General features: G+C 36.7%; 1 protein-coding gene across 1 annotated transcript; it reads left to right on the top strand.

The window, feature by feature from the left end:
* Positions 1-27,259: 27,259 nt before the first annotated feature.
* On the top strand, positions 27,260-70,538 carry EIF3E (eukaryotic translation initiation factor 3 subunit E). Its single transcript, XM_008689257.2, has 13 exons — positions 27,260-27,413; positions 33,150-33,264; positions 34,718-34,835; positions 36,802-36,844; positions 38,223-38,327; positions 43,074-43,199; positions 43,924-44,048; positions 52,257-52,383; positions 53,207-53,308; positions 54,598-54,707; positions 68,721-68,823; positions 69,108-69,242; positions 70,350-70,538. The coding sequence occupies exons 1-13, from the start codon at positions 27,324-27,326 to the stop codon at positions 70,386-70,388; spliced, it is 1,338 nt and encodes a 445-aa protein (XP_008687479.1). The 5' UTR covers positions 27,260-27,323; the 3' UTR covers positions 70,389-70,538.
* Positions 70,539-72,089: the final 1,551 nt, after the last annotated feature.

The raw sequence follows: 72,089 nt of genomic DNA, 5'->3' as shown, positions 1-72,089 counted from the left end.
AAGGCCACTTGGTGCCCATGATAACCAATCTGTACTCAAGTGTTAGCACAGACAAATACAGGGACAGTGCCCAAACCACAAAAGTGGCCAAATACTCCTTGTCCTGAATGGTATGATTGATTGCTGCTTCTTTATGAATTACACTTAAAGTATTGCTTAGTTTCTTCCATCTTCTAGGTAAGAGTTATTAAGATACCTGAACATAGAATAACTCCTGCTTCTTGACAGCAATTAATGTAGATCAAAGCCTTGTTTCCTTGGACCCCCAGCCCCCAAATTACTAGCAAAAGCCCAAATATTATAGTCTTTTTCTTTTTAAGATTTATTTATTTATTTTAGAGAGAGAGAGAGCAAGCAGGGGTAGGGGCAGAGGCAAAGGGAGAGAAATCCTCAAGCAGATTCCCCGCTGAGCACAGAGTCAGACCCAGGGACTCAGGGCTGGATCTCAGAACCCTGAAATCATGACCTGAGCCAAAATCAAGAGTCAGCCACTTAACTGACTGAGCCACCCAAGCGCCCCTATAGAAAGAAGTCTTTTCTAACACCCTCTTACTAAGATACCACATGGTTCGCCCTCTTTGCAATGATCAATAAACCCAACCTCCTTCAACTGCAGGGGTGTTCTTGGTGGACTTTGGCTGGAGGGTATTGACAGATCATGTGAATTCTTATTTTATTGCATTCCTCAAGTGAATCCAAAGTGGAGACCAAGAGCCACTAACACAACCAAACTGTTCTCCATTTTTTTCCTATAAACAAGTCATATGATTTATTACTTATCTAAAACCTTTCTATCCTTCAAAGCTAACTTACAGCCTCCTTCATCACCAAGGGCCCCTTGACCCTGCCATCCATCATCTGCTCCTTCACTGAACTCCTACCAGTGACACCCATTCAGAACCAAATACAACATATTGCATTGCTCCTTGTCCTTTAACATTGCATGACCTTCCTTTCCTTAACAGCTACGGCTCTTCAACATCAGACTTTCCAAAGAAAAGTCGGTTCTAAACACTAACAACAGAAAAATCTTCTTGAACCCTGCTTTGCAATGTTGCTTCTTTGTTCATACTCCTTTAGTGGCTGCAGTTTCTAGCAGAATTCAGTTCAAATATTTCAGCCTGTTATGAATGAGCATGCTGGGACAGTTCAATATCAGGCCCTTCAAGGCAAAAAATGGAGAGTAAGNTCCAGGAATGCCAGGTCTCTCTGCTAGGGCTGAATCTAGAAAGCATCCCCCAGAAAGGCTTCAAAGACCAAACGGGAGAGGAAAAGACATTGCTCAGCATGCAGTAGGAAGGTAAGTAGGTAGGTAAATAAATGAAGAAATGAATGAGAAGTAATTAATGGATCTTGTGCTTCTAGCAGAATTATTTATCATCAGACATGTTTGAACAGTCTTACATAGTGATTTTATTTCTTTTTGATGTTTTCTTTATCTTTTCAGAGAAAGCATGCATATGATAACAGGTCTTTTTTTCTTTTTAAAGACCCTCTTTTACTTCCATGTATTTTTTCCTTTATTCATCACATTTTCCATGTCTGAGGCACTGTGCTAGGGACTAGTGATACAAAATTAATCAAGAAAGACAGGTCTCTGCTCTGATTAAAAGCCCATGATTTATTGGATGGAAATGGACAATTAAATATTAAATTACTCTAAATCATGGTAGAGTACAAGGGCTATTGAACTACATGGGGTGGACTCTGGGAAGAAACAACTTTAAATGGACACCTAACGGATTAGGAGTTAGTCAATTTATAGAATTGCAATGAATCATTTAATATATATGTGAAGGTCTTTTTAAAATACACTTTACGCTACTTGCTTACATGAAAATTTTTAGATATCAAGGTTTAAGAAGTTATTTTATAGGGTCTTACCACCCTCCAATATGCTCTGACAACCCCTAGCTGCCTGCTTTTAAGATACTTCATTTTTGTGTCTCCAACATCGTGCTGTTTATCTATGTCCTTTCATATGGGTACAACTTTCTTCTTCTTCTCCTTCTTCTCCTCCTTCTTCTCCTCCTCCTCCTCCTCCTTCTTCTTCTTCTTCTTCTTCTTCTTCTTCTTCTTCTTCTTCTTCTTCTTCTTCTTCTTCTTCTTCTCCTTCTCCTTCTCCTTCTTCCTCTTCTCCTTCTCCTTCTCCTTCTTCTTCTCCTTCTTCTTCTTCCTCTTCTTCTTCCTTTAAGAGAGAAATAGAGGGAGAGGGAGAGAGAGAATCTTAAGCAGGCTCCGTGCCCAGTGCAAAGCCTGACCTGGGGCTCCCTCTCACGACCCTGAGATCATGACCTGAGCCGAAATCAAGAGTCAGTTGCTTAACCGACTGAGCCACCCAGGCACCTTATGAGTACATCTTTCTATTCTAAAGAGTATTATGTGTTGGAAGATATTATGAAGCTCTCTTTGGTATGAAATATCACTTATGGCATAGTGTCAGATCAAAAAATGGATTTTCCACTGGGAAATAGCATGACACATCATGGGTACTATCTTTAAACATTCCTGGGACCTGCCACTGCTTATGTGTATTGTTGTTTAGTTACTTCTTCCCTAATATTGTACAGACTTCATGGGTAGCAAATGACAGAAAGGCAGGATCCATGTCTATCTTATCCATGGCAGCATGTCCTCCCAACACCTAGCACCATTTCTCGCACAACATCATAAGGCCCATAATATAAAGAATGGATAATGCACCTTTGCAAAAATTGGAGAGAATATAACCAATAGTATGGAGAGGCAGAAGAAGGTAGAAAAAAATATTTGAATCTCACTAGAGACAAGATGGTGGCATTTGAAGTGATTCATGTGTGATGATCCAAAATTCTTGTGGCTTCAGAGAAGGTACACAGAAATATGTCCACATATACTCACATTTCAAATAAGAACTTGTGGTTAGAGGAGGATTATTGAATGAGACATGATCCTTTCCTTAAGCAACCTACAGTCCAGCTGAGGAGACAAGGCTCAAGAACGAGAAACAACCTGGTAGCAATTAAGTGCTAGGCATGAGGTGCAGAAAGTCTGAGCTTGACAGAGGCAGAGAGAATGGTGAGGAGAAAGAATATTCTTTTGGAATTTGGAGTTATACCCTTTTATATACCTGCCCATGTTAATCTGTCCCTTTAGAAATATAAGTTCCTAGAGGGTAGCAGCCATTCCTATTTAATTGCCTGAAGTCTGATAACTAGAACGACTTTCACATCAAATGTCACACAGTCTCCCAACCTATGAGGTAATTCTAGCTTCTCTGTAGCTGCCCTCAATAAAGTCATTCACCTACATCCGCTACTAACCTTTGGGGTCAAGCTCTTATGTACTAACTTTTCCAAAGTGTGCTAATTTTGTGGGCCCTCCAGTCCTTCAGCCTTGACGTGCTGACCCTCAAGACCTGCAGCCTGTATTTTCTTCTTTTAACTGACCTACTTAAACCTGATATACTCCTGTCGAGCTTCTTGCTGAAGTGAATTCCTGGCTCTATCCTTTCCAGGATAGAGTGTCTATTATCATTCCTGCTTCCTTGCACTAGTTATCTGTTGCTGCACAATAAATTACATTAAGATTTAGTGGCTCAAAACAATGTACATTTATTATCCGCACAGTTTCTCAGGATCAGGAATCTGGGAGCAGCTTAGCTGAGTAGTTGTGGTTCCATCACTCGTGAGGCTGCATTCAAACTGTCAGCTGGGAATCTCGTCATCTAAAGGCTTGAATGGGGCTGGAGCTCACTCACGTGGCTGTTGGCAAGAGACCTCAGCTCCTTGCCAAATGTGCCTCACCATAGTGCTGCTCATGGTAGTACAGCTGGCTTCCCCCAGAAAGAACAATCTTAGAGAGAGAGAGGCTACACTGCCTTTTACGACATACATTGTTAGTTCCAACTTACTCTGCTCATTGAAAGCAGGTCACTAAGTCTAGCCCATACTTCATGGAAAGAGATTACACAAGGATGGAAATACCAAGAGGTAGGGACCATTGGGGGTTGTTCTAGAGGCTGCATGTGATACCCTTTTATAAGGTGACTTCTCAGTTCTTCATTTGAAGTAGTTACCTTAGTTTTCTCATGTATTTATTAACTTCCTCATGGAGTTAAAATGAATTTTAATGTATTGGTCTGCAAAGCTGTATGAAGTTAAAATTTTATACGTTATCTTCAAAATAAGAGTTCCCCTTTTCCTACTGACAGATTTCACCCTTTTGAGAATGAAAACATACTTGTCTTTTCCTCCAAATTGTCTTCCACTAACTGTTGTAGGTTACCATTTCTTGCTTATTTTGATTTGTAAGTCTGTCAGGATAAGAGCAAAAAGCATTCCTTAAACTCACAATGTCAAGAAGCAAATAGAGAATTCTTTCTCCTCCTTACTGCCAACTGAAAACATTCATATCCAAACCCTTCACCACTCAGTCAACAAGCCAAACCAATTCACTATAAAAGCGAGCATTTGCCAAACATTTTCTTCATCTACTTATACCAAATAAATAAAGAACTGTATTAATGTGAGCACTGGTTTATTTCATAAATAATTGAAATAATTCAGGGCTTGAGTCTTCAGAGTTTAGAGGAAGCAAGAATCCAGCAACTAAAACATAAGCCACCATGACTCGATTCTGGGCAAGTTTCTTTTAAGTCAGATATAAATCGGAAATTGGCAGTCGAGGTCATGGCCTCTGTCATGCAGGAGTTTACAGTTGGTGAACATGTTAGAGCTTGGATCCTGAAAACATACCCATTGTTACTAAGAAAGCAAAAACTGGTCTGATAACCCCCTTCTTGACTTTAAGGAAGGAACAGAATACTCTTCTCATAAATGGATGCCTAGTTAGGCAGCACTGAAAGATTGTCTGAAGAAGGAATGATGCTGTGATACCCATGATGGGATGCTTGGGCAGAACTTTCTTGCATTCACAGATACATAGATCCTTGGTCATGTGTATGAACAGAATGAAGACAGGACTATATATATATTCCAGTCTCAGTTCCACCACAGCTGTGTTAATTTCAACAGCACCTCTGAGCTTAGTTTCCTTAAAAATGAAATAGAAATAATGATTACCTAGACTCACAGATTTGTTTTAATGACTAAATTGTGTTAAAATACTAATAAAGGGGCTGGCACATAGGCATACAGAAAATGTTGATTCTTCTTCCTTTTGTGTCCTATCAAAATGTGCTGAAAATAACTCTGCCAGGGAGCGTTTTCATACAGCTATTGCCTCATTTTCTGGTTCTGCTGGTGGATCTGGCTGTGAAGGGAAGCTTTTCTACCTTCTGCATGCAAGACATTATATTGTTAACTATATTCTGAACACTTAAGTGAGAATTGAGCTGAATATTTAAGTACTCCCTGAAGTCAATGCATGATTTAGGAAATTATGTATATTAGAATGTTATGTTGCAACATGATACATTAAGTCCCAATGAAGCTGTGGTTCCCAATTCAGACTGTATTAAGTTTCTCTGCTTAAATTTTATTATAGTGTAGATCATCGATATGAAGTGAATCATGCCAACTATGAAAGCATCACTAACACGAGAAAAACATTTTAATGTATCAAGAAACCACTCTGAAATTTTTCACAAAATACAGCACTTATTTCAGAGACATTTGCTGGAAAGTTGCTAACGTTGAATTTTGTATTAATTTATGTTTACCAAATGCTTTGCAATCACCTTTATTTTCCATCTCCCAAGACTTTTGATAAAGGATCAAGCCAAATCATCAACTTGGAGCATCGATTTGCCGAAGGCTCTGTTACACCACACTCCAATTGAAAACTTAGGATAATTGGGTCTACAATGTTTTGTAGAGGTCCTTTACTAGCCAAAGCTATAAAACAGCCAAGCTATAGTCTTGAACATTTTCTCACTCTATCTCCCATTAATTGAAAACTAGAGTATCTCCCAGACCCCCTTCACTTTGCCCACAGAGCCAGGAAGAAGAGTCAGCACACTCTGCAACTTCTACTCTTCCAGGACACTTTACTGTTCCAACTTTTACTCAACTGCTTTTCCCAGTAGAACTTTATATAATTCTCTTCTTGTCATATCATCTTGGTTTCCTTGTCACACCCATGCTTGACATATATTTTTAAAAGATTGTATTTATTTACCCGAGAAAGAGAGAGCATGAGTGTGTGGGGGGGGGATGCAGAAGGAGAGGGAGAAGCAGACTGCCTGCTGAGCAGGAAGCCCAATTTGGAACTGGATCCCAGGACCCCAGGATCATGACCTGAGCCGAAGGCAGACGCTTAACTGACTAAACCACTTACGTGCCCCCATACTTGATATATTTTTAAACAATATCCCAACCATGCTTAGTATTCTTCATCTCACACTACCCGAATTCACAAAGGATTGATATATAAATCATGGTTCAAATTTTAAATTTATGATGATAAGTGTAATTAGGAAGGGAACACAATTACTCATGTTGAAAATGAGTCCATTTTATCACTGTAGACCAACTTATAAGAAAGCCTCAGAAGAATCAGAGGTCATTTGGTGAACATAGAAGCAGAGTGAACAAAGTTAATTAGATGAGATTCCTAGTAATGTCTTTAAGCTATGATTGCTTGAGGCCCCTTTTCACTAAAGACCATGTTGGTAAATAGACTGGGTATTTGACTAGTTTATAGGAGACAATGCTTTGTAACTATATTGAAGGCACACAAAGCTTCTATAGTGCCTTTCGTCTTCCTCTTGAAAACATGGGATATATTCTATAGCTACAGCCTATCTTTTCTTTACTAAAATACAACATGATTGATTAGACTTAGACATTCTTACAGTCATCTTGATAAATCTTGGGTATTCTTGTATCACTTTAAATATCAGTTTGCAAATAACCACATCTATTGATGGTTATATCATGTTATTTTTCCAGAATTAATCATGAAAGGGTGTTTTGTGTCTTGTGTCCCACCTCATGTTCTCTCAACGTACTTCTAGCCCAGGTGTTATTATGACAATCAGGCGTACACAAGTATAACAAGACAGCACCTTGCCTCTACTGTAATTTCTTGTTTTCTACATCAGGGACTTCTTTCTGTAGTACCTGGGGGAAACTGTTGAGCTAGATTTTGACTCACACACCAACTTGGAAGTATGAGAGTATTAATATAATGCAGGACAAGAATCAGTAGAGAAATACTCCCCTCTTCCATCTTCTTGAGTGGACCATTCTGAGGTATGCTCCACACAGCTCCTCAGACTTTCCCCATAAGATAAAATCACATTGGTTGATTTGGCATATATCTTAAATGGAATGTTTTTTTTTCTGAATTGAAAAGTGTAGGACTTGGGGCACCTGGGTGGCACAGTCGTTAAGAGTCTGCCTTCAGCTCAGGGCGTGATCCCGGCGTTCTGGGATCGAGCCCCACATCAGGCTCCTCAGCTATGAGCCTGCTTCTCCCTCTCCCACTCCCCCTGCTTGTGTTCCCTCTCTCGCTGGCTGTCTCTATCTCTGTCAAATGAATAAATAAAATCTTTTTTTAAAAAAAAGAAAAGTGTAGGACTAGGGATATTTTAGTTATGTCCATTTTTACATTGGAAAATAGACATGCCATCATGACTTTCAGAAGTATTTTATCAGCTCCTGAATTAATTTTCCAGAATATTTAAACCAATGAAAAAATATTTGGACAATGAAAAAAAACACTGCATGAGAAAAATAAGTAAATCAAATGTTATACTGTCTGTATGATTCTCTTCTTTTCAATGTTTTAGAGTAAAGAAGTGAGAAACTGGAGATTTGCCCTTAGAAATTAAATATTTTTCTCTTTTTAATGGATGGAAACATATTATGGAAACTAGTCACAAAATATAATTGCTGTGTTATAAATATAAAAAGTATAAAAGCCCTAGTACATAGCTGGTCTTTGAATTTGCCTCAAGATGATTTCCCATTTAATATCTTCCCTTAAATACTGATACAAAATCAGAGGTCAGCCAAACATCTTGGCAAAATTAGAAATTATACATTAAATGAAGTATGCAAACACTTATTTTCATTTTCTAATCTTAATTCAGAGAATATGGATAATACAAGTATTCAGTCCCCAAAGAAATATTAATTCTTCAAATTGGGCTGCTTTGGAATAAAAAGTCTTACATGTGTGCCCTGTGAACTTAGTTAATATAACTACAAGTACTGTAATTTCTGCATTTCCTGATTTGTACTAAAATTGCAAGTATATTAGTTTAATATTTTATAGGGGTTTTGGAAGACTGTTGTTGAACTTTTCAAGGTATAGGGTTGTTATTTCTCTGGAAGGAAAAATCCAGCATCTGACAATAATTCTGTGTAATCTTTTACTTGGACAAAGACTCTGATTGGTTATAGTCATGGCTTTTCCTCACACACAAATTGAACAATTTCACAAATAAAGAAGTTTATTCTTTTCTCTTTTGTTCAAAATAACAAAACTATACATAATATCCTCTTTTTGTCTCTGTCTTAGATCCACTAAAGTACTAGGTCTAATCCCAGACACCCTGATCAGTTTCCCAGTCGCCATCATTACTGTTAAAGAGGGACAGTTTTTATCTAACACTCTTCCTTACTTCTTACAGAAATTTTCATTTCTTTGTATTCACTAAACAAAAAGTACAGGGGTTTAAATGTACCATTTACTTGAAACATCAACTTTCTAAAGAAATAAAAACTTTTATTTTTTATTTTTTTTTTAAGATTTTATTTTTATTTATTAGACAGAGATAGAGACAGCCAGCGAGAGAGGGAACACAAGCAGGGGGAGTGGGAGAGGAAGAAGCAGGCTCATAGCGGAGGAGCCTGATGTGGGGCTCGATCCCATAACGCCGGGATCACGCCCTGAGCCGAAGGCAGACGCTTAACCGCTGTGCCACCCAGGCGCCCCGAAATAAAAACTTTTAACAATCTATAATGATGAATGTTATTTATATGAAAGAAAACAAAATAATGGCTTGTTTTTCAAATAAATTTGGCTATACACTAGAATTATTTTTCCAGACTATTTTAACCAAAACTACGTGAAAAATTGTTTTCTAAAATGACCAGCACCTAAATTTGCTAACAAAATGGAAAACAATCTGCTTCAGAGCAACAGAAATATATAAATTAGGACTGCTAGTATGAATTGAAATTTGCTAACTTTATTTTGCTAAGGCAATTATGTAACTCCTAGTATTTTTTTGTTTCTTTTTACCTTTTACTGAAGTGTAAGTTCCATGAAGTATAAAAGTTAAGTGTACACCCTGATGAATTTTTACGTGTTACCATCATGATCCACCAAACAGATCAAGATAGAGAACCCTTAAAAGACAATGTCTCATAAGTCAAGCAGAGAAAGACAATTATCATATGGTTTCTCTCGTCTATGCGCAACATAAGAACTAGGAAGATCAGTAGAAGAAAGGGATAAAGAAAGGGGGGGTAATCGGAAGGGGGAATGAAGCATGAGACACTATGGACTCTAAGAAACAAACTGAGGGCTTCAGAGGGGTGGGGGTGGGGGAATGGGATAGGCTGGTGATGGGTAGTAAGGAGGGCATGTATTGCATGGTGCACTGGGTGTTATACACAACTAATGAATCACCGAACTTTACATCAGAAACCAGGGATGTACTGTATGGTGACTAACATAATATAGTAAAAAAATATTATTATAATAAAAAAAAAAGACAATGTCTCTTTCAATGTTACGTGTATAAATCTCCCCTGTGGACGCTGTTAAAAATGTAGATTCCGAGGCCACGCTCCCAGAGATTCATTGTCACTAGGGATATTGGAAGAGTGCCCTTGAGGCTGAATACTGAATAAGCACCTCCACTTGGACAAACGCTGCCTTTGAAAAGAGCCGAACTTGACTCCTGACTCTAGCAGTTTCATCACTCTCAACTTGGAAGATAATTTTATTAGGAAATCTAGGTGGTTTTCTACTGAGTTAAGAACATATAGGACTTTTGATATCCCTGTGCAGTCTTAAGTTCTGTTTTTTTTTTTCTTTCTTTCTTTGAGTCACTCTCCCAAATGAAGTCTCCACCTGTCCATGGGCAAATGAAAATTTCAAAGTCCCCAGTGAGTTTTTTATAAAGTTAAATGTGTTTAAAGGGTTGTCTTTTATTTTGTGATTACGTTCTTCTTACATTCGGGACTTTGAAATGTCATTTCTTTTACGAAAGAATTCTAACAGTAAAATAGTAGAGTTTAATTTTAATTTAGAAAAATAAAGAGTTAGAAACTCTGTCTACCAATTTCAAAAATTTGGGCTACCAAGCCTTCAGGTCTGCTCCTGAAATTTGAACTGATTGCCACCAGGGGAAGCAGAGTGCCAGAGCCTGTACAACTTTCAAAGTAGGGGAATTTGGTGGACAAACCCATCAAACTATTGTTAATATATTGATTTGTTTTTTCCAATGTGTTTCAATGTACAATTTTTAAACAAGAATATATGTATAAATATATAATGATCTTGCCCTTACCACCACCTGGTATTTTTCTTCAGCATTTTTCCAAGTCATTAAAAATCCTTTCAATGTAGTTTTGCCTGTAAAGTGTTCTACTCTAAGAAAGCATCATTGTTTAACTAATTTAATATTTTATTTTATTTTATTTTTTAAGATATTTATTTATTTATTTCATAGAGAGAGCGCCAGCGAGAGAGAGAGGGAACACAAGCAGGGGAGCAGGGAGCCAGATGCAGGGCTCTATGGGGGGCTGGATCCCAGAACACTGGGATCATGACCTGAGCTGAAGGCAGACGCTTAGCGACTGAGCCACCCAGGCACCCCACTAATTTAAAATTTTAAACATAGAGGTTGTTTCCACTTTTCAAAAAAATGCGAATATCACTATGATTAACGTTTTGGTACATATTTTAAACCTTTATTTTAAAGCATTTTTTAAAGATAGATTGTTAAAAGAAAGAAATTGATATGGAGGGTATAAGCATTTTTTAATTCTTTTGATATCTACTGCCATTCAACTATCTATTGTTGTATAACAAAATATCCATAACCGAGTGGTTTAAAATAATGACTATTTATTATTTCTGTACATAATATTGGCTGGGTTCACTCATGCAGTTGCATTCAGCTGAAAGTTCAGTTGAGGTGGGAATATCTGAGATGACTTCACTCATGCGTCTGACACCTTAGCTGGGGTCGTTAGAATAGCTGGGGGCTGGCTTGGCCTCTCTTTTTCTATATAGTCTCTCATCATTCATTAGTCTAGCCTGAACTTATATGGAAACTGGATTCCATGAGAATGAAAGTGGAAATTACCTGGCTTCATAAGACCTAGATCTAGAAGTTAAAACAAGTCAAGGTACCAGCTCAGATTTAGGGGGAAGAGAAATACACTCCATTTTTTTAATGGAGAAACTACAAAATCACATTGCAGAAGGGCATGTGGGATTGATTGGAGGCATTGCTGTGGCCAGCTTCGGAAACAAGTGACCACATATTGCCCTATTACTTTATAAAGTATCAATTTATTATAAAAAGTGTAAGCAAAACACTCCTCCATCTGATTGACATGAATTAAAAAGTGTCAGCAAGGATGTATAGCACTAGTAACGCTCATATATTCCTGGTATGGGTATAATCCTGAATGTCCACTCTAGAAAACAATCTGGCATTAATTGTCAAAGGTCATAAGTATATACTGTGAAGAAATGGGTGCACTGGTAGATCAGGATACATGAGTAAGAAGGATCATAGCAGCATTATTCATAATTCATTACAACCCCAGACTGAAAACAACCCTAAAGTTCATTGATTTTAGAATGGATTTTAAGAAAATGTAGAATATTACAGAGCAACAAAAATGAACAAATTATACATTCAGCAACATGGATGGATCCTTCAAACATAATGTTGAATATAAAATACAAGTCATAAAAAGATTTATAGAATTTGATTTCACTTACGTAAAGTTCTAAAACAAGCAAATGCAAACTATTTTTAGGGATACATTTATAAGTGAATGTAACTACAAAGAGCAGAAAAGTATTACCATATCAAAGCCGAAGGATGAGTTTGGCCTGGTAAGGGGGGAAAGGAGGCTGGGGAGGAAGATCCAGGCAGTGGAAATTGCTAGGTGATAGGAAGGAGTTGGCTGAATTTGAGAAATTGAAAGGAAATCAGTACGCAAAAGGAACAGGAATTTAGAGGCCATTTTAAGGATTTTCAGACTTCACGCTAAAAACAATGAAAAGCCACCGAGTGGTTTTAAGCAGAGGACAAACTGGTCAGATTTTTTTAAAGACTTTTTTTGTCTGTCATATGTAAAATAGATGAGAGGAAGTTAAGAGTAGATACAGGAATATAGTTAGGAATCTATTTTAAATGGCTTCAGGTGAGAGATTATATGGCTTCAAGTGGTGCCGTGACAGTGGATTAGAAAAGAATTGGAGCTGAAATAGCTGAAAGAATTGGAAGGTGGAATCAATAGGATTTGATGACTAGAAAGTTGAGAAAACAGAGTGATTTTGTGTGACTCCTATTTCCTAGCATGATTGAAAAAGCGCCATCGATGAAGAAAGAGAACAGTAGTGGAGAGCTGGATCTTAATTTTGGATTCCTGGGAGACATACAAGTGCAGATGCTACCCAAGCAGTGAAGAAATAAATGATCTGAAGCTCAGAAGAAGTACCTGAGCCAGAGAGAAATTAGATTTTTTTTCTTTTAGCATACCATTGCAATAAATGAAATAGGGCATAGCTACTACCAAGTAGCAGGTAAAATGACTCAGAAAGGACGGGTAGAAGCAAGAAGAAGTGAAGCTATTAAAATTATCTATGTGCAAGGCATCGTATGTGACGCAAGACACACATAGGTAAGATATGGTCCCTAGTTTACTGCCAAGTGGACGGGACAGACACTTTAGCAGACCATATACACCTTACCTGGTAACTGATAAGAAGTACAAGTAATGCTGCAAGAACCAAGAGGAGGGCAGTGAAGTCTGGAAAGTTGAATAAGAATTAGCCAGGAGAAGAAAGGTGAGAAAGGCCTTCCAAGCAGAAGCAATAAGATGCACAAAAGCACTGAGGCATGAAACAATGTCAAATGTGTGTGATCGTAAGCAGGCCAGTGGTATAAACAGTTTGACGGTTGTGCAGCAGTTCAGACAAGAGACAAAGACCCCAATTGTGGAGAGTCTTGCATGCCTTGCCAAGGAGTTGGGGATTTAATCGGTAGGAATCGGGGAGTGACATGGTCCTCCGTGCATGTTAGGGAATATACTTAAAGCAAGCATGGAGGTTGAGGACAGCAGAATTGGTTAGGGAAGAAATAAGCTGCTATATGTATAGGGAGTGATAATACGGAAAAGGGAAAGGATACATTTGATAAACATTGAGCACCGCTCTTTAATTCAAAGAGCCCATGTCATATCTACTTAGTCCCAGGTTTTTCTCAGCTTAACCGGGATTCAGGGGAGATGGTGGAACCCCAAGTTTTAAATCTTTAAATTCCTACAAAACAAAAAAAGCAAAAGCAAACAAACAACTCAAAAACACAACAACTAGGTGACAAAGCCCAAACGTCAGGGCAAAATTTACGATAAAGCTAGGGCACCCCGAATAAAAGCGGATGGAGCCAAATCCCCATGAGCTTCTCAGGGTCAGGGCGGGGAGAAGAAGGAAGCCAGCAGGCGGCAGCTCCCAAGAGGCCGAAGCTCTGCGATAGGTGCACGCGGGTGAGCTCAGGTGGAGTCAGGTGCCGGCAGGTGCCCTCGGTCACCGCCACCGCGAGGGCGCGCAGGTCCTGGCTCGCAGCGCTCAGCTCGGCTGGGAACCAGCGTTTTGTCTGTTCCCGCCGGGGCGGCGCTCCAGCTCGCAGAACTGCAGGGGCCGGAGCAGGAGAGCTCCCTGGGAGTCCAAAACCTGTGACTTCTCCCAGTGCTCTGACCTGGCGCGTGGCTCCACACGGAGGAGAAGCTGCCGCGTGTAGAGTAAATCTCCGCAACAGCTGGACAACTGGAACAAAGGACAGAAAAGGTCCAGGGGGGAGGAAACGGGGTCAGAGGATTCCAGACAGCAAGCCACCAAGGTTTTGACCGCTACACAAAAACAACAGAAGAGGGAGCATGCTGAAGTCAGAAAAGTTTTTCTCCACCAGGGTCACTGTAAAGGTTCAGAAAAAAACTAATTTCCCATAGAAATGAGCACGAGGAGAGTATTAGGGAAAATCCCATATAAAAATATTATAAGACAAAGGAGTAAGGCGCACACTAACGTTTCTACAGACAAGGAAAGCAGGCCAGGAAGCTGTGCCCACAAAACAGCTCAAAACTGTAACCCACCATTTCAAAACAAGCCTAAAAGACGTTAAGAAAGTGACTCAAGATGTGAGAGAACATCATCACTCACAGTTAGAAAAGCTCAGCATTGAGATGACAGAACTTAGAAAAGAATTAGATGATTAATCTAATAATTAGATGATTAATCTGTAAATTTAAAAGAATTATGTTAATGCCTTAAAAAAGAAAGTGAAAAAGGAAATTTTCTAATTTTAAAAAACAAATTATTTTAAAAACCAAAAAGAAATGAAGAAAGATTAAAAAAAAAAATAACGAAAACTTCAAGCTAGTACACAGATCTTTTCCAGCAGCTACAGACTGGGAAATCTGGTTTTTACCTGTTGCTGCTTTATGATAAGGTTGTGAAATATAGGTGAGGTTCAGTGGGGTGGAGTCCGGAGCCGACGACCAAGAAAGAATTCTTGAGGTGTCTTTGGTGCAAAATGGTGGTTTATTAAAGCACGGGGACAGGACCCGTGGGCAGAAAGAGCTGCTGCCCCGGGGTTGTGAGGAATGGCCCATTATATACCCTCAAGTTGGGAGGGGGTTAGGAGGGGATTAGGGAGAGCAAAAGTCTCTAAGGAATTTTGGAAGCAAGGTTTCCAGGACCTTGAGGGGGCTAGCTATTGTTGGGGAAAGGTCATTTATTACCGTCTTATAAAACCTTAGTCATGAGACCCTTCAGTTGTATATCGGTGGGCCATATGCTTGGGGGATGATTGCCAACACGTATCTTGGGGGGGGCGGTTAAAGATAAAGGAAGTTTCCAAAGTAATTTTTATACGTTAAAGTAGACTTCCAGGATCTTGGTGGAGGGGAGGGGATCAGGCTAGGACTGCCTTTTGCCCTTAGCAAACTATCAAGGTCAAGGCCGCTGAGTTCCTAGAGGAATGTCACAGTGCATGTTTCAAGGACTTGTCAATGGGCTGTAGGTAGTAAGGAAATTTAACTGTGTCTACATACATTCCTTTCTGGAGGCTAGGTTACTGAGAGCTTTGTTGTTGTAAACGCTAAGACATTTGTAAACTGAAGGAGACTCAAGTCTTGCAAGATTGTGGTATCTATAGGTTAACTGTTTCTTTGTCCTTTAGGGCAGCCAGGAGTGCCTGAGGAATGTCACATACGTCCTATGGAGGGGGGAGGGTTGCAGGGTGTCAGCTTCTGCTTTACCCTCAGCTTGCCTTCCATTCAGTCATCATTTACAGCCTTCCTCTTAGCCATCTTTGTATCTTGTGGCCCCACTCAATTCTTGTCACAAAACAGGTACGGAATTCTTTTTTTAAATAAATGGAGCTTAATGCCTGTAACAACTCCCTCATTCCTGATTTCTAGGACTCAGAGAAACCTTCAAAGGTAAGAGTATCATGAACCCAGCTCCCTTCCTCCATGGTGTTGAGTTCATTTTCCATTGTCACGTAGGAGAATAAAAAGGGGAGATTTCTCTTTCAGAGATCAAATACCAGGAATCAAGGCATTTTCACATTCTTCCTTTTTTTCAATAGTTCTACCTCTCCTTGTGCCCATTGTATCCCAGTGTGTAAGCCTTTTGTATCACGTAAGAAATTTTCAGGACACAAACATATTCCACCTAAATAACACATATTAATTCATTCAAAGATTCATTCAGCAAATAGTTATTAAGCAACAAATAGTTATCAGGCAGTAATGAACAAGACCACAGATTAGGTTCCTGCCTTCATGAAATTACCTTGAGGTGAGAAAGATTTAAACCAGTAAACAAATAAACAAGGTCATTACAGATGGTGATAAGCACTTAGGGAAATAAGGTGTTGAAATGCCGGAGGAAGCTATTCTAAATGAGAAAGGCAGGGAAGACCTCACTAACCATATCCATAGTCTCTTATAATCTGGTTAGTTTGATAATATTAAAATAGTTAAATGCCTTCCAATGAATCCCTCTTGTTATTCTCTTTTGGGGCTACCTACAGGACTCCCCCCCCCCTTTTCTTTATTTCCTCCAAAAGGTACACGGGTACAGACATAAATATGCCTCCTTCTTGACCTTGTAGAACTCACAGTTCAGTGGAAGGGACAGACATGTAAACAGATCAAGTAAATACAATATGACAAAGGGTATACCACAAGTATGAACAGTGATACTGTTCTCCTACTTAACTCTTCTGCTTGGGGCATTGGAGTCCTTGGAAAACTGTGTTTTCTTGTTTGGGTTCCAGGCTGAAAATTCTGCCTGGCTCCCTATATCATCTCAATATTTACTTTTTCTTTTTTGGCTAGGTCAGCAGTAACTGGACTTGCATGCAAAACTAGCTTAATTCCTTCATAGCCAGTAGATCCTAAACATTGGCTTGAGATATATAACTTAAAGTAACATGGAAACTTTATTTAAAAATTACATTCTTAAAGAGTCCATATTTTTTACATCAAAATTTCCAAATAAATGCTAAATAGGGTTTTTAGCCAGATCAGTGGACCTGGTTGTTATCACATAAGAGAATGTGTTCAAATGACAATTGTCATTACCAGAAGCCTGTACTGCATTTCAGTACATGCTCTTATCGGTTAGTATGTTAACCAACCACATCGGTCGAGTAATCAGGCAGTAAGCATTTATTTGGACTGCAGGAATTTTTAAAGACAGATAATACCAACACAGAATATTCTATAAAAGACACACAGAATTAGAAGTATTTGAACAGATACACAGGTATTTTAATTATGTTTTGAAGTGGCTAGTGGTTTATATTAGCTTGTCAACTCTTTTAGATTCATCACAATTCTTTCAGATTCCTCTGAGATACTCCCAACTACTGGTAATTGCTACTTTCCCCTAAGAATGGGGTAGCCACATTCCAGGTCCTGGTGTTGGAGACAGATAAGAGCAGTGATGGTTCCCTTTGCCCAATATCCTTCACTGCGCTTATTACAAGGTCTCAGAGCAGACTAGAATTAGCTGTCAATCCTAGCTTTATATGAGGTGGTAAGTGAAGAAAGAAGGGGATTCAAGTCTTCCAAAGGCACCTTCTCTCTCTGTGATGCTTTAATGAGGATGACAGTAGGACGCAGGCTTCTGGAAATTCTCACATAGGCATTGGGTGGAATCAGTACATAAGGAGTTACAAGAAGGTTCCTCCAGTGCAAGAGAATAAGGTCAGGAAAAAGCCGTCTTCTGAAGATCCACACTCCAAGAAGCAATAATTATTTTGGGCGGGGGGGAAAGACTTAACACCTAGATGTAAGATATGTCTGTGCTTTCCATCTAATTACTCCGTTAATACCTCATGTACATTTCTATCATTGCACCTACCACACTAAAGTATAACTACTGGTTTGTGTACCTGTCCCTTCTACCTAACTATGAGTTCCTTTGGTTAGAAACAGCATTTTCGTCATTTTTTTTACCCACAGATTCTAGCACTGTGTCTGGCACAAAATAGGAACAAATGTGTTTTGAATAAAAGAACTGGAAATGTAACTAAAGAAGGCAGACAGTAAAATGCAATAGGTGGGGTGCCTGGGTGGCTCAGTCACTTAAGCATCTGCCTTGGGCTCAGGTCATGATCTTCAGGTCCTGGGATGGAGCCCCGCATCGGGCTTCCTGCTTAGCAGGGAATCTGCTTCTCTCTCTCTCTCCCCCTCTTTCCCTCCCTACCACTCATTCTCTCTCTCTCTCTCACATAAATAAAAATTTTAAAAGATGCAATAGGCATCTGCATCCAGTATATAAAAGGGGTAACTGGATTACAAATAATGTTATATAGTGTTATTTATAAATATCTAAAGAGCTATTAAATCAGGAGACATCATTTTAAAAAATGTGTCCCCTGTAGTAGTGATAGGTATTCATTAAGCTATTCCGAAATATGGCTGGATTTCTTTCAAGAACATGTAGGTATGGATATCTAGGCTCTATACACATTTATTCATTTCCGTAGCCTCTATTGAGTACTTGTTACATGCCAGGTACTAAGACAGGAACGGGGGCTCTAAAGACAGATATTCATAGTCCTTATACACACATAGTCTTAGTATAGTAGGAGGGAAAAAAACATATAAAAAAAGAAAAAGTGTTACAGTCTGAGATAAAAGTTTGTTGCCAGGAGAGAGGGCATAGAAAGAGAGACCGATTACTTCAGATACGCTCCACTAGTGGGAAACACAGAATGGGAAAGACGATGCTTCATTTGAGCCTTAAAAAGTGAAAAGGTGGTCAATGGGGTGGGAGGGGGCAGAAGGGCATTTTAGTTTGAATGACCTGCCGGAGAGCAAGTGAAGAAACAATAAAATGCCTGCTTCCACATACATTTTAGAAGGTTTTTTTTCTACTTCTGTAGAAAGTAGAAGATTCCATTGTTATCTTGATTGGGATTGCATTGAATCCATAGATGGCTTTGGGAGTATTGATATTTTAACAATATTCTTTTTTGAGGGTGGGGGAAGACCAGAGGAGAGAGAGAGAATCTTATGCAGGCTCTACACTCAGTGCGGGCCCAACACGGGACTTGATCTCATGACCCTGAAATCATGACTTGAATTGAAATCAAGAGTCAGGAGCTTAAGTGGCTGAGCCACCTAGATGCCCCAGTATTAATTCTTTTATTCTATTGACATGAGGCACATTTCCATTTATTTGTGTCTTCTTTGATTTTTTTCATCAACATCTTGTAGTTTTCAGAGTAGTGATTTTTCACCTTCTTGGTTAAATTTATTCCTGAGTGTTTTATTTTTGATACTATTGTAAATGGGATTGATTTTCTTTTCCAGAAAATTTGTTGTTAGTGTATAGAAACACTACTGATTTTTATGTTAATTTTGTATCCTGCAACTTTACTGAATTCATTGGTTAGACCTGACAGTTTTGGGTTGAGTCTTTGGGATTTTCTCTACATAAAATTATGTCATCTGCAAAAAAAAAGAAAAAAAAAAAAAGAAAAAAGAAAAAAAAATCATGTCATTTGCAAATAAAGACAATTTTACTTCCTCCTTTCCAATTCTGATACATTTTATCTCTTTTTCTTGCTTGATTGCTCAAGGTAGGACTTCCAGGACTATGTTGAATAGAAGTGGTGACAGTGGGCACATGTGTCTTGTTCCTGATCTTAGAGGAAAAGCTTTCAGCCTTTCACCACTGAGTATGATGTTAATTCTCAGCTTGTCATACATGACCTTGACTATGTTGAGATGTGTTCCTTTTATACCTAACTTATTAAGAGCTTTTATCATAAATGGTTGTTGAATTTTGCCAAAAAATTATTTTGGAAAAAAAAAAAGACTTAAAAAAACACCTCGATGTAGATATGTAATAGACACACTTTGTCTGTTGAGATGATCATATGATTCTTCTTTCATTCTATTAGTGTGCTGTATCACAATGATTGATTTGCATATGTTGGACCATCCTTGCATCCCAGGGATAAATCCCACTGATCATAGTGAATGACCCTTTTAATGTGCTGCTGAATTCAGTTTGCTAGTATTTTATTGAGAGTTTTTGCATCTATATTTACCTGGGATATTGGCCTATAGTTTTCTTTTCTGGTAGTATCCTTTTCTGGTTTTGTTATCAGGATAATGCTGGCCTCGTAAAATGAGTTTGGGAGTGTTCCTTCCTCTCTGATATCTTGGAAGAGTTGGTGTTAATTCTTTTTTAAATAGTAAAATCTACCAGTGAAACCATTTGGTCCTGGGCTTCTCTTCTTTGGGAGATTTTTTTATTAATCTCCTTACTAGTAATTGGTCTATTCAGATTTTCTGTTTTTTCCTGATTCAGTCTTGATAAGTTGTATGTTTCTAAGAGTTTTCCATTTTTTGTAGGTTGTCGAGTTTTTTGGTGTATAGTTGTTCTAGGAGTCTCTTATAATCCTTAGTATTTCTGTTGTATCAGTTGTAATGTCTTTTTCATTTATAATTTTGTTGATCTGCATCCTCTGTTTTTGTTCCTTGATTAGGCTAGCTAAAGATTTATCAATTTTGTTTCTTTCCAAAGAAACAACTCTTAGTTTGGTTAATCTTTTTTTACTCTTTGTTCTCGATTTCATTTATTTCTGCACTAGTTTTCATTATTTTCTTTTCCTCTAACTTTGGGCTTGTTCTTCTTTTTCTAGTTCCTTAAGGTGTAGGGTTAGGTTGTTTATTTGGGATCTTTCTTGCTTCTTAATGTAGAAAAAACAATAAACTTGGTGGCTTGTTTGAGCAGAGCTTAGCATGGAAAGGTATAAGGTTCTGGAGAAATAAGTTTCTAAAGAACCTGATATAGTGTGCTAAGAAGTTTTGACTTTTACTATATGAAATAGGAAGTACAAAGTATATTAGTGTGCTGGGGCTGCCATAACAAAGTACCACAGATTGGGTGGCTTAGTAACAGGCTAGAAGCCCAACATCAAGGTGTTGGCAGAGTTCTTTCCTCTAAAGCCTCTCTCCTCGCCTTGTAGATGGCCATCTTCTCCCTGTATCTTCACATGGTCTTTCTTCTGTACATGCGTGTGTCTCAATCTCCTCGTCTTATGTGGACACCAGTCATATTTGACTAGGGCTCAGCTAATGACCTCATTTTAACTTAATTATCCCCTTTATTTTTTTACTTTTTGTTTTTAAATTATTTTAAAAATTATTTATTTGAGAGAAAAAGAGAGCATGAGCAGGGGGGAGGGGCAGAGGGAGAAGCCGACTCCCCGTTGAGCGGGAAGCCAGATGCAGCACTCAATTCCAGAACCCTGGGATCATGACCTGAGCCAAAGGCAGACACTTAACCGACTGAGCCACCCAGGCACCCTAATTATCCCCTTTAAAGACCCTATCTCCAAATACAGTTACATTTTAAGCTATGATGGGTTAGGACTTCAACATACGAATTTTGGGAGTTGGGGGCCACAATTCAGTTCATAGCAAAGTCTGATGTATATTTAAGTCATCCAGACAGCAGAGGGGAGGACAGGTTAGATGAGTGCAGGCTTAGGGACAGTGAGAACCTTTGAAAGACTATTCCAGTAGTCTATATGAGAGATGATCAGAGCCTGAACTAGAAAGACAGAGGAAGAGAATGTGTTGAAGGGAGATGTTAAAAGAGTTATTGGGAAGACTGGCCTGCAAGTTAGAATTTAAACTTATCAGCAAAGTCCTCAGTGCCCTTGACATTTTAGCCATGATCCCTCAATGCAGACTTCTGTTCTGCTGCTCAACATCACATGTGGCACCCTACAGGCATAAAGACCTTCTCAGTGTCTTTGACCACACTATGCTTTTTCTCAAGGCCAAGCCTTTGTGCCTGCTCCTCCCTCTGTCTGAGACCTTCTTTCCCCTTTCCTTAGCTAGCTGGACATCTATTCAGGTAGAGGTAGTCAAATGTTACCTTCCACGTGAAGCTCCAACTTCCTCTGGCAGCAAAGCATTCCTTCCCTTGGACTCTCAGGAGCACTTTGTGCACGGACCCTCTCACACCGCGCTATGATTATTTTACATTTTACACGCCTGCTACTACCGATAAACTATAAGCTCCCTGTGGGCTGAGATTGGTTTCCTTTTTTTGTTTCCTTAAAGCTGACTTGGTGATAGCCAATGGAAAGTATTTAATCAATATCTAATAAATGAATGGGAATCAAATACCATAGAGTACCAGGTGAGGCCTTGCCTGTCCTTCTTCTGTAATATCTCTTTTTAACTAAAACACTAGGAAGAGACTAAAGCAAGAAAGTCAGATTTTCCATATTTGGGGCTAAATCTCTTATAAAAAGAAACAAGATATTTTCATAAACCAGCAAGGAAAATTCCAGGGGAAAAGCCAGGCAAATCAGCAGAGTTTCCAATCTGTCACCACTTTAATCCAACTTGTAAATCACTTCTAGTTTAATTTTAAAGGACAAAACACCACTGTCTTCATGTCTTTTTTTATTTAAGAACTTAATGAGTGGCTCCCATTGCCTATCTGATCAAATCCAAGTTTCCCAGTCTGGTTTTGAAGAACTTCCATAGTCTGGCTGCATTTCACCTATCTAATCCACTGTCCACATAACTGTCAGAATTATCTTCGTGAAACACAGATAGAATTATTCACTCTCATATTCAAAAATACTTTAAGGTTCCTCATGACCTCAGATGAATTTCAAATTCCTCACATAAGCTTTCTATTTGGCCCCCGTCTTTTCTTTTCTGGCATATTCTCCCCTAGTCTTCGATCTTCAGCTAACTTCCCAAGCTGTCTTTCTCAAATATTTCTTCTATTTTCCTGTTTTTGTAGCTCTACAATGTTCAAATTGTTCCTGAACCACCTGCAATGCTCTCTTCCATAGTTGTTGTAAAAAGTCATCGGTCCCAATACAAAAGACATCCAACCCACCAAGATTTCTCCATTTTCTCCCATTGAGAATCAATGGGTCCCAATACAAAAGACATCCAACCCACCAAGATTTCTCCATTTTCTCCCATTGAGAATCAATGGGTCCCAATACAAAAGACATCCAACCCACCAAGATTTCTCCATTGATTCTCGGTCCCAATACAAAAGACATCCAACCCACCAAGATTTCTCCATTGATTCTCCCATTGAGAATCAATCTCTGGGATCAGCCTGACTGGGACCCATGCTCTTCTCATATTTCTTACAGTTTCTGCTAATACTCTATTCTTCCATTACAGTTATATACAGAAGTATTGTATCATGTCAATCAGTATACACACATCTTTTAAAACACCCTCCCTGGACTGCACATCTCTAACTCGATTTCACTGCTTCCCTTTCTAGTAAAATTCCTCAAAAGATATGTTTATATATGTTGTTTCACTTCTCCCATCTTTTGAGCTCACACAAAATGGACTTTCATCCACTACTCACTGAAACCGCTTTTATCAAGGTCATCAATAGCCTGCATATTTTTGAAAGCCAAAGGGCAATGCTCAGTTGTCTTCTTGAACTAACGCACCAGTTGACATAGTTCATTGCTCTTTGCTGCTTGGACCACTCTCTTCCTTTGGCGCCTGGGACACTTTCTCTTGCTTCTCCTCTTCTCTCCACCACCTACTGGCCTGTCCTTCTCTAGCTTTTTTACTTGATCTAAGTTGTTCCAACCTCTACAAGTTGAAGTACCTAAGATTTAGCCTTCCTTGTATCTTTTTCAAACACACTCGTACTCTGATCTTATTCAGTCACATGTCTGCAAATTTCATCAATACGTTGACAAGGTCTAGTTTTCTCTCTCCAGCTTTTACCTATCTCCTGAGTTCCAGATTCATATACACCACTGCCTAATCAGTTATATTTAGATGTCTAACAGGCATCCAAAACATAGTATGTTCAAAACTAAACTCTTGACTTCTCTCCTCTAAAACATGCACCTATCACACCCTTCCTCATTTTAGTAAATGGCCTCTCAGTTCTTCTAGACCTTGGAGTCATCTTTGATCCTTCTTTTTCTCATCTAATCCATTAGCAAATTTTGATAGCTCTGCATTTAAAATATATACAGAATTTGTTATTGTGCACAACTTTTTCAATGCTATCACTTTTGTCTAAGCCACCATTATCTCTTGCTTGAATTATTTCAATAGTCTCTTAACTGGTCTCTCTAGGTATACGCTTGCTGCCTCAACCCTTCAACCTTTGAAGTGTTTTTTTTTTAATTTTTTAAAAATATTTTATTTATTTATTTGAGAGAGAGAGGAAACACATGAGTGGGGGTTGGGGGAGAAGGAAAGGGAGAAGACTCCCCCACTGAGCAGGGAGCCCGATTCGGGGCTAGATCCCAGGACTTGGAGATCATGGCTTGAGCCGAAGGCAGAAGCTTAACCGGCTGAGCCACCCAGGTGCCCGTGAAGTGGTCTTTTTAAAGTGTAACTATGATTATGTGACTTCTCTGTTCAAAACTCTCCAATAACTCCCCACCTTATTCGGAATACAACCCAAAATCTTGACTATGGCTTCCAAAACATTATATCATCTGTCCCACCACTTTCTCTCTGAACTCATCTTCTGTCATACTTCCTTTTGCTCAGTCAGCTCTTGAATTTCTGTCTCCTTGCTATTTCTCATTGATACCAAGTGCAGTTTTGCTTCAGTACCTTTATATTTAATGTTTCTTTACCTGGAATTTTCCTCCCTTAGAGAGCCACAGGTTCCCTACTTTCTTCAGCTCTCTTTTCACATTCTACTTTACCAGAGAGGCCTTTCCTGCTCACATTATGTAAACCAGAAGCCTTTCCCCACCATTCTCTAACTTCTACCTTACATATTGTTCTTCATAGCATTCTACATCACTGGACAAAGTATATATTTATCTCTTTTTATCCATCTCCTTCCCCTTGAATATAAACTTCTTTAGAGAAGGTAGTCTGTTTTTATATTCCCAGGACCTAGAACATTGTATTTGATTTATACAGAATGAATAAATAATTGCCATCTATTAGATTGAAAGCTCCTATATAGCCTTCCTATACAGCTTTACTGATTATATAGTCCCATTAACACCTAGCTTAGTACCTTCCATACGGTATAAAGGTCAAAATGTTAATCAAACTGAATTGCATCTTATTCTCTCTGCTTCTCAAAAATGCCCTCTGTTCCTTTTTTGGCAAGTTCCCATACTGCTACCTGCTTGCTTTCTTCCTCTGCCCCAGCTCACTTCTGCTGGAAGCCTTGGCTACTAGTTCTTTAACTTCCTCTTTTCCTGTCTATATTCTATTACAACTTTAGTCTCTGGGCTTCCAGGAAACTTTGTATCTAATTTATAATTTAAATTTTATCATAGGTATATATGTATGGGAAAAAGCATAGTATATACAGGGTTTGGTACTGTCCATGGTTTCAGGCATCCACTAGGGTTCTTGGAATGTATCTGCTATGGATTGGGGGGGGGTCTACTGTACAAGGTTACATGCATGGTAGTGGTAATAACTATATCAACTGATCCAGAATAGTATCTTAATTTGCATACTACACATCACCACTCGGATATCTAATAGGGATTTATTCTGTCTGAAACAGAATTCCTGATTTTAGCACCCAGACCTATTCCTTTACCATTCTCCCCCCATCTATTGGTCACCAGTGGGAACCCAGTTTCTCATGCCCAAAGTCTAGGAATCATTTTTTTTTTAATTGAAACTTTATTCTGAGATAATAGATTCACAGGCACTTGTAAGATCCTGTGTATCCTTTACTCAATCTCCCCCAGTGTTAACATCTTCCAAAATAATAGTACAGTCTGGCAATTCCTCAAGTGATTAAACATAGTTACTGTATATCCCACCAATTCCAACTCTGGGTACATAACCAAGAAAACTGAAAACATATGTCCACAAAAAATTTGTACACAGATGTTTACAGCAGCATTATTCATAGTAGCCAAAAGGTAGAAAACAACCCACATGTCCATCAATGGATGAGTGGGTAAACCGTATGTGGTATAGCCATATAATAGAATATTATTTAGCCATGAAAAGAAATGAAGTACTGGTCATCCTACAACTTGGATGAATTTTGAAAATATTATGCAAAGTGAAAAAAGTCAGACGCAAAAGGCCACATATTATGATTCCATTCATATCAAAGTCCTGAATAGGAAATCTATACAGACAGAAAATAGTGTTGCTAAGGGCTGGGGTAGAGTGAACATGAAGAGGAGATGAAGATGAGGTTAGTGTGAGATAACAAGGCCTGGATAGTATTAAGCATATTTCAGTTTTAAAAGTCATTCTGGCTGCTGTGTGAGAATAAACACAAGTGGAAAAGAGGGGGAGAAAGGTAATTAATGAAGAAGTTACTCCAAAAATCAAAGCAAGACATGATGGTGGTTTGGACTGGGGTGTGACTTTGGAGGTGGTGTGTGAACTGACTGGATCCAGATATGCTTCACATATTAAGACCAAAGGGTTTGTTGGTGAATTCAGTGCACAGTGTAACAGAAAGAGAAAAATCAAAGATGACTCTAAGGTGTTGGGTCTGAGCAAATGGACAGATGGAACTAGCACTCGCTGAGATGGAGAAGAGCCCAAAAAGAGCAGGTTTTGAGAGTTACATGGGGGAGTTCGGTTTTGGACATGTTAATATTGAGATATTGAGTAGCCAGACAGATTTTTTCGAGTCTGAAACCGGTTAACTAATAGTCTGTGTTGGTGCTATAATTTGGGAGGTGTCAATGTATAGACTGCATTTAAAGCCCTTAGGTTGAATGATATCAAGTACGGTATTGACTTATACAAAGGAGAGGTCCAAGACCCTGAGGCACTCCAAAATGAAGAGGCCTGAAAGATGAAAACGGATTAGCAAAGGAGGCTTCAGAGCACTTAGAATAAAATCCACATTCCTTACCTCAATCATGACTTGGCCCTTCTCAACGTCTTTCACCTCATTGTCTAATCACACAGGATAGTTAGCTTTTGGAATATACCAAGTACTTTCCCATCTAGTGGCCTTTTTGTTTGCTAAGCCATCCACCAGGCCTGGTTTTACCCTGGCTCCAATTTTAGTCGCTTCCTTCTCTCACTACAACTCTTCGTTAAATTGTTACTCCCACTTTTTTCTCTAATCCCTCTAATTAAATAGACCCAGCCCGACCACCCCCACCAAATTATGGCTCTTACTATAATATAAAATTATTTCACTTGTTTCCTGTCTAGAAACCCGTCCCACCTTGATTTAACAAACGATTACAAAACGATCACTATATGCCAAATAAAACCTCAGGTATTCCTTCTCTATGCAACTTTCCGGAGAGCAGGGGCCTCATTATCTTGTCCTCTGCCGCATCCCAACGTAATCGACAATCCCTCAGAAGTCAGTTCTCAGTTTTCAAAATTTATTAGCGGAACGGAGAGCAGGACACCGGCAAACTTGCCAACATAAGAGATTGCACCCGCGGCTCCGCCCAGTCCCAGAGTTGCCTAAAGGAAAGGAAGACCCGCACGCATGCGCCTTTGTTCTCTGAGCGCTTCGGGCTGAACCCCACCCCTTTCCCTTGCCGTGGTTAACCACTGCGCATGCGCAACACGGTCCTGTCTGTACGTTTGTCGGCACTATCAATAAAGTTTTAGTGAGTACAGACTCCCTTTTTACTTGGCAAGATGGCGGAGTACGACTTGACTACTCGCATCGCGCACTTTTTGGATCGGCATCTAGTCTTTCCTTTGCTCGAGTTTCTCTCCGTAAAAGAGGTGAGGGGGTCTTTGACCGCAAGGAAGGCGTGGGAGTGCGTGAGGCGCGGGACAAGGCCGAGAGGTGGTGGCGATAGCCCTAGGCCTGACACACGTGTGAGGCGGCCGCGAGTTTGGTCCTGCGTCGGGCAGTAAGGATCTGCTGGTATTTTAGCGTCGTCCCAGCTAATTAGCAGCGCAGAATTTGGTTGTGAGGAGAAGTTTGGTGACAGCTGGCAACTTAGGGGAGAAGGAGGTCTCTGCTTCACTACTGGAGGTGGCAGTGCTACAGGGACTTCCGCGTCAGTTCCTCTCGGAAGTTGACCGACCATTCTCCAGCTTCTCTGTAGTAACGCTTCCAAAAGCAAATTGGAGTGTTATAGATTCTGGTTTTTCTTTTGGGAACTGTGGGAGGAGTGTGCTTGGCTTTGTGTTTTTGTTTGCCGGATCTTTGGAATAATTTTCTTACACTTAAATACCTAGTACTTTAATTTACATAAAGTTGTGAATTCTTCGCATAGAGTTTAACTGGTTTTTAAGTAGCCACTTCCTAGAAGCGTGGCATATTTTTGTCGAATGGGGACCACCCCCCCCCAAAAAAAGCACGCCAGGACAATTTTTTTACTTAAAAGTGGTTTTCCGGTGTGTACAGACTTCGAGTAATCTGAACGTTAACATTCATTTAGCTACTCAAGATACCTTGAATTAGCCTGTGGTTCTGGTACCTCATTTCAAAATGTCTCAGTCCTGAAAGTTTTGAAATATTGGGCTGAGTTATACCTTGAATTTGTTGGGAAATTGATACATTTTAGTAATTACAATAAAGTAATGTTAGTATGATGAAGGGATTCGATTATGGGCCAGAAAAGTAAATGAATTCTGTATCTGAAAGCAGGTTACAACATAAGCCTACTTAGGGAACTCTAGATTTGGAGAGTAGATTTGTGTGGCTCAACAAAAATAAAACAGAAAGGCTCTGCAAATAAACATTAAATTGTTCTGATAACTTTTCAGATCTTCCTGGTAGTTACTGTTCATTAGACAGATATAATCCTCAAATTTATCTGATCCTTTTCTAAAGACATAACAGGACTCAAAGTAGTGACGTTAGTGAACAGCAAAGTTTATTTTCAGTGAATTTCAGGAATGTAAAAATAAAGCAATATAAAGCTTTATCATGAGAGGATATGGTTTTTTCTTGATTTTTCCTTACGTATGATGTGCTTACACCTATATTTTGGAGCTTGTATAAAACAGTACATTCTGCCTTTTTTCCTTTTCTGGATGTGTGAGGATAATTCACCAAAGATCAAAGAATAAAAAGATGCCATATTTGAAATCCTTTATCAGCTACTTGTAGAAATGCTTCTAAATCAGCCAAAGTTCATATTCTTGTAATGTCCTCTTTAAAAGGGTTTTGTTTTACAAGGCAGATAGATAAAAGGAAGGAATATGTGAGTGTAAATTAGTTTTTCATAGGGTAAGACCAAAACTATGAAGGGCAACTGAGAATCAGTGGAAAATAACTGCTCAATGCTTGTCTGTTTGTAGAGAATGTTGGTAGGATGGCTGGAATACACCAAGGGGAAGACAGATGCTGGAGTATTTACTTAGCAGTTACTAAGTAGAGGGCAATCATGGAATCGTGTTAAATCCAGGATAAAACCCAGACTTCTCACCACTGAAAAACTCACCTATCCTTTAGAGGAGTTAAAGGTCTATAATTACATACGAGGCAAAAAACAAATGTCAGAGAAGTGCTGGCAGAGTGCTATCAAAATTGAAGAGATTCTATTCAGTGGGCAAAAAGGACTTGGAGAGGATAGGGGTTTTTTTTGTTTTTTTTTTTTGTTTTTTTGTTTGTTTGTTTTTTAATTTGACAGAGATAGAGACAGCCAGTGAGAGAGGGAACACAAGCAGGGGGAGTGGGAGAGGAAGGAGCAGGCTCATAGCGGAGGAGCCTGATGTGGGGCTCGATCCCATAACGCCGGGATCACGCCCTGAGCCGAAGGCAGATGCTTAACCGCTGTGCCACCCAGGTGCCCCGGAGAGGATAGGATTTAAGTTGAGTTTTAGATGGTTAGGATAGAGGCAGTGATCATGATTCATAAGAGTAACAATTTGATGTGTTTGTAATATGTTGGAGAATATAAGCTCTATGAGAGCAGAAACTTTGTTTTGTTCTCTGCTGTAAAATAGAGTCTGGCATAAAGACTTTTAATGATTATTTAATATCTCCGCACTTCAGAGCTGTTTCTTTCTCATCATAAGTAAGCCATTCTCATGCATAAAGTGTTGATACTGCCACCAATCTTACGGGGTTAGAAAAATTACATGAGATAGTGCATATAAAGCACTTAGCCTTCTGGGACAAAGTGAGTATTCCTGAATATTTTCTTTTAGGAGGCTAGGCCATCCTATGTGAGAGAGGAGTGCGGTTTTGAGGAATGAGGTAAGGAATGGAAATGGGGACTGAGAAAACTGACCAAAGTATAAGGATTGGTAAGTGTGGATGGCCCAACTGAGATCGAAAATCATACATTCATGGGGCACCTGGGTGGCACAGCGGTTAAGCGCCTGCCTTCAGCTCAGGGCGTGATCCTGGCGTTATGGGATCGAGCCCCACATCAGGCTCCTCCGCTATGAGCCTGCTTCTTCCTCTCCCACTCCCCCTGCCTGTGTTCCCTCTCTCACTGGCTGTCTCTATCTGTCAAATAAATAAATAAAATCTTAAAAAAAAAAATCATACATTCATAAGAGCTGATGACAGTCACTCTAGCAGTGGAAGGTTATTGGAGTAGAAATGTCTGGAGGTAGGCTTGTAGATCTATGTCATTTAGAGATGGATTGCTGATCAGCAGAGAAAAGCACAGATGTGATTCAATACCATTATTGCCTGCTTTTGAAATATTTTATAGTCGTCCTTAGCAGAACATAGAAGACAGATGACTTTTTTCCAGAAATAAAGATTGACATTGAATTGTGTTTGGTTGGAGAAAATGGGTGGAACCCATGATATTACTAATGAGAAAAATCTTTGAAATAGCTGAAAATCGTATCTAAACTAATGTGGAAAGTGACAACCTTTAAAAAGGGTGATATAAAATTTAAAAAGAACAAAAGGTATAATGAAGTATTTTAATGGTAATGGTGAAAGAGATGATGAATTTAAGTTGAAATCTTAGAGATGAGGTACCAAATGAAAATTGTGGAAAGTTGTGAGAAATTTTAAGATTTGAGTTTCTTAAGAATCACCAGAATGGATGTTGGATTTGTGGAGGATGACAGCAGGAAGAGAAGTCAAAAGAATATTTTCTTTCTTTTTTAAAAAAATTTTAAAGATTTTATTATTTGACAGAGTGAGAGAGCACAAGTAGGGGGAGAGGGAGAGGGAGAGGGAGAGGGAGAAGCAGGCAGGGGATCCTTTGCAGGGCTGTGTCCTAGACCCTGGGATCATGACCTGAGCCGAAGGCAGACACTGAACTGACTGAGCTACCCAGGAGCCCCAAAAGAATATTTTCAATCTGTTAAAATGTCGGAGCTGTTTTCAAGAGGTTGATAGACCAGGGATTGGCAAACTATAGCCTGTGAAGCACATAACAGCCCTCTCTGCTCATTTTGTATCGTCTGTAAGCTAAAAATAATTTTTAAAAGATAAACATTTGCAAACATTTTCAGTTATAGAACACTAACTTTGTACCCCAGTTAAGTGAAATAGTTCCCCCCCCCAAATTTCATTCTTCTCATTAGTAGATCTTTTTTACAAAAAAGTTTACTCCATTATTTTTTATCTCAAAAAGAAAAGAAATTGTGGAAACTCTTACAGTATTTATAAATATTATCTTTGATTTTTTTTTAAAGATTTGTTTATTTTAGAGAGCTTGCTCACAAGAGAGCACCCGTGGGGGGGGGGGCGGCAGAGGGAGAGGGAGAATCTCAAACAGATTTCCTGCTGAGCACAGAGCCCCCTATGGGGCTCTATCCCAGGACCCTGAGATAATGACCTGAGCCAAAACCATGAGTCAGATGCTCAACCAACCACCCAGGCGCCCCTAGTTTCCTGCTTCTTGGCTTAAAAGTCTAGAATATTTTCTGTCTGCCCTTTATAGAGTAAGTGTGGGTATAAGGCAGAATTTAGGGAAGGTGATATAAGCAGATAGAGATTTAAGAGGCCAGTAAGATCTGACGGCTGAGGAGCAGTGCTTTGAATCTATAATAGATAGAGACAGTACAAATTAAAAGCTATTAATAGGGTGACAAAAAGAGGTTGGCATGCTAAGGAAAGATGTTTTCACAAGATTAGGTTTCTATAAGGTACACTGAAAGGATGCCTCGATTTTTTTTTTAAGTAAATTTTCTAATCAAATATAACATTCATACAGGAAAGTGCCAAATAGAAGCACCTTTTTTCAAAGTGAACCCACTTGTTTGACCACCATCCAGATCAATAAATAAAACATGACAAATATCCTAGAAACCTTCCTCTGACCCCTCTTAGTCACTACTCACACCTCCCAAAGGTAAGCACTAGTCTGATCTAGAATAGTTTTGCCTGGTTTTGATTTTACATATATGAAATTAAGCATTGTACTGCTTTGTGTGACTTATTTCATTCAACATTGTGAGAGTCATCCAAGTTGATAGGATAACTGTAGTTCTTTGATTCGAATGCTGAATGTTAATCTTTTACATGAGTGTATTACAGTTTATCCATTCTAATGTTGATAAACTTGGCTATTACAAGTAGTACTGCTATGAACATTCTTGGAAATGTCCTTTGAATATATGCACCCATTTCTCTTGGGTATTGAGGAGCAGAATTACTGGGTCATAAAGTATTTTAGATTTTAGGAGATAGAAAGAGTTTTCCAAAGCAGTTGTACTTCTGCCAGAAGAGTAAGTGTTCAGTTATTCTAAATCTACACCAACATTGGTATTGCCCTTTTTTTTTTGTTTTTTTTTAATGTGGCTTTAATTTTCATTTTCTGTATGATTAATGAAGTTGAGATATTTGGTATTTGTTGGCCATTCGGTTATACTCTTGTAAGTGGCTATTAAATTTTTTTAGCCATTTTCAATTCTCTCTCTTACTATTTTGTAGGCGTTCTTTATGTATTTTGGAAGATACAGTTTTGATCTCATGGCCCTACCATTTGATCACCTTCATTTTTTCACAGACTTTGAAATGTGGAATCTTCCTGCATTTTTCTTTCATTGACACAGTTAAATTTAGTACGCAAATCTTTTGCTAAAGCTTTAGCTTGATGACTGCTAGTTAAAAAAATTTTTTTTTAAACTTTTACTATCTCCTTGAATACTATTGTATAGGATCCTTACATAATCACTCATTGCTCCAAACTTCACATTTATGTGAGTTTGCTGGTGTATCTATTGGTCCTTGTCCTGTGGGTTAAATTGTTTCTTGAAATACTTGTAAAAACTTGATATGACATGGTTGACTTAGAGAATGGGTGCTAGTTCTGTTTCAGCAGTTTGAATGGGGAAGGATTTTAAAGGGTTCAAATGATTTAGTGAAAAAATAGGTGGGGGTAGATAGAAGTCCACCTCAAGGAGAGATGAGTAGGTATCGTGTGGATGTGAGACAGTAAGAAGGTAAAAAATTTGAGTTGATTCCTAATTACCTGGTGTGGCAAGGAAACAACTATATATACTTATCAGTAGAGTTGGTGTGGCTGCTTGTCAGTTTATTGGGGGAGAACTTCTACATATTCATCAGAAAGTAATTTTCTCTTGCAGATATATAATGAAAAAGAATTATTACAAGGGAAATTGGATCTCCTTAGTGATACCAACATGGTAGACTTCGCTATGGATGTATACAAAAACCTTTATTCTGATGATATTCCACATGGTAAGTTTTGTCATTTGGAACTGCAGCTTCTCATGAACTGAGGATGTGTGTGTTAAAGTTTTGTGATTTATAAAAGAGCTTTAGTCAAAAGTCTTTAATAACTATTTGAATGGTTTAAAAGTTCTCTGGATGACGGGTAATGTGAAGGTTGCATGTCATCTAAAGTATGTTATTTTCTCACCACAAAAGGTGTGAAACTACTTGAAAACATGATTTTCAAATATGTTCAGTTCATAGTAACTATCATCAAAATTGTGCTCATGAATCAGATTGTCTCCTTAGAATGATCTGAGAATGTTGTTGTTTTTGGTCTGCTAACTTTTTCAGTTAGCATCTGTGTGCCTTAGAGTTTTCTTTTCATCTTGAAGCATCTGGGTATAGCCAGGGTTCTCAAAAGTATTGTCCCCAGTACCAGCATCATCAGTTCACCTGGGAGAGCTTGTTAGAAATGCAAATTTTGGGGTCATACCCCAGATCTACTTAATCAGAAACTGTTGGCTGAGGCCCAGCACTTAAATTGGAGAACTACTGTGGTATGGTGTTTTTCAGATTCTTGTTTTCTATGGGAATAGATGTTCCTTTAAAACAAGAAAAAAAAGTTTTCCCGTAAGTTTGAAAAATTTTGTATTATTTCTCTTCTGAACATGGTATTTTAAAAAATCCTAAGAATGCTTTCAATAGAGAAATACAGTTTACTTTCTTTAAATTGACATTTTCCAAAATTTGCTCACATATACCCTTTTATGTTTGAGAAGCACTGTTCTAGTAATACTTTTTAATGTATTATACAAATTATTACACTAAACATAATCACCTCTTTTAATTATAGTAAATGACAGTGGCTCTTTAAATTTTAGTTTGTGATGAAAAAGTTAACTATTTTATAGTGAAAGTTTAAAACATGCCTGCAGGGTAGGTTATCTACAAGTTTTCTCTGACTCTTCATGATGCAGTAGAAAGAAACTAGAGCTGGGTTTGAGAGATTTCAGAATTAGATTTATAGCGAAAAGAGAGATTACTGACTGGATTTAAATTCCATTCAGCCTGATTGAAAATCTGTAGTAATATGCAAACCCTCTGAGTCTGTATTCAGAAACTCTGCGATAATATTCACTTGAGGAAATTCAGTGAGAATAAATATAAAAACACTTGGAGTGAAGTCTCTGAAATATGGAATTAGATCATTGTTTCTTAGTATCCACCCCTCCCCAGGCAGTATCTGTATATTCCTCAGTTTTCTTTAAGAGTGAGAAGAAGATTCCCTCTTTAGTGCCTGTGCACTGCTGGAAAGGAAAAAATGGATTTGGGAGACTTACTGAGTTGGTAGTTCCTGGCATATGGATATATTGGGGGTAAATAAATTCAATTTAAATAAATTGAAAAATTTTCAGAGATATCCTCATGGTGAACAGTATAGTTTAACATTAGAGTACTCCTTTGCATTTTTAATTAGCTTTGAGAGAAAAAAGAACCACAGTTGTTGCACAACTGAAACAGCTTCAGGCAGAAACAGAACCAATTGTGAAGATGTTTGAAGATCCAGAAACTACAAGGCAGATGCAGTCAACCAGGTAACCTCCCTTAATTTGAAGTCTGAAAATTCTCTTTTCTGGATTAAGACAAATGTTAATTCAAATTTTATCTAATATCCCATCATAAAAGTTCATGGCTTAATTGATTACTTTATCTGTTTATCTTATCCTTATGGTGTAGGGACCAGGAGTTCCTTAATAAATATTAATACTAATTTTATTTTTAACTTCTTTACCAGTTACCCAAATCCAATTATGCTGGAGCAGTTTTGCCTTTTTCCTCTCTTCCCAGGGAACATTGGCAATGTCTGGTTACATTTTTAGTTATCACCAGTTGAATGGGTGCCATTAGCACCTAGAAAGGGGAGGCCAGGGAGGCTGCTAACCATCCTGCAATGCATCAGACAGTACCCTACCCCCCAACAAAGAATTATCCAACCCAAAAGTGTCAGTAGTACTGAGGTTGACGTACCTGTGCCTGGGCAGTACCAAGAGGGAAACCTGAGCTCACTTTATCACTTGGCTGCGTTCTCCTCTATCCTTCCAACTTCATTGCCCACCCCAAGAAGGGAGGGTAGTGTAGAGCTGATAAGGTTATTTTATTCTTAACTTCCTCTTAACTAGAATTAAACTTATTGCTTGGTTTCCAAAGAATGCATGTTGCCTCATTCTGACTTAATAACCCTTTGGGTTATTAGAAATTCTTTAAAACAAAATCTACTAAAATTGAATATTGCCATTGTGGTAAATAAATCTCAGCTGCCAATGTATTTACTAGAGAAATTGCTGAAGATTTTGCCATGATGTTGTCTTTAGTTCATACAATATGTGACCAAAACAAATTTTTAGAGAGATTAGCTCCAAGCTTCCATTTGTGATTTGGGGAAGTGTTATCAGATATTTTTAAGCAAAACAGCAAATACTACACGATTATTATATCATATCATATCATAATGTAATCTGCTACATTACTAACTACATCATGTTATGCTATATCTATCTATCTATACTGACACACATATGTATACCCAGATAGCTATATCTTAACAAAGCAGTCATCTATAACTACACATGTATGTGTATGTATGTGTGTTGTACTACTTATTACACTTAGAATAGAATATAATGACTTAGACTTTCAGTTCACATTAAGTGCCCATAGAGGAACAGCTGAAATAATCTGGCTGTTAGGGTACAGCAGGAAATTTAGAATTTAAATTCTAAATTTAGTCTAGTCACTTAAATACTAGAAACTAATGTTATTAGAGTATGAATCAAGATGAATGTAGGTTTATTCACCAGTTATTAGAGAAGACTCTTTGCAGTTTAATAGGCATGGCATTGAGATAAATGAAGGATGGAATTGTGTTTTAAAAACTTGCAAAGGAATAACCTCTTCCTGCCAATTCCTGTTTTTAAATTTCATTGAACATATAACATTGTACTTCTCATAATTTCCCAGAAATACCCAGTCAACCAAAGGACAATGATTATGTACCTATTCAGTATTATAATATGCCCATGTTAATTTTGGTGATAATATATTCCCTCCCATTAAATCTGCAAGTAAAATTATGCTCTGGAAAAATATGCCACAGCATTCCCTCTTGATAACCATAAGGGAAAAAAATTTTTTTTTTTTTAAACTGCCCAGTAAGTGGGTCACTGTGCCCATCTATCACTTGTTCCTTGGTGTCTTTATCATCATTTTCACTTTTACCAGTCTGGCAACATCTTAGTTATGCAATACCAATTTAAGAAAAGTTCAGTTGGGTTGACACTGATAGGGATAATAACTATATAGAGTGTGTGGCATAGATATGTAAGTTAAGCATAATTGATTAATTTTGTGGCGTTTTGTTTATTTTATTCTGGAAGTCTTACGTCTAGTGTTTAAGTATTAAGATATTTAAATGGCTTTGTGTGGGTAATAGGATAAACATTGGATATGCTTATTTTGTTTTCTGTGACCTGTAAAATACAATAATTTTTGTTTCTAATTAAGAGATGGTCGGATGCTCTTTGACTACCTGGCGGACAAGCATGGTGTAAGTGGTATTTTAAAAATTTTCTTTAGTTGTCCTGTTTTAATAAGGCTAATTAAAGAATAGTGCTGCATAGATAGGTTCGAGGCTTGACAAGAGTATAATTTCTAGATTAATTTATTAAATACAAGACTTGGTATGTTTTTGAAACTTCAATTTTAAAAAATTGATGTTTTTGAAACTTCAATTTTTTAAAATTGATGATGGGAAAATGAGGTGCTTATACTTTAGATCATAGAAATTTTCAAAACTTTTTTACTTTTTCTAGAATAATCAAGTAATAGGTACCATTTTATGTTTCTGATGGATTAACAAATAAAGATAGAACTAAATTTGAATTAGAAATGCTTTGAGCAGTGGTAGAATTAAGTAATACTTTGGCTGCCTTGTGGAATATGATAGTTGTTGACATTATCAAGGTCTTCATAAATCCCCAATAAAGGAATTTTATTGTAGACTTCCCTAGTGGTCTCCCAGTCTCCTTTCCCTTGTGTTAACGCAAAGCGTGAGGATTTGCATATAATTAATTCTTCACTTGCATTCAAGTTTTATTTCTCATTTAACAGTTACTGTAACAAGAGGTTTGCTGACCACTGTGCAAATTATTCTTTCTGGTTTCCATATAGAATGTTTGGTGTATTTGATAATGGTCTAGTTTGTAGTCCTTCTCTTATATTTCTTTACTTTCACCTTGCTTGCTTTGCTAACTTAAAAATTGTCTGTAATTTGGGGGCCAGCTTTCATAGAGAACTGAAATTTACTGTATATGTTATTTGTACAGAATCACAAAACCTTATAGGGATGCATGCGCTTGGTAGTTGCCTAAGCTCAGTCACTAACTGAGAGACTCACACCTTACACCTTTTCCTGCAATTCAAATTCTCATTGCAACGAATTAGGTATCGTTACAGTTCATAACTCTTTGAGACCAGAATTGTGAATGATAAATCCATCAATTGCTAATGTGTGTTTTAAGAGTCATGTTTTTTTTTTTTTTTTTTTTTAAAGATTTTATTTATTTATTCGACAGAGATAGAGACAGCCAGCGAGAGAGGGAACACAAGCAGGGGGAGTGGGAGAGGAAGAAGGCAGGCTCCCAGCAGAGGAGCCTGATGTGGGGCTCGATCCCATAATGCCGGGATCACGCCCTGAGCCGAAGGCAGACGCTTAACCGCTGTGCCACCCAGGCGCCCCAAGAGTCATGTGTTTTTGATCATGGTTTTTGTTTTATTTTGTTTTTTTTTGTGACACTTGGGATTCACTGAGAGACTTGATGTCTGGGGACATTAAAGGAGTAAATGGTTTGAATTTTAAAACTCAAAGTTAAAAATAGAACTGATGCTTTTTAAAAATTTTTTTACTTTTTTTTTTTTTTTTTTAGTTTAGGCAGGAATATTTAGACACACTCTACAGGTATGCAAAATTCCAGTATGAATGTGGGAATTACTCTGGAGCTGCAGAATATCTTTACTTCTTTAGAGTGTTGGTAAGTAAATTTTTTTTTCTTCTCTCAGATTTTGTAGGATTCCCTTGGTTTGTGAAAACGTGTATATAGATTTGAATCTGTACATAAATTTTCAAGAATCCTTGGTGAAAGGAGAAAAACTTTCCCCAGCAAAGAACAAAGAGAAATAGGAAAGCTTATATCAGGACCTCAAAATTTGGAGGGAGATTTAACTTGTCCTTGAAATCCAAAAGTAGGAGCTGCTAATTTGTTATTTTATGTGTAATTGTATGATTAGCATTAGCAAAATTCTTTCATGTAATCAGTTTGTTACATTACTGTGTAGCACAGTGAGCAGCACATTGTGGATTTTTAAATATTTGTTGAATAAATCCATTTCTAATTTCAATTAAATATCTTATGCTATCTACATCCCTTTTTGTTTCAAACAACTATGAAATTATAATATTTGAAAAAAATTATGCCTTATTAGTAAATTTTTTCCATTTGCTTTCAACCTTAGCTATTAGAAAATAAAGCTCAATGATTTTTTTTAATAATGTAAGAGAAAGGTGAGTTTAAATTGTAATATTTTAGAGCAAATTTCTAAACATAAAGAACCCTGTTTGTTATTTTCATTTGCCTATTTGACAAATTCCTAGATTCAATGCTTTTGTTTGGGAAAAAGGAAAATTGCATGAAGCCAAAGAAAAGAATCAGGCTTTTAAATGGAAAGGTTTTTTTCTCATTCTGCCTTCTGTGTAGGTAATTGTATTAATGCCTTCTAGAGTTATCAAAATGCCCTTGTTTTAACTAGCTTCTCCTTTGAGAAATTATAATTTGTTACTCACTTTGGGTTAGTAAGCAAGTACCTAAGTCTCTGATTTCTCTAGTTAATTAGATGTTGGGAAATGACCTCTTTAGACAGGGACTTATTGTTTTCTAACCTTGGAAGAGTCTGTTTCTTCTGTCTCTACTTTCTGGAGCCTTTATTCTTTTAGGCCCATATGCCTGCCACAAAGAAAAGACTTACGTCTGCTATCTTTGGTTGTTTTCTAGGAAATTAAATTTTCCTTTTTGGGGGAGCAGGGAAGGGGAAGAGATTGGTGTTTTATTAATACAGCTAATTCCTACACTTAAAAAGTACTTAGCTTAATTTTTTAAATCTACCATCCTTCCTTTAAAAGGAAACAAAGATTTTCAGTGTATTTTGAAGTTTGATTTGAAAAAAATTTATTTTTCTCTTGCTCCCATTTGTGAATATTCTTAATTTACAGATTAGCTGTGGTTAGCTTGCAAGTGCATCGAAGGTAATCAGTGATGGTAAACTTGTAGTGGCTTATCAGAAAATTCCATCAGTTTTACTTTGAATATTATGAAGGATTTAGGAGAGCAAAAGTTGATTACTTTGGAAATGTAAACAGCTTAAACCAGGATTGTAAAATCAGAAGCCTGATATGATTACAGGTACATGAAAAGAGTTGGTTATTCATATCATTTGTTAATGCTGGGAGTGAATTTTGAGAATGAAGATTTAGTGTCATGTTAGAGTTCTAGCACAGTAAATTTATTGTTGCTGGTCAGTGAGTGAATGTGCCATTTTGCTAAGACATGGAAACTTAAGGTAACTGCTGGAAATCCAGATATTGAAACTCTTCTAGCATATCCACCCTTGAAAGCAGGTTGGTATGAAGAGCCAACTGTAATGACATGGACTTGAGCCAGAGTAGTACGCATGAACCTTTGGGGGATTAAAAAACTTGCTATGCTGCCACAAAAAGCTTTTGAATAGAATATAACATATTCTAGTTTGAACAGTATATTACATTTATGTAGTGTGGTTTTATAATTAGTCTAAAAATTCCTACAGATGATAGGTATATATACTTAAAGGTTTGTGAAGTTTTTGTTTCCTTTTTTTAAAATATGAAGCTCCTAGTTTGTTCCCTAACTTAAAAAAATTCTCAGTTTTAAGCTTTTGCATTGCCTAACAGGTCTTGTGTTGGAATTCAAATGGCATTTGGTTAGGTGATTGATTACCATGATTTGAACACAAAAATCAATGTTTTACATTAAGAGTTGTCAAAATATAGTGATTGGATAGTGCTTAGAAATTATGTGAAATTTATTTTAAATGTATGTCCCATCTGTGTGACAAAATATTGGAGTTGGCATATTGATAGGGGCTAACCAAGCTAAGTTTAAAACAGTGGATAATTTTACTTCTCTTTTTCTTTTGTTTACGTAGGCACTACCATAAAATCTATGTATTTGTTCACAATCTTGTTAATAGCAAAGATTAAAAATCCTGAATTGGATTTGGGATAAATAATGTCCATGTTTTACTTATTAGTTATTTACTTTTATTTTTTTGTAATAGCCTTTTTTTCATTTCTAAATTCTTGTCTGGTGGTTGGTTATTCTTTTAAATCTATAGTTAGGGAAACATAAGCTATGAAAGAACCATTGTAAGTATGATCTGAGATTAGAATTTGACTCTCCAGGTGACCTATTGTAGGTCAGTGTTGTGTAAATTAAAGCTGTGTGACCCCAGAATCTACCTTTATTTTAAAAAATTTGATGGCTTTTAGAATACATCAAGGAGTGTTCACATGCATCCTATTTGGTTGTGTTCTAAGAAATGCATTAATTTGAATGACATGGAGCAGAATTGGTAGGAATTTTTGAATATTTTTGTTTTAAAAGTTACTACAGAAGTAAATAAAAGGGATTAACACTGTATTTTAATTATTTTGTTAAAATCTGCCCTCTCTGTCCCTTTGGTCTGACTTGAAAATATAACCCTTTCCCTCATCCAGCAGCTATTTGAAATAAAAGTGATTTTAAGATGCTAGAACTTTTGGCGATCATATTTTAGTAGCGTGATTTTTGTTGTTGTTTTCACTCAGAATTTAAAATTTATCTCCCGTAAGTACATGCCATTTTACTTAAAGCTACTTTTCCTTGACTCAAGAAAGCTTAAGTAATGATGACTTTTGGAAGCTTTGGGATCTTGGTTGAAGTTTTGGGTTTGATACGCCCTGTTTGATAATGTTGGTGTAAAAGATGTCCGTTTCATATCGATTTTCAGATACATAATTTATCACATTTTAATGTCAAACTGGGATGTGTCTTGAATTGGTTGTGGTTTTAGAAACATAAATAAAAAAAACTTACAGGGGTGCTTGGGTGGCTCAGTTGATTAAGCGTCTGCCTTCGGCTGAGGTCATGATCCCAGGGTGCTGGGATCAAGCCCCGCACTGGGCTCTCTGCTCAGCGGGGAGCCTGCTTCTCCCTCTCCCTCTGCCTGCAGCTCCGCCTACTTGTGCTCTCTCTGTCAAATAAATAAAATTAAAAAACAAACAAACGAGACTTCTAGTTTTTGTCTATTACAAAAAAAAATGGCCACGAATATTGAAATACAAGTCTTTTTTTTATGGACATGTAAGAACCAGCGGTTTCATGGATATGTTTTAAAACTTAATTTATAAAGTTAGTGTTTGTTTATTAGAGTTTGCTCAATGTTATTCAGTACATTAGAGTTATATACTACCATCAAAGTCCTTAATAGGTGTTTTGGGTTTTTGACCCTTATTCCATCAGTGGCAAAAAGGTAGGTACCCTTAGTCCTCCTATTTTGTGATTTAGATTGTGGTATAAAATTTATAGATTTTGGGGCACCTGGGTGGCTTAGTAGTTAAGCATCGGACTCTAGGTTTTGGCTCAGGTTGTGATCTCATGGGACATGGGATTAAGCCCCACCCCTCCCCCTTTTGGGTTCTGCTCAGCTGGGAATCTGCTTGAAAGATTCTCTCCCTCTACCCCTCCTCCACTGTGCTCTCTAAAAATAAACAAACAAATAAACATTTTTAGCTTTCATAATTAGAAGTGTAATTTTGGGCAAATTACACTCTCCATACATCAGTTTCACCTCTTTAATTAAAATGAGGATAAAAAATATTTACCTTTTATAGTGTTTCTATTAGGATTTTGTGAAAATGAACGTTTATTGCTTGGTACATATTCCTTTGATAATTATTAGTTGCTATTAACCAGTAGACATGCTTTTCTCTCTCCCTCTAACTCCTTTCATTTGTGTCATAATTTGGATTTCTTTTTTAAAGATTTTATTTGTATATTAGCGTGTGAGAAAGATCACTAGCAGAGGGGAGAGGTAGAGGAAGAACCAGACTCAGGAGCCCACTCCCAAGACCCTGAGATCATGACTTGAGTGGAAGTCAGATGCTTAACCGTCTGAGCCACCCAGGTGCCCTGCATATTTTTTGTTCTGAAAATAATGCTTTTAACACTGGTGCTGTATCCTAGTTTTAAGTTAACTCTTTCTGATTTAGACTGAATGTCAAAGAGCTAAGTATTTTCCTTTTTATTATTTTTAAAAAATATTTTATTTATTTATTTGACAGAACAAGAGAGAGAGCACACGAGCAGGGGGAACAGCAGGCAGAAGGAGGAGATGCAGGCTCCCTGCTGGGCAAGGAGCCTGATGCAGGGCTCAATCCCAGGACCCTGGGATCATGACCTGAGCTAAAGGCAGATGCTTAACTACTGGGCCACCCAGGCGCTCCGAGCTGAATATTTTTAGTAAATTAAGTTAAATGGAAACAATCAGTTTAACCAGTGTGATCCAATAAGGACTTAGATAATTACTGTTTGATCTAGAAAGCTACAGGTCTTTTAGTAGGCTAGGTGGGTATGTAAGGTATAAAATACACAGTATCTTTTTTTCCTGAATATTCAGAATATAATTAATTATGATTGCTTAAACAGGTTCCAGCAACAGATAGAAATGCTTTGAGTTCACTCTGGGGAAAACTGGCCTCTGAAATCTTAATGCAGAATTGGGATGCAGCTATGGAAGACCTTACACGGTTAAAAGAGACCATAGATAATAATGTGAGTTATATTTTTCCAGGGTTATTCTCTGAAATTTTTGTGTATCCTTCATACTTTCTGATAAGGAAAAAGCTGTTTACTTTTTTTAAAAAAGGGGGGGCGGGGGAGGGGGGAATGAAGGGAAAGGAGAGAGGGATGGAGGGAGGGAGGAAAGGAAACAAAAATGTTCAGATTAGCTTTTGTTGACTTGACATAAAAATCACGGTGGGTTAGTGGGTTGACTAGTTTCACTGAATCTCCTTGAAAGAAACTGTTGAGATTTTTTTGGCTCTTAGAGAAGAGAACTCAAGTTTTCATTTCTCTTATAGCTACTGCACCTTTTTTATTTGTACAGTGAAAATGGCATAATACTATTAGTGCCACCTCAGTGATAGGTCCTCAATAAAGTCCTATGTAGAAGATGGCAGTTTTCACCTACAATTGTCTAATAAAACAACTTACAGAGTATTTAGTCCATCCTTGCTTTTAAAATGTTTTCTGAAATGAGTATAATTTATGGCTTCTGTAAAAATGGCTTAGCAGCCATTATTGACTCTTTCTCAGATCAGGAGATAATGTATAATGCTGAGGTTCGTGCAGAGGGTCTAGGGAATAGGACTTAGATCATAATGGCCATAGAGCATACCTCAGAAGGTTCTCATTTTTAACTAAAATTCTGAGATCAGCAATGTTTATTCTCTTTCCTCTTTCTCCTATTTCCTGTCTGTATTTTTTAACCCTGTAGTCTGTGAGCTCTCCACTTCAGTCCCTTCAGCAACGAACATGGCTCATCCACTGGTCTCTGTTTGTTTTCTTCAACCACCCCAAAGGGCGTGATAACATAATTGATCTCTTCCTTTACCAGCCACAGTAAGTTATTTCACTGTATAATTCTGGCTTTCATTATATGAAATTACATGGATTTTTTTAAACTTAAAAATGTACTTCTAACATTTGAATTTGTTGTCAACCTTTTTTTTCCCCTTGTACGTGGTAGATTAGCTTTTTAATTAAAAAAGTTTACATGGAGCACATGGTGGCTCAGTTGGTTAAGTGTCTGTCTTTGACTCAGGTCATTATACCAGGGTCCTGGGATCGAGTCCCACATGGGGCTTCCTGCTCAGCGGGGAGCCTGCTTCTCTCTCTCCCTCTGCCGCTCCCCCTGCTTATATCTCCTTCCCTCTCTCTCTCTCTCTCTCTTTCAAATAAATAGACAAAATCTTAAAGAAAAAGAAAACGCTTACATGTGACTCAAGTAAATTATTTGAAAAAAGCGTACGTTAAGCCTGTTGAAGTGCTATTTAGTGTGCTTCCTATGCGAGCAGAATAGGCATCATGTAGAATCTCAGGCCTTACCCTAGAACTAAATCAGAATCTGCGTCTTAACAAGATACCAGGTAATTAATACATTAACTAAAGCTTTAGAATTAGGGCTCCAGGCCAGATTACATGGAAGAAATATATAAGTCCCAGAATCCTTTATATCATTATGCTCAATTATCCAGCTTTTGGTGCTAAGAAATTCACTAGTAAATGAACTAGATTATTCTGTTGTTAGCTACAAGTCATTTTTAAAAGTTTATTTTTCCATTTGAGCTTAAGTGCCTTTGAATCTTCTCGTTTCTTATTTGATTAGAAAAACAGAAGACAGAACTGCTTGGTGGAACACTTCAGATATTTGAAGATAATTTTTCTTTATCTCTTCTTTCAGGCTAAATTTCTATGGTTTTATCAAATGCGTAATTTTTCAGACTCTTAAGTATTTGGTTGCCCTTCTTAGATAACTGCCAGTTTAGCCACAGTCGTCTTAAAATACGGATCTTCAAAATTCTAGGATTGTTACTTGAGTTTTCTAGATTACAGGGGCAGTGTTAGCTTCTTGACCTGTATGTGTGCATATTCTATAAACACAGTTTAAGATTGCAATAACATCAGCATTTGCTTCATGGTATGGCTTATATTGACTATATTATTAGCTAAACTTCATATGAACATTCTTGAGCCATACTTTTGTTATACGTTAACCTAAATGAAGATATAGTTGTTACATTTCACTTGATTTCTGTTTATTATTTTCTGTTAAATTATGATTTTAACATTTTTCTCTAAAATGCTTATATATTTTAAGTTATAAAGGTATAGCTTAGAAATAGATGGTGTAATACCCTTCTGAATTAAAGCATCAGTGAAGATTGAATAACCTGTTTTTAAGTTGTTTTGTAATTTTCAGAGTCTTGAAAATAATATCTATGGCAATATTTTTGGATAGGTTGATGAGATAGTCTAAACTGAGTCACATAAATAAATGTGACTTTAATTAATAAATGTATTTTAATGTCCTTTAACTGCTCGTTTTAATAAGATTTTTAAGACTTTAAAATATTTGACCTTTTCAGTGAAGTTGTTAACATAATCAATAGCACTTTGAATTTAAGAGAAATTTAAGTTATTAGTGGTAATACAGATGAGAAATATCCAGCCAACTGAGAATGCCAGTAATTTTTTTTTTAAAGATTTTATTTATTTATTCGACAGAGATAGAGACAGCCAGCGAGAGAGGGAACACAAGCATGGGGGGTGGGAGAGGAAGAAGCAGGCTCCTAGCGAAGGAGCCTGATGTGGGGCTCGATCCCATAACGCCGGGATCACGCCCTGAGCCGAAGGCAGACGCTCAACCGCTGTGCCACCCAGGCGCCCCGCCAGTAATTTTTTTTTATGGAGAATCAGGGAACCATTTTTAAATGGTGTGTATTCTGTTCTCGGCATTAAATGCTAAATATTCCCCTGACTCTGGTAAAAAGAAGCAATTCTAACAGAAATAGGCCTGTTTTATTTTTTATATTAACATTGCAGTGTAAGTTCAGTATTAATGTATGTAGTCAGTATTGTAATGACATGATACCCACCACCAAACATAGGCAGAGGGGGTTTTCTAACAGGAAATTGTATTTTTCTTTCCTTGAAAAAAGAAAAAAAAACCTACATGGCATTAGGTAAGATAAAAGACAATACATGATCTTTGCATCCCATTTTAAATATAAATGATAAGAGGTGAAATTTTATAATTAGCATTGTATTTTTTTGTTAAGAGATATCTTATAGTACTTAAGTTTGCCTTCTAGATTCACTTTATTCACTAATGTGTACATAATAGCCTCATTCTTTTTTTTCTTTTTTTAAGATTTTATTTATTTATTTGACAGAGAGAGACAGCCAGCGAGAGAGGGAACACAAGCAGGGGGAGTGGGAGAAGGAGAAGCAGACTCCCAGCAGAGCAGGGAGCCCAATGTGGGGCTTGATCCCAGAACCCTGGGATCACACCCTGAGCTGAAGGCAGACGCTTAACGACTGAGCCACCCAGGCACCCCTGTATATATACAGTTTTTAAATTGTATTTGTCTAGTATATGTTTTGCTGTTTGCTGAATGCCATGATAAATTGTTTATAATCTGAAAAATTATATAAATCATAGTCTGTATGTTGAGTTAAGTAAAAGGCTAGTGGGAAAGATGAAAAAAAATTGTACACTAAAATGAGATCCTATGAGGGTGTAATATTGGTTCTGGGCTTTAGCATAGTAAGCTGAGCAACTTTATTTGGCAGTATCTTAAAAGGTAGATTTATGAAAAATAAAGCTGAACCAGCCTCAGAAAGACTGATTTATAAAACCAGAATGTCATCAGTAATTCATAATGACAAGTGTAAGTGGTAAGAGTTCTGACCCTCTTAAGTTTAACACATAGGAAGCCATGTAATAAAGAGAAGGTTGCTTTAAGAGTACTTGGAATCAGAATGGGAAGGTAATTTGTGACTGGACTGTTAATGGCACCATCAGGTTAAGCTGGCCTAATGTATCTATCTTCACAATAGGACTATTGCACTAGGACCAGATAATGAATATTTTTTGGCTTGTCACCATAAACATTTGGACGGCCATTTCCGAGATTTGCTTTTTTACTTCCCTTTTCATGATTCCATTGCAGATCAGTACTTCTGCCTGTGTTCCTTCCTCCATCCCCCAGTCTGATTCAAATATGTTAATATCTTTTATCAAGTTCTCAAGTCTTCCTCATCTGGTAGCTTTTTCTTTTCAGAGATTAAATTGATTCATCTCTTTCTGCTGTGGTGCATTGTTTATTTAATCTTCTCAGGGCAGTGATTCTTGAGAGGTACCCTTTTGAGAAGTACTTTTATGCAACCATTACATTTTAGAAGAGGCTTTTTTATTTGTGATACAATTAAAATCTCATGCAGTAGTTGAGACACACCAGTATTGGATGAAACTGGAGTATCCAGGAAAATGAGTAATAAATCATTATGAGAAATTTGGGAATGTCGGTTGGTAAAATAGCTATGTACCTGTTTTTAATGTTAAACTATCTATGCATCTTATAGAAAAGATGTTTTCGGAGAATTTTAAACAGGAATTAAGGATATATTTCTCAGTATTTATGGAGATAAACCAAACATGTATTCAAATGAAAAGAGATTAACAGTAACGTTAGTATTTTGTCTCTGTCCTGATTACTAAATTCTGTAAGATTGTCTTCAGAGTTGATTGATAGCCCCAAAATCAGTTGGGGGAGGAAGAGCCTATTCTGAATGAGCAGATTTGACCCAGGCATTGGCGTGTAACACCTGGCTGTAATCCTGACACTTAGGGGATGGGTTAAGGGTAAGGACAGCTCTTCCTGAAGTAAGCCATAGGAACCATTAGGAGTTGGCTTTCCGTGATACTACTTACTAGTAGACCCACTCTCTGTGTTTTTTGTAGTTACATATGTATTTAGAAAGGAGCATTAAATTTAACAGGTTCCTTGAATATTTTCAAGTAATGAAAAGAAGCATGTGAGCAAGAAAAATAAAAGTATTCAAACCCACTGTGAAAATTCTGTGGTACAGTACAAGAGGGGGACAATATGGATCAATTCCTGACAACCTTATGGCTTTATGAAATTTAAAAGGCATATAGAATATGTTTAATTAATTAGTAGAACCATTTGTTATGGGCACTAGAAATACAAAGGTAGTTCAGTTGAGATTGCAGAAAGTGTTAAGATAAAAATCAAACTGGGGCGCCTAGGTGACTCAGTGGGTTAAGTGTCTACCTTTGGCTTGGGTCATGATCCCAGGGCCCTGCTCAGTGGGAGGCCTGTTTCTCCCTCTCCCTCCGCTTGTGTACTCTCTCAATCTCTCTCTCTCTCTCTCAAATAAACAAGTAAAATCTTAAAAAAAAATAAATTGTTGAGAAAATTAAAAGAAAAATATTTTGTGACATGTGAAATATGAGACTACAGTTTTAGTGTCCATAAATTTTTGTGGGAACACAGCCAGGTTCATTGATATATATAGTGTCTTCGGCTGCTTTTGAACTGTAAGGGCAGAGTTGAGTTGTTGTGACAGAGCTCTTACAGTGTTGTACTCTTGTTGCCTGACGCTGCTACTCAGTGCATCATGAACCCCAGTGATGCCGTGCGGCAGTTACACCTGGCCGATGTTTCAAGGGCCTTGTATATTACCATACTGCAACACTGGGTTACCAGTGCAGACTCATCATGTCAAAACAAGAAAAGTGAACTTCAGATGTGCTTTTAAGGCACAGCGGAGTGGTGATTATTTTGTTTGAATTAGAAAGCAAAGCATTGAATTGACACTATAGGTATGTTGAAAGAATGCAGTTTAATTCACATTGCAAGATTGTAAGCACTCATTATAATATTCCAACTGACAGCAAAGCAACTATCAGAAAAATTAGGAAATTTAAAACAGAATATCTCATCATAGCAGAATTTCCTCACAAAAATTAAAATGAGGCTTCAAGCAGGTAAGTTTCTGAGTAGCTCTTGTTCAGCCAGATAGGGAAAGCCACTTACCAATGGTGATTCCAAATCATGTTTAGTTGCAGCAGCCAAAGAAATAATGTCCAGAAAAAATAAACTTGTTTAAAAATACTAGCTCTTTGATGAGAACAGTTACTCAGAGTTGAAGTTATCTGGAGCAACGTCAGTCAATTAAAAAACAAGGCACATGATTTTTAGTGATTTTCCTTGGCTCTTGAGGAGTCAATAGATGTTACCAATGTGGCTTAGTTGTTGATTTGAGGAATCAGTGTTGGATTTGAAGTGCCTAAGGAATATGCCATTATGTCTGTGTGGAGCAGCGACAAGTGAAAATATTTTCAAAATTGATCAAACACTCATTTAATACAACCTGAAGTGGAATCTGCTAAGATATGTTTAAACTTGGTGGCAAATATATGTGGAGGGAAAAAAAGGCTGTTCAAAGCCTATGGTTATTCATTGCATTGTTCATCACCAGATCCTTTGTGGAAGATACTTGAATCTGTGGTGTATTCTCTCTCTTCTTTCTTTTCTTCCTTCCTTCCTTCGAAAGTGAGCAAGCTGCGGGGGCCGGGGGCGGGGGGTAGGGGCAGAGGGAGGGGAAGAAAGAGAATCTTAAGCAGGCCCCACACCCAGCGTGGAGCCCAACACCTGTGTTGATCTCACCACCCTGAGATCTTGCCCTGAGCTGAAATCAAGTGTTGAACATTTAACTGAGTCACCCAGGCACCCCATGTGGTGTATTTTTGAATCATTTTTGTCAGCAGTGAACTTAATTTGCTGCTGTGGACTTAGCTGTTACCAGTCCATGAATTTTTATCAGAAGTAGAATATCTTGGCTTTCTCTACTTAACGATAGTTGGGTGGCTTAGCTTGGGGCAAGATTGAATTTTTTCTGAATGAGAAAAATTGCCCTTAAACATTATTATCAAGCCTTGGGTGGCTCTGGAATTAACTTTTGCTGTAACTTGTTAATGTTTCTTAATTCACCCTAAACTTACAAAACAAAATAGTATTTATATGGAAAACTGTATTGCAGTAGTCACTTTGATGACAACTAACATAGCATGAATAGCAAGTAATGTCCAGCTGCTTTATATGTTTTCTGTTCTTTCACATGGTAAAACAAGAAAGGAGACCTTCATTCCCACACAGATTTATAGCAGATATATTTTTCAAGCTCAAATTATAATTCCAGAAAGTTTTAGACCTCATTGTGAATACAAAGGAAATTTCCATATTTCAAAATTCACTTAACCGTGCTATTGAATTGGAAGTGATTTATCTGTAGTGTAATGATACCCTAAAGGACAATATCAAAAGAAGAATTTAACAAGAGTTCTAGAATGCCTTCCAGGTGATAAATATGATAAATTAAAATCATATTTCTATCAATTAGTATCAGTTTTTGGTAGTACTAGGTTCATGAAAAACATTTACAAAGACTGAGTATGTAAATTTTCATTACAGAACAGCATTAACAGATAAACATTTGCAATAAATTTTAATGTTAGGATCTCTAACTTTGAATACAGTTAAGCAAAATTATCCCCAGTAGATAAATTATAAAAAATCATACTCCACTATTAATATTTTGGGTTTTATTAGTTAAATATTTTGGAAATTTTTTTTTCCATATAAGTACCTGTACAATATTCTCAATTGTGCCTCCTGGCCTGCAAAACCTAAAATATTTATTATCTGGCCTTTTACAAAAGTTTTGCTAGCCCCTGCCATAAACTCTTGAAAAGAGTGGGATATGATTTCCCAAGAAGTTATCCTCCATTAAAAACAATGACGATATAGGTGATGCAGTGATATAAAGCTAGGATAAGTAAAATATGTTTAACATCTTATATAATAAACTTAGTTTTTTAAATCATATGGATAAGTTTATGAGTTCCAGAAATGCTTACTAAAATTACTTACTTCACAATCCGTTTTGAGAAAAGCAGTCGTCCTTTCCTGTGCTTGTGCATGAGATCTCTGGCAAGAGAGTAGTGAGACAAAGAATTATTTGAATGAAGATTGCAATTTAAAAATTTCTGCCTGAAACTCAGGCTTAATTTAGTTATTTTTTCCCAGAAATTAGTTTATTCTTGAGTGAGTGTTGATTCTTTTTATTCCCTGCCTTGTTTAGAGGGAATTTAAGGAGGGACTAAATATTTTTAATTGTTAGATTACTATCAGATTCTAGTGTCCTCTAAGGAGTTCAGATAACATTTTATGAGGAATCTACTACGTGATTAAATATAAAGATGTATTAATATAGTCTAGAAGAATTTGGAAGATAAGGTATCTGAGCTGGATCTTGAAGGATGGTTAGAGTGTAGGCTTTCAGAGAGATGTGTTTGGGGGAGCAATCCATGTGGAGTGAGCTTTAAGAAGTGAGGAAAACAGGAAGCAGTCAGTGACGGTCTGGTGGAAGGTGAAGCTCGATGGTACTTTGGGGATTATATATTCAGCCAAGAGGAATGGACTTTATTGACATATATTTCCAAAATTGGCATAGTGCTTGACACTCAGAGGTACTTCTTGGATAAAAATTAGGGAGCTATTTAAGGAATTGAGTAGGAGGAATACAGGATAAACACCAAATGACAGAGGGTGGCCAGCTGCTGATCATCAGAATACCAGGATTTGTTAAATATTAGCCAGGGCCCTATTGACATTTGTCTGACATATAATCCTTACTCTCTGATTCCCGGTGCTACCAATTTAACCAAAGCCTTATAATACTCTGTTTCCTTCTCCCTGTAGTTTTCAGTCTTTCATCCTCTGAATCTTTATTTAAGTGCCTCACTTTCTGATTATGATGACTGATTTGCACGTAGAAGGTTTTCACACGTTTTTTTCCAAAAGGTAAATGACGGAAATCATAGCTTAGCAGTCTTTTAGAACAGACTGACAGCGTGTATAGGGGCTTTCCAATATCCTTTTACTTAACAATAATAATAGGATTTTTTACCTCTGAAGTGAGTCTTCCAGTTCACTTCAGACTGGGGAATGCAAGCTGGCATTCTCTGCAGACTTCTGTTTTTTCATTTCCTTGGAGGAGATGGTCCTTATAATAATCATTCTGAAGTATTTTCAGTCTTATGTTACTGAAGCAGCAGAGTGTAATGGGCCATTCAAGTGTTTCTTTAAGTCACACATGGTTAATTACAGATTTAGAGAAACTGGGTAAGTTATTAATATTAAATTTAAAAAATATCAATGTCTTATATTTTTATCTTAGGTATCTTAATGCAATTCAGACAATGTGCCCACATATTCTACGCTATTTGACTACAGCCGTCATAACAAACAAAGATGTTCGGAAACGCCGACAGGTGCTAAAAGATCTTGTTAAAGTTATTCAACAGGTAAAAACTAAAATCTTTATTGGGTTTTAAAACGTGTCTAAACTAGATCTAACATTTGTTTCTAGAGTAGGACTCTTGAGGTAAAAATGTTTTAAAAATAGGAGAAAGGATACATGCAGTATACATAGAGAAAGAGGAGCCCAGGATACTCAGATGGGCATTTACTCTAATTCCAAGATATACTTACGTTAGATGTGGTATGAATGAATACTGCTCTCTGCTAGGTGGATACTTAGTATACGTTGTATATTAGTGTTGCCTTTATTGTAAAGAGTGAAGGAGATTTGGAGCCTGGCACTCACTGTTTCTTGGGAGATGGCTTACCTACATAATTCCAGAGTAGTGATCTTTACTTAGGATATAATATTAATAGTCCCCAAGTTGTAAAAAAGCTTCAGCCCTACTGATTGATTTTTAGTGAGTTTCTTAGCAATAACTGCAGGTTAGAAAAACAGTTTACTTATTTTACCTAAGAATAAATTTAATACAAAAAGACAAATTCAGCAGTGTATGAATACCCTTATACTTGGGGATGTTCATCACTGTTTATTGACTAAGGGAGACTTTTGGCAATAGAGGAACTTGAAAGCCTTTGGAATGGTTCTAGGATGAGCATTTAGAGAACTCAGTCTGGAAGGCATTATAAGCTTAAGGTGTGGCCTGGAATCAGGATATGAGCAATTGCTTCGAGAAGATGACACTAGGTAATTTGCTAGAAATTAATGGTGAAGGAGGAGAAAACAGGAAGATTGGGATATTCTAGGGGCAGTCTGGCACACAGTGTTGAATCTGATCCAGCTTGACCTTTGACTTAATTTTACAGGAGTCTTACACGTATAAAGACCCAATTACAGAATTTGTTGAATGCTTATATGTTAACTTTGACTTTGATGGGGCTCAGAAAAAGCTGAGGGAATGTGAATCAGTAAGTATGAATTTTTTTACTTATAAATTAATAACATTTCTTTAATGTTTGGATATTGTAAGAGTTAGCTTGCAGTGTTTTATTAAAGTAATTAGATCAGAAACAATCTTAAAATATGATTGATGGTTTAGAAATGTGCTAGGGTAAAGACATTTTTAATGTTATTGCCATATGTGTATCCCTTTTGTTAGTAGTTTGTTAAAACATTGGTGGCATTATAAATTCACATACACACCCATAATTCCGTGTCTTATCCTATATAAGTAAATACGTGAAGTACTTCATATATATATGTATAAGATTGTATAGAATTGCACATCCTGTGATTCTCAGTTTGTTTCATAAGTGGGCCTATCTTCAGAATTTTTCACATGATTGTACTTCACATTTGCTTTAAACCAGTAAAACTATAAGGGTGTGAATTTTTTAGCAATAATGTCTGCTGTTGATTGGTAGAAACTAAAGTACCTTGGAGCAACCGAAAGAGATTTCTGTTTTTTTTTTTTTTTTATGTTAGTTTGCAGAGTTTTAGGAAATTAAACTAAAAACTTACCTTTTAAATGCATTTACCAAATCCATAAGTTATTAGTTGTCAGTTTCATTTTTGAACCTGAATGTTAACACAAAATACAAAGAGTTTGTTGAAGGACTAAGATTTTATTTCTCTAAGGAAAAGAAAATTACCATGTAAGTACAACTGCAGAGGTGATTTTCACACATTGGACAAAATATAAAATAGACTCCAATGTGATAATTTGTGTTCATATGGTTATATGCAGTGTTATGTATTGGTGTATATTTGTTAAATATACACTAATGAAGTTAAAATAGTCTCTTTTAATTATGATACTATCTGTGGAATAGGAGCCATCCCTTAAATTTTTTTCCTTTATTTCCAGGTCTACTTACTTCACAGAAATATGCATATTTTTAGTCTATTATAACTATTTTAAGAAGCTAGAAAAGATATGTTATCTACAAAGCATTTGTGTAGGATAATGGGCAGGACAAAGCTACTTTGTCACAAGGTTGCTCAAGTCGTCAGTAGAACAAGAAAACATGGCAGTGCTGAAGGTTTTTTCTTGTACCATTCATTTACTTCTTTATATTGTTAGAGGCTTGAACATAGTGTTCTAGAAAGTGCTGTGGTGTGTAGAACTTGTGATATTAGGTGGGAGAATTGTAGTAACTGGAACAATAAGTAAAGCACACAGGAAGTATTTTGGGTCACATTTTTAAAAATTGCTTGTTGGTGCTATTAATTTTTTTGTTATATTTTACATACATAGGTACTTGTGAATGACTTCTTCTTGGTGGCTTGTCTTGAGGATTTCATTGAAAATGCTCGTCTCTTCATATTTGAGACTTTCTGTCGCATCCACCAGTGTATCAGCATTAAGTAAGAACACCCTGATTTGATTTGTATTTTTCTACTTTTAAATTCCTGGAAATTTCCATTGACTGTAAAATTACACCTAATAGGATTCCAGTTAATTGGATTTTTATTTTATTTCCCTTTGCTTTAGAAGAAAAAGAAAACAATCTGATAGTGATTTATTAAAAATCCTAACTTTTGTTTTTATTTGGGGATGCCACAGACTCAGAAATACATTTAGCTTCTGTGTGTGTGTGTGGCATAGCATGATTTTTAAAAATGGTAACTTCAAGGCAGTATTATGATTGTCAGTTAACCTTTTTAAAGAGTGCTGTTATGTCCTATGTAGGAAGAAAAGAGAAATAGCGAGTTTTAGAATGGTTTCAACAGGAGTTCAAATAAGGAAGAAGTTAGTCCTTAGTGAATCGGAAATACTGCTGAAAGACCACATTTGGTAATCATTTCAGTTAATTGAGTTTTTTATTTAATTATATATTTGAATTCTCATATAGTAAACTCCTGTAACATCCTAAAATGTTGAAACATGGAAAGTATGGTGAATTTCAGTTGAAATTTTCTTTGTTGTGTGAGAAAATTATTGGCGGAAAAATTGTGAAACTTATATAACCTATTAGAAACTAATTTTACATATTAGAATTTGAAAAATAACTAGCGCCCTTTTGGCCACAGATGAAGTCAAACAGTAAATATGGTCCGTAAATGTTTAAAAAATTACTTTAATGTTTGCCTCTTTGGAATTGTGTGTAGACCAGAGTTTTTCTTTAGTGCCATTTGTTTTTGCTGAGGCATCCATACTCGTTTGCCTAATTTTACTGGGTTGTTATTGAAGTGGTTTTTCAGAGTTAGTAGTATAGTGTAATCATGGGGCTTTTCCTATGGGAATTTAAAGCCTTGACCAGTTTTATTAGTACTTTATTATTGCTAGCAAACATATAATTTAAAAAATCTGATTCTCTTAAAGAGTACATGTAAATTCCTAATATGTCATTGTTTGTGAAATAAAGGGATGAATCATGTGGGATGCTAGTGGACAATAGATAACTGAATTCTTGCACTTTTTTTTTTTTTTAAGATTTATAATTCAGCCTTGTGAAAGAGGGGTGCTAATATTTTGTTTTTTCCTTGTGGACTTTCCCCCATTTCTCATTACAATATGGTCACTTGGGTGTTTTGTTTTGTCTAGAACTTATTTAATTATCCCTGTTATGACCCTTTTGAAAGCAAATTCTCATTTTTATATCTTTAGCACCTAGTATACTGACTTTGTACAGTATAGGTATTCAAGAAGTATTTGTTAAATGAATAAATTTCTTTTCTTTGTATTAGTGAATTTGTATTTTTGGCCATGATAATGCTTTTTCACTTGGGTGTTTGCTTGGCCATGATAATGCTTTTTCACTTGGGTGTTTGCGTCTGAGGTACCATGAGTAAGAAGGTTTGTTCCAGTTCTGACTTGTTCCCTTTATTAACTCTGGGACCTTGTATTCGTTATTTTATGTTTACGAGATTCAGTTTACCGTGTTTAACAGTAAAATAAAGTAGTTGTCCTGTGTACTCGAGAGAGAAGTATAGCTCAAAGGAAGTAATAGAGTGGATAATGCTTCCAGAAGCTTTTAGGTGACTTTATCATCACTTAAGAATTTTTTAAAGCTGATTATCAGTGTAGTTTTTATGTTTTTCCTTGATTGCTGTAGTTCTTTGATTCCTGTAGTTTTTTGAAAGTTTTGGACAAAGTCTAAAACATTTTCAGACTAAAGTTCTGTGGCTTTCTAAAGTCCAGAAATCTTTTCTCTTTTCCAATGAGTGTATCCTTTTTATATTAGTTGTTTAAATGTTTTTGACTACCTGTGGAATGTTACTTAACTAAGGTGATTTTGAATACATACATTAATGCATTTTATTCAAATATTAAGAAAGAATTTTAGAGTTGGAGGAAATTAAGCTTAGAGAGTTTCTGACCCAACAGTGCATAGTTACTGAATCATCAACAATAGGACTTTTTTCTGCAGTGATGGAAATGTTTTTACATCTACATCGTTCAGTGGTAGTAGCCAATAGTCATTTGTGGCTTTTGAGCACTTAAAATGTGACTCAGGTTTCAAGTTCTAGAACGATGGTTTTTAAATCGTGTGTGTGTTACAACTTGTTTTCAGATCTGGCATTGTATGTGTGTGTGTGTGTGTGTGTGTGTGTGTGTGTAAGTCAGATCAGAGCCCCTTGATGCTGTTTAGCCTAAATCTCTACTCAGCTTTCCTTCCGACTGCCGAAGTACTTCTGTGGAACCCTAAGACTCCTGGAAACACCATTTTCCCAAAAAAAAAAAAAAAAGATCCAGTACAACTCCTTTATTTTCTGGTGGTTTTGTAGCTCCTTATTTATAGCTGGAAAACTTAGGCTCAGAGACATTAAGCTGCTTAGGTCTTATTTAATGACAGAGCCTGGACTAATAGGTCTCTGACATTCATTGTATTTGTACCTCACTATAAAATCTTTCTTTTTCATTGTGCACAATTGATATTTTTAGAAATACCAGATTTTGACTAATTTGCCATTAGTCTTTTCACTAAAAGCCAGAGGATAAAGATGGAAACCATAAGTCATTGTTTAGCTTTGTGTCTCAGAATCATTATAGGGTTTTGTTTTGTTTTACGAATACAGATTCCCTGAAGCCACCTGAGACTTTTGGATCAGATTTTCTGAGTATACTCTATTATGATGTGTAACAGAGCTACACTATACTTTCAGAGTAGTTATTCCAAAGCACATCCAGGATTAAGAACCTGCATCAGGTTGCCAATTTTTAGGCACACATTTACAGCCTATTAAAGTAATGGAAAGAAAAATCAGTGATTTAATAATTTTAGTATATAAAGAATTAAGAATATAGGGGCAAAGTAGAATATATAGCTTTAGGTGAAAAAAGAAATACTCATCTTAGAGCAACGAGATCTCTGTAGGGTTCACTGGCGGGGGAGAGGGTGTATCCAGTGGTACTTAGTCCAGGAACTGGGCTTTTTTAAGAGAGAGAGAGAGAGCTTGCAAGCAGAGAGGGGGTGGTGGGGAGAAAGAAACAATCTTAAGCAGACTCTGTGCTGAGCGCGGTGTCCCCCAACACGGGACGCCCATCTCATGACCCTGAGATCACGACGTGAGCTGAAACCAACAGTTGGATGCCCAACTTATGTCTTCCAGGCGCCCCAGTTTTTTATTGTTTAAAGCTGTTTTAATGGGTTAGGAATATGGCTTAAAATAATGTTAGGCATTTAAGTTGGGCTTTTATAAATAACAGAAAACATCTTAATTCAGACTCCAAGGATTTGAAATCTATGATAATGATCAACCAAGCTTAATGTTTACCTTTAAACAGTACGTGGAAAAAAATCATTGTTCTGTAATCCAGGTTTTGAACCTAGCTATACAGAACTTAAAACAACAGTAACTTAAAAACGATAGATTTTCTGGCCTCACCGCAGACTTTCTGAATCAGAATTTCTAGGATCAAGGCTTGAGAATCTGAGTTTAAGTCTTCCCAGGTACAGTCAGCCTTGGGTAGAAACATTGCTCTAAATTAGTGATTTGTAGTCCTCACAGCACATTAGCATCAAGTGGGAGGCTTTTAAAAAGAAATAAACAAAAATAAGGGATGACTGAGGGGTGGGTACCTGAATGGCTCAGTCAGTTAAGCATCAGACTCTTGATCTCAGCTCAGGTCATGATCTTGTGGTCGTGGGATTGAGCCCTGTGTGGGGCTCTGCGCTTAGAGCAGAGCCTGCTTCAGATTTTCTCTCCCTTGCCAAGTGCTGCCACCACCACCACCCATCCCCGCTCACTCCAATGCACCCTTCTTAAATAAATAAAATCTTAAAAATAAATAAATAAAAAATAAGGGATGACTGAGCCCAACCCCTAAAAATCTGAAACATTCTCTGGGAGGAGATCTTGGCATCTATATTTTTTAAAAGTTCTTCTAAATCTGATGTAAAACCTCTTTTCTTAATTACACCTTTTATTTTGAGGTGGTTATAGATTCACATGCAGTTGTAAGAAATAAAGAGATCCCCATTGTTACTTACACAGTTCATATTTCCAGTATAACATCTTGGAATAACATCTCTCAAACTGTAGCAAAATACCACGACCAGCATGTTGACATTGATACATTCTTATCTGTTAACCATTTCTATAATTTTGTCATTTTAAGAATATGCAGAAACTTTTTTAAAAGGTAATGTTCACCTTTCCAGAAAGGGTAAATACACTATGTGTCATGATTATGATGTAATTAATAATAGCAGTATAACTAGTACAGGTGTTCAAAGAAGGAAATATTACAAACGTGAATGAGTGGCTCTTCTGATTAAGCACTGGTTAGAAGATAGGGAACACACCCTCAGAGCTTTAAATCCAGATGAAGAAACATACTAAATAAAGATAAAATTACAAATTATGTTAGGTGTTGTGAAGAAAAATATAGAGTAATTAGAATGACATGAACATAATTTGTGTGTTGGAAAATCAGAGAAGTAATTTAGATTGAAGCTTCTCAGTGAACCCAGATAACTCACTAAATGGAATATTTTTAAGCTGCAAAGTAGACTCTNNNNACTGTATACTAATTCTGACAAATTATTTCATTCACTAGTTTGCGCTGACCTATCTTTGCCTCTAATTAATCTAAAATTATTTGATATTCTATCTTTTGGGGGGTTTGAGGGGGAAGGGTTTGTCTCTGTCCTATTTTAAATGCTGAAGACAATAGTACGTATTATAAAACCGTATAGTTTATTAAACAGCTCTTTCTATTTGTGATTTGGAACATTCTCAGTTGATAGGTTTCTTGACTAATGGCTGTAAGCACATGTGATAGTCATATCTTTATAAAAATGCATACTAAGAATGTTTTTATCAGTTTATATACAACCTTATAGATTTGTAGGATAAGTTACCAATCTGTTTACCATAAAGTATGCAACATCTGTCAAAAAAGATTACTATGGTGGGGTTTAATTTAGTATAGCTGAATAGTTTATCAGATATGGTGTGTGTCTGAAATTTAAAAGCTGTTCTAGAATAATTCTTGGACCAGTTTTCAATTGTAGATAAAAACAAAGTATGGAAGTAATATTTTGAATGTGTGTGATAAACATGTTGGAGCATACATTTATATAAAATTTTTCTTTAGAGAGTTAGTTTGGCTTTTCACAAAAGAAGGTATTTGCCAACTACTCTTCATTTCTTTAAGTTGTGAAGTCATTCTGCTTCACTTAGATCTTCATTTTAGATCTTAATATTTTTCTTCAAGTTCTTATTACTACACAGCATTTTATATTCATAATTTATAATTATGCTTCCTGATATTAAAGAGAAATAGAAGGGTGCATTTCCAGATGGAGATAAAATAGTTTCAGAAGGCTTTTTGTATTTTTGTGTTAACTATAAAGTAATATGTGGCACACCTCAGACATGTTGTGGGTTTGGTTCAAGGCAACTGCAGTAAAGTGAATATCACAATAAAACTAGTCAAATGAATTTTTTGGTTTCCTAGTGCATATAGAAGTTGAGTTTATATTGTAGTCTTTTAAGTGTTCAGTGTAGCATTAGTCTAAAAGAAACAATGTACATACCTTAATTAAAAAATATTTCATTACTAAATAATGCTAACCATTCTCTGAGCTTTCAGTGAGTCATAATCTTTTTGCTGGTGGAGGGTCTTGCTTCAATTTTAAGAGCTACTGACTGTGATCAGGGTGGTGGTTGCTGAAGATTGAGGTTGCTGTGATGATTTCTTTGGACAACAGTTAAGTTTTCCACATCTCTTGGCTCTTCCTTTCACAAATGATTTCTCTGTAACATGTGATGCTTTTTGATAGCATTTGATACAGAACTTCTTTAAAAATTGAGAGTCCGTTCCCTCACCCTGGCCACTGCTTTATCAACTAAGTTTATGTAATATTCTAAATCCTTTGTTGTCATTTCCAGTAATCTTTACAGAGAGTAGATTCCATCTCAAGTAACTGCTTTCTTTGCTTATCCATAAGAAGTAACTCCTCATTTGTTAACGTTTTATCACAAGATTGCAGCAATTCAGTCCCATCTTCTGGCTCCACTTCTCATTCTAGTTTTCTTCCTTTTTCCACCACATCTGCAGTTACTTCCTCCACTGAAGTCTTGAACCTTTTAAAGTCATCTATAAGGCTTGAATTTAACTTCTTCCAAACTCCTGTTAATATTCCAGTTTGAACTCTTCCCATGAATCACAAATGTTCTTAATGGCCTCTTAGTGGAGAATCGTTCCTTTAAGGTTTTCAATTTACTTTGCCCAGATCCATCAGAAGAGTCACTATCTACGGAAGCTGTAGCCCTAGGAAATGTGTTTCTTAAATAATAAGACTTGAAATGATTCCTTGATCCATGGACTGTAGAATGGATGATGTGTTAGCAGGCACAGAACATTAATCTCATTGTACATCGCCATCAGAGCTCTTAGGTGACCAGGTGTATTGTCAATGAGCAGTAATATTTTGAAAGGAATCTTTTCCTGAGCAGCTCTCAACAGTGGGTTTAAAATATTCAGTAGACTATTTTGTAAACAGATGTGCTATCATACAGGCTTTGTTGTTCCATTTATAGAGAGCACAAGCAGAGTAGCTTTGGCATAATTCTTAAGGGCCCTAGGATTTTTGGAAGGGTAAATGAACACTGGTTTCAACTTAAAGTCATCAGCTGCATTAGCCCCTAATAAGAGAGTCAGTCTGTCCTTTGAGGCTTTGAATCCAGGCATTGACTTCTCCTCTCTAGCAATGAAAGTCCTAGGTGGCATCTTCTTCCAGTATAAGGCTGTTTGCTCTACTTTGAAAATCTGTTGTTTGGTGTAATCACCTTCCAGTTATCTCAGCTAGATCTTCTGGACAACTCCTAGCAGCTTCTACATTAGCAGCTTCATCTTGGGTACTTTATGTTATAGAAATAACTTGCTAACTTAAACTTCATGAACTAACCTCTACTAGCTTCAGACTTTTCTTCTGTAGTTTTCTTACCTCACTGAGCCTTCCTAGAATTAACAAGAGTTAGGACCTTGCTTTGGATTAGGTTTTGGCTTTAGGGAATGTTGTGCCTATTTTGATCTTTTTTTTTCAGACCACTGAAGATTTCTCCCTACCAGCAATAAGGCTGTTGGCTTCTTATCATTCATGTGTTCCCTTGAAAAATTATCTTGTCTCCCATTAATTTGAAATGCTACCCATATCACAATATTTTTTTTAAGATTTTATTTATTTATCCGAAAGAGAGAACACAAGCAGGGGGAGCGGCAGGCAGAGGGAGAAACAGGCTCCCTGCTGAGCAAGGAACCCGATGCAGGACTCCATCCCAGGATCCTGGGATCATGACCTAAGCTGAAGGCAAATGCTTAACCCATTGAGCCACCTAGGTATTCCTCCATATCACATTTTAAATTCTCATTTGTATGTGGGGCTTTTTCTGAACCCTTTTTAATATGTTATAATTGTCTCTTGATTCCTGAGTCAGGACCAAATAAGGTAGATTTGTAACGTGTTTTAGTATTCACTATACTCCCTAGAATCAATAATTGCCATTTTCCCCCTGTTTGCTTAGTTCTTTTTCTTACTGTCTTTATTATTAATTACACTAAAATACTCTTTGCCAGTTTATAAATCTCTTTGAAGATTGATTATTCTATCAGTTATATCTCCTGGGAAAAAATCTGGACTTGTTCTCTATGCCTTGGTGAATACCTGCCTCCCTTTGTCATTTGTTCTGGGGTTTTCTTTAGTCCGTGTCCCATGATAGAGCTCCAGTTTCATTGTCTTCCTTTTTTCTTGGTTACTATCATATTTTGATAAAGCATATCCTTCAATAGCTTTATAAGAAAGGTTGCTTTAGAGGTAAATTTTTCACATCAAATAATGTTCACTTTACTTTCATACTTGTATGATGGTATTGCTAGGCATGGTACTCTAGGTTGAAAACTACTTTATTCCAGAATTTTGAAGACATTGTTCTGGCACTTTCTAGCTTTCTGCTTTAGAAGTCAGAAGCCATTTTTATCCCTGGTCATATACTTTCCTCTCTAGCAATTTGAAGGTTTTTTGGATTTTTTTTTTCCCCTTTACCCCATTATTTTGAAATTTCACAATGATATGCCTTAGTATAGGTTTATTTGAACTCTTCATACTAGACTCTTTTAATTTGAAAATTCATGTGCCAATTCTGGGAAATTTTTTAAATTATTTCTTCAGTGATTTATTTTCTTTTATGTTCACTGTTTATTCTTTTTGGAACTACTGTTGTTTGAGTATTGGACCTCATGTACCAGGCTTCTAATTTTTTTAATCTTTTCTCCCCAATTTTCCATCTCTTTGTCTTTGTGTTCTACGCTGTGGGAGATCTTCTCAGCGTCTTCTTCCAAGTCTTCTGTAGGTTAAAAACAGATCTCTGAAGTCACATCTTTCAGTTCTTATTTTATAGGTGCAACTACAATAGTTTTTAATTTTTCAAAGGGTGCTGATAGTCTTTTGTTTTAGTGTTTTTATTGAGCTATAATATATAACATGTTAGTTTCAGGTATACAACATAATGATTCGGTATTTGTATAATTGTGAAATGATCACAGTATAATTATCATCCATCACCATGCGTAATTGCAGATTTTTTTCTTGGTGATGAGAAGTTTTAAGATTTACTCTCTTGGCAACTTTCAAATATGCAGTACAATACTATTAACTATAGTCACCGTGCTGTACATTATATTCCATGACTTATTTTATTACTAGAAGTTTGTACCATTTGACCCCCTTCACCTGTCCCTCCTCCCACCACCCCTAGTAACCACCAGTCTTCCCTGTATCTATAAATTTGATTTTGGTTTCTTTTTCTTTGCTTTATTTTAAGATTCCACATATAAGTGAGATCATATGGTTATTTGTCTTTGTTTTATTTCACTTAGCATAGTGCCCTCAAGGTTCATACATGCTGTTGCAAATGGCAAGATTTTATTCTTTTTTTCCCATTTTCTTTATTCGCTCATCCATCAGTGGAAACTTAAGTTGCTTCCATGTTGTGGTTATTGTAAATTAACTGCCGAGAACATGGGTGACATACATCTTTTTGAGTCAGTGTTTTTGTTTACTTTGGATAAATCCAGAAGTGGAATTACTGGATCATATGGTAAGTCTATTTTTAATTGTTTGAGGAACCTCTATGCTGTTTTCCATAGTGGCTGCACCAGTTTACATTTCCACCAACAATGTACAAGTGTTCTCTTTTCTCCACATCCTTGCCAACACTTGTTATTTTTTGTCTTTTTTTTTTTTTTTTTAAAGATTCTGGTTATTTGACAGAGAGTGCAAGAGAGCACAAGCAGGGGGAGAAGCAGGCTCCCCGGCCCAACCAGGAGCCTGATGCAGGACTCGATCCCAGGACCCTGGTATCATGACCTGAGCCGAAGGCAGATGCTTAACCAACTGAGCCACCTAGGCGTCCCTATTTCTTGTTTTTTTGATAATAGCCATTCTAATATGTGTGATTTTGATATCTCACTGTAGTTTTGATTTGCATTTCCCTAACAATTAGTGATGTTGAGCATCTTTTCATATACCTGTTTGCTGTCTGTATGTCTTTTTTTGGAAAAATGTCTGTTCAGATCCTCTGCCCATTTTTTAATCACATTACTTAGGGGGTTTTTTGCTATTCAGTTGTAGGAGTTCCTTATATATTTTGGGTATTAACTTCTTAGCTCTATCATTTGCAATATCTTCTCCCATTTGGTGGTAACTTGCCCTTTCATTTTGTAGATGCGTTCTTTTGCTATGCAGACTTCTTAGTTTGATATAATCCCACTTGTTTATTTTTGCTTTTGTCATCTTTACTTTTGGTGTCAGATCCAAAAAATCATTGCCAAGACTGATGTCAGGGAGCTTACCAGCTGTGCGTTCAAGTCTTTAATCATTCTTTAATCCATTTTGAGTTAATTTTGTCTATGGTGCAAGATAGTGGTCCAGTTTCAGTCTTCTGCATGTGGCTGTCCAGTTTCCCCAACACCATTTACTGAAGAATATATAATCAAAGAATATACAATTCCCCATTGTATATTTTTGGCTCCTTTGCTGTAAATTAATTTAACATACATGGATAGATTTATTTCTGGGCTTTTATTCTGTTCCATTTTGTTTTTATCAGTACCATATTGTTTTGATTAGTATAGCTTTGTAATAATTTGAAATCAGGATGTGTGATACCTCCACCTTTGTTCTTCTTGCTCAAGATTGCTTTGGTTGTTTAGGGTCTTTCATGGTTCCATATATATTTCTTACTTAACATATTCAATATGTTGTTGCGTCACTTGAGAAAGGAGTGCTTGTCAACTTAAAGATACATATAAGGGATATTTACACAAAATATTTAAATGTCTGCTTTAAGCTGCCTGTAGACAAGGTTGAGATTTTCTTTACAATCTGAATAATCAGGAAATTACTTTTGTGCTTAAGGTCTTGATCAAATTAGATATTTTTCTCCAAAATTCTGCATTTTGAGATTTTGTCTTTTAGTTTATTAATAAGCTGAATTATTTTAAATAAGACAAGCATTGTATAGGATAACTTAAGCCAACTTTTTCTTTTTGAGCTTAATTGGATTTATATTCGTGTTTTTAAATCTTCACTATTTTTGCATAAAATCAGTAGACTGTAAGAGAATTGTTAATTTTGAGGATTTCTGTCATTTAATTTCTTTTATTCTGTTTATTTTTCTGTTATTTAAAAGAAACTGGACTCTTGCCACGTTCTTTAATTCACTCTCAGAATGATTGGTAGCCTAGATAACCTGAGATGCCATCAATAATTTACTAATACCTCTTGGATCTTATTTCAGGTTTTGCTTTGACCTGATTTAATACATAAAGGATCAACAAGTACAATGCAAAGCAGTAAATCCCCAAAGTAGGATTATGGGTCAGAGCTTGCAGATACTTATGGGTCTTGATGCATGTTGCCATATTGCCCCTGCGATATTGGAATATGAGACAGAATATAGATGTAAAGAAAGGAAGGATGAAGAATTCTACGTGGAGTTATTATGCAAAATAGACTTTTCTCTCTTTTATGTTAAAAATCTGACCTTGAATATTTCCTTAAATAATATATCCCCAAGCCTCCAGAGTAGAACTAGTAAACTCTTTTGCATCTCACATAGCTCCTTCCACTTTTTCACCTTTATACTTTGATTAGTTTATATATTTTGGGGATGATTGATTGTCCTCTACTCCCCATCCCCTGGCTTAAACTTTATAAAAGTGGGAATAGACTGTATTTTGTCATTAGCATCTAACAGTTCATATTTTGTTGAATGAATGGCAAGAAAGGAAGATAATTGGTTTGGTTTGGCTGGCATGTGGTACTCATGGGGCAGAATAATGAGAGGTTGGAAAGTGAGGTTGTAGCTAAATTGTAGAGAACCATGAATGAGAAATTTAGAAGTTTGGATTGTATTGTTTTGGATTGTATTGTTTTGGTAGAAGGGCTCTGTTAAAGTTTTGAAAGGAATTCGGGCATAAACTAGTTAGTTGGCAATTATGTAAAATAGATTAAGGAGAGACTAGAGAGGTAGATTAGTTTAAAAACTGGGAAATAGTAATGGAGCCTAGAGGGAGTGACCAATTTAGAAATCATACAGTAAATATTTATTAATTGCCTCCTGTAAACTGCATTGTGCTAATTGCTGGATAGATAGCAGTGAACAAAGAAGCTATGGTGCATGCTCTTTGGTTATATATATAGTGTATCATGAAAGCAGATATTCAATAGAAAAAACTACAGCTATTATGACTGCTCCAAAGAAAATAGGGCTATGAAAGTATCAAACAGATATGTTATAGTTTGCAGAGGTGTCTTGGAAGGCTGATGAGGGTACTGGTTTAGCTGAGACTTACTTAACAGCTAGCCAAATGAAGAAGAATTTGGATGAGCCTTTTAAGCTGAAGGCAGAGTATATGCAAAGGCCCTGAAATGATTAAAAAGCTGGCATGTTTAATGAACAGAGAGGTTTAGAATGGCTGGTGGAGAGGAGTCTTCCCTGCAAGAGTAGAATGGTTAGATAAGAGGCAGTGGTTAAAAAGAGAATTCTAGGTCGCAGTTGTATATGGCAGCAGGAAGAGGAATCCAAAAGAATACCTAGGCTTCAAGACTGAATGTTTCATTAAAATTTTAGTTACTTAACCCTCCTAAACAGGTTTTATATTATAATTAAAAAACATGTTTATAATACCAACTCCACATAATTTGTAGCTTACTGGGAACAATTTTTCTGCTCTAATTTAAAACAAAATACAGTGATCTTAAACATTGGGGTTTTAATATATTTAGTACAGTTTCTTTTGTGCTTTTCAGAGTAAAATGCTTTTGGCCTCACTTTGAAGAGTTGTGTTTTGGTGGATGCAGGAGACACATAAAAGATAAATTGCTATAGGACGTGATAAAATAATGAATATATTTTGGAAAATCTGTTCTTTACCTTTAGAGTTGAGCTTTAGGTAAGACTATCAGATATTTGCTAACTATAGCAGTGGAAAGACAATGAAATTTACACATTTCTAAAATAAATCAGGCACCAGCAGGAAACACCAGCTGCGGGAATTTTTACCAGTCAAAAAAATGCCTCCTTGTTTAAGTGCATTGACACAATTCCCTATTTTTTAGTAGCTTAAATAAAAGGAGGGTTAGTAGAGAACAGTGATAAAGAGAATAAAATGAAATCCATGAAATTGAAATAATAGTCATGGATTAATTGTTCTTTATTTTTGCTGAGAATGTGTACTTAGAACAAAATTGATCGCAAAAACACAGAGAGCAAAATTTTGGCACATAAATCCAGGGAGTTTTATGGTTGAGTTGGCTCATATTCATCAAGATGTTTTTAACTCCAGGCATATTTTAAGGATAAATTTCAAATGATTATATCTTTGTGAATTTAGTTTGTAATTATTTCATTGATGACCTAACTTAATTTTTATATTTTGAATGAAATTCTATTAACTTTTTTTCAATAAATGTATAAAATAGGAATAGCACAGATACTGTTAGTCTCATGAGCTCTGGAATTACATAATTATGTGATTGCCAATGTCTTGACCATATTTTAAAATTGGGAAGGCTATCAGATCAGGAATTTTAGTTTATAATATTCTAAGGAAAGATTTTATTATTGGTATTCTAGTTCTCTTCATCAGATGAGTGATAACATTAGAGGACCTGGCAAGTATATAATGTCTTCAATGAAGAGAGGTGAAGAGAGAACACTTATGTTTAAACACCTATACATGTATACTCTGTACTCTTAAATACTATACATGCATATTCTTCCATCAGCTGAATGATTTACTTACCTACTACCAACGGATTTTTGTTAGTCCTCATAAATTAAATCCTGTAGTGGCCTTTTTCAACCCGATCATCTCCCTTGCTCCTTTTCTTCTCTCCCCCTCTCTCATTCTGTGTATATATTAGTCTTTCTCTTTCCTCTGAAATTCAGTGGCCACTTAGGTTATCTAATGTGCAATTCCCAGAGTGCCCTCAGAGTTTACAACACAAACATACACACTAGCCGTAAGGTTTGATTATTTCATTATATTATACTTACCACTGATGTTCCTTGTAGTAGATTTAATTTGTGTAATCATTATGCATCATAAAACCTTTTTCTCCCTTAGATCGTTATTAATTGAGCACCTGCTAACTGTAAGGTACTGTTCTAGAAGCCAGAAGATTTCTGTAAATGTGAAATATGATCCCCTCTCCTCAAGGATCTTACAGTCTGGTTGGTGAAATGGGATAGGTCATGCACAGTACAAGATAATAGCACAAACATGAACAATGCGGTTATACTGTTTAAAAGAAGGTGATCCATAAATACCTGAAAGTCCCTATGCAAGTGTGGTTCAAAGACTATGTACATGAAACTAAGTTTTTAGACTCTGTTAACATCATTTTTACTTTTTTTCATTAGCATGTTGGCAGACAAACTGAACATGACTCCAGAAGAAGCTGAAAGGTGGATTGTAAATTTGATTAGAAATGCAAGACTAGATGCCAAGATTGATTCTAAATTAGTGAGTATTAAATTAGTTATGTTACATCTATAAATTGCTGACTGTTTTAATACTTTTTTGGGAATTTTTCAGTAGGACATTTTATTCTGTTCTATTAAGAGTTTTTGCTTTGTGTTAAGGCAACAGCAGCCACCTGTTTTTTGTTGCTCGATGAATATTTCATCTCTGTACAGTGCATGAAAATGTGTACAACAGTCATGTAGTGTTGTGATGTCATGCTCATGACCTACCTGAAAAACTCAGTTGTAATATTATAGGATCAATTTCCCTCTGTCTCATTTTAGGGTCATGTGGTTATGGGTAACAATGCAGTCTCACCCTATCAGCAAGTGATTGAAAAGACCAAAAGCCTTTCATTTAGAAGCCAGATGTTGGCCATGAATATTGAGAAGAAACTTAATCAGAATAGTAGGTCAGAGGTAAGAACCACACATCTTCTATTTTGTCTAGAATTTATCAATAATGTAACATAATTATTACTGGACTTCATTTGAGAACGTACTAATATATTGGTTATATCTGATTTTGTATTTCTAACTGAGGGTGTGAACATTGTTTTAAAGATCTATTACTAAACTGAAAAGAATTTTTCTTAGATGTATTATATGTGTTAGTTAAGGAAACTGAAAAAATTGTGTTCCTAGTTTATTATATCTGTTTTTCTTTCCTTTCATTCTGCCTTTGTGACTTCTTTGACTCTTTTCCTAAGGGTTTACAACACAACATTTTGATACTGGCATGATAACTTACATGTGTAGACTTCTTTCAAGTGGTTGAAATTTGTATTCTTTTTAAATCTGAAGGAATACTTGTATAAAAATGTTGATCTTACTATCTGTTAGTGTTGATCTTTAAAAACTTGATTTGTCTGATACTCGTATTTAACTATGTCAAAAAAATGTATCCCCCCTTTTGGTAGAGTTTGTGCATATTAGATTTTAAAGGAACTTGAATGGCCTTGTAATTTTGGAATCCCAAACCAGTTTTAATGCTTTTTAGCCATTATGATTATATGTAACTGGAGGATAGGAAGTTTTTATTTTTAGGAAGCCCAGCTGCTTCCTAAAATAGGTGGACGTTCAGAGACCTCATGTGATTGAAGTTTTAACAAAAGATTCATGTCCTTTGAATAGTTATTCAGTTTTAAAAGAGAGATAGAATTGGGAAATTATACTTATATCTTTTTCCAACCAAGTCTAGAATAACTCAACCTAAAACAACTTTTATATAATGTTCTTTTCTGTATGCTTAAGGGTCAATTTGTATTGACTTTCGTTATAATATTGGTGATACTGTCATTGTTATACTTTATAATTGGTCAAAAACTGGTTTAGATGGTATTATTTTGATGTATGTTTTTTTGTTCTAAGTGGCACAATTGACATTTAGAAATTGTGGAGGTTGTTAAAATCTTAGTGGTTTGGGCTGGAGTACTAAAAGGAAATGCTAGTATCACTTTTTTCTAAGTTAACTTTGTCAGAAAGTACTTTCTTCTCACCTTGTCCATTTTTCTTTGTATGTTTTAGGCTCCTAACTGGGCAACTCAGGATTCTGGCTTCTACTGAAGAACTATATAAAGACAAGATGAAAAAACTATAAAATAAAGATGAAATAATAAGACCATTATATAAAGGGTGACCTACATTTTAGGAACAATTAACATATTGAGTATAAATTTTGGGGAATTTGAATAAAATTGGCTGTGTTTCATTTTATCAAATTGTTTTTAATTTCCTTGTGTATCCAAGTGTGTGTTATTTTTTAACTTTTCATTTTGAAATTATAGATTCACAGGAAGTTGCAAAAATAGTAGGGAGAGGTGTCATGAAGCCTAAACCTGGTTTACCCTAGTTTTTTCATCTATGTTACTATAATACTTATCAGAACCAGGATAGAGACATAGGGACAATGTGTACGAATAGCTCTGTGCCATTTTATCACTTGTATAGATTTGTGTAGCCTTCAGTACAGTCAAGATAAGGAACTATCTTTTTTTCTCCACCATCGTGGTGTGTGTGGTTGGCTGTTCCTGTCCATGTCTTCTCACAAGACTTGAGGATTAAGTGATTCCTGGCCAAGGAACAAAAGCAGAATCATCCCTTTCCCCATGGGATTCAGATGAAAACTGGTAAAATCAGGTACAGCTCCAAGAGGAGGCATGGGAGAAGAACCAGGCTGGGTCTATAAGGGATCACACATGAGGTGGCACACGTTTATGCTGCATGAAGGTCAGGTGCTCATATCCTGTCACTCTGTGAACATCACTACTACCTGAACAATAGGCGTTTTTATGGGGGAAATGATTTTTCTGTTACTATACTTCTGCACCAGTAGGTTTGTTCAGTAATAAATATGTGAGACCCTTTGTTCAGGGGGGGAAAAAAGGGTAAAGAACTATCATCATTATGAACTTCTGCCTTGTGCTATTCCTCCTACTCCCTCTGTGGTCATACCTACCTCTACCAGCTCTAACCCCTGGCAACCACTAGTTCTGTCCTCCATCTCTTTAATTTGTCATCAGTAGAATATTTTAGAAATGGAATTCTACAACATATGACTTTGAGTTTAACTTTTTCTACTCATCATAATGCCCTTGAAATCTATCCAAGTTGTTATATATATCAGTAGTTTTTTCCTGTTTATTGCCAAGTCTTATTCCATAGTATTGATGTACCACATTGTTTAACCATGTACCTTTAAGGATATTATGGTTGTTTCCAGTTTGGGGCTATTACAAATAAAGCTGCTGTTTCTTAATTTCTTAAAGTGGCTCCTTGTCATTCACTGGGCAGCTACAGAGACTAAACAGGACTATAAGCTGAATTTTATAAATGATCTCTTGAATATTGCAAACACATGCACATGCGCAGACACACACACACAGTTTCCTGGATACCCAAGATCTTTTAAATATGTAAAGCTCTGGTTGGGTCTCCTTTACACAGAAGTGGTTTGATTTTCACTTTGGTTGTTGAACTAAAACCTAGTCAGTTAACAGACATTTCTGTTTCTGCACTCAACCAGTGGTACAAGGATAGGAGATACATGCATATTGGATTTTTATTTGGCATCTGATCAGGTTACCTTCAACCTATAGTTAAGTTTAAGAGAATATGGGCCAGATTTGGTCCATGTGCTGTGGTTTCAGATCCCTGATTTATGGTATTGGTTCTAAACTAGCCCGAAGGTGCTGAAGTAAGGGGGAGGGTTGCTGGTTGGGGTAAGCCAAATGTTAACTTTTTATTCCTCTCTAGCCAGTGTTGTGA

The sequence above is a fragment of the Ursus maritimus genome, unplaced genomic scaffold (genome assembly GCF_017311325.1).
Source record: "Ursus maritimus isolate PB19 unplaced genomic scaffold, ASM1731132v1 scaffold_9, whole genome shotgun sequence".
NCBI classification, from domain to species: Eukaryota; Metazoa; Chordata; class Mammalia; order Carnivora; family Ursidae; genus Ursus; species Ursus maritimus.
This window is presented reverse-complemented; position numbering and strand designations above follow the sequence as displayed.

Bases quoted from the DNA above. Each gene is read 5' to 3' on its own strand.
- EIF3E (XM_008689257.2), top strand. From the start codon at position 27,324: ATGGCGGAGTACGACTTGACTACTCGCATCGCGCACTTTTTGGATCGG. The intron at 36,845-38,222 runs GTAAGTGGTATT...TTTTTTTTTTAG, and splicing joins ACCTGGCGGACAAGCATGGT to TTTAGGCAGGAATATTTAGA. The intron at 43,200-43,923 runs GTGAGTTATATT...TTAACCCTGTAG, and splicing joins AAGAGACCATAGATAATAAT to TCTGTGAGCTCTCCACTTCA.